Source organism: Theobroma umbraticum, unplaced genomic scaffold, assembly GCF_002168275.2.
Source record: "Theobroma umbraticum cultivar Fairchild unplaced genomic scaffold, ASM216827v3 scaffold_12.1, whole genome shotgun sequence".
In the NCBI taxonomy this organism is placed as follows: domain Eukaryota; kingdom Viridiplantae; phylum Streptophyta; class Magnoliopsida; order Malvales; family Malvaceae; genus Theobroma; species Theobroma umbraticum.
In genome coordinates, this window is record NW_018397269.1 from 1782450 (window position 1) to 1853167 (window position 70718).

The following is a 70718-nucleotide window of genomic DNA, read 5'->3' on the forward strand; positions in this document are numbered from 1 at the left end:
AAAATAAAACTTATCCCAAATTATCCTTAGAAGTATTGGCAAAAATTGAAGCAAGAAAACAATTTGAATTAAGTCTGAGGCATGGTATAGTGTCCTTAAGGATATTTTTAACCTTTTAACCTTTCGAAGCATGAAACTCGATACCAAAAGATTAAAGTGATTATTCCCAAAATTCAACAAACTCTTTTTGATTAGTTTGCATAAACTATCTTAAGGATAATTTTTAACCTTTTAATCTTTTAGAGTATGAAACTCGATGCAAAAGGATTAAAGTGTCTATATTTCAAGATTCAACAGATTCTTTTTGATTAGTTTGTGCCTTTTAACCTTTCGGAGTATTAAACTCGGTGCAAAAGGATGAAAGTGGTTATTCCTCAAGATTCAACAGAGTCTATCTAATTAGTTTACATAAACTATCTTAAGAATAATTTTTAACCTTTTAACCTTTCGAAGTATGAAACTTTGTGTAAAAGGATTAAAGTGGTTATCCCCTAAAATTCAACAGACTTTTTCTAATTAGTTTACACAAATTATAAAAAACTCTTTCTAATTAGTTTGCACAAAGGATTAAAGTAGTTATCTCTTAAGATTCAATAGAGGCTTTTTGATTAGTTTGTGCCTTTTAACCTTTCGAAATATGAAACTTGATGCAAAAGGATTAAAGTGGTTATCTCCAAGATTCAACAAACTTTTTTTGATTAATTTGTACAAACTATCTTAAGGATAATTTTTAACCTTTTGAAGTATGAGACTCGGTGCAAAAAAATTAAAACAGTTATCCTCCAAGATTCAACAAACTATTTCTAATTAGTTTACAAGACTCTTTTTGATTTTGAATCTTTGTGATTAGTTTGCAAAACTATAAAAGACTAGCAAGAGGATTAAAATGGTTATCCCTAAGATTCAACAAACTATTTTTGAGCAACAAAGAAAATTCACATTTTCTCAAGGCTTGGCTCAATTTCGTGTTTGCGCAAAATTACTTTCTTTTCTAACTTTCAACAAGCTCATAATAAATTTATTTATATAAAGCACTAATATGTTTTGTGTCCAAGTAATGTGGGATAGAAACCTTATGAGATATCACTATATAAGGCACTTAGAATGAGGCAGGAGTGGGTGCTTGTGTTAGGAAGTAGGTTTTTAGGTGGAGGTAGTAAAGGGAGAAGGATGCCTGATGAGGCTAATGCTTGCTAGTGACAAATATGATGGCATCAGGTTTTCAGCACTGGGTTCGTTACGGAGAGCAGCAAGAGAGACCTCATTGTTAGGTTAAAATCTCAAGTTTTTTTTATTATTATTATTTCAATGAGATTTCCGGTCATTTGATATTTGTAAGTTCAGAATTTTTGTTACTGAGCAAACTGTTGCTACTAGTGTAGAAAAGCAATATTTTAGGTAAATGCTGTCAATTGCTGCTTGAGCAGCTGGTTTATTTTGTAACTGAACTGGTTCCAGTTACCCCAAGGCTGGAAGTCCTATGCCACTAGAAGTCTTTTACTTTCAACGTTCAAGACTTGAGTTGGCATACTAGTTAGAGGGATGATAATAAAATTTACTAAAAAAATAAAAAGTCCGAAACACAGAACTACTCACATCAAGGCCACAATCTTACAGATGGAGCCAATCTGCTGTCATCTTTAGCTTCTGCCAATTAGTTTCTAATTAGTAATCTGATCAATTAAACTATCTTCAGCTTAGCCTGTCCGTTTGAAAAATATCTTTTGTCTCATATATATAAGCTTTAACTTAAATGATTAGCTAAAATCATATTCCACTCATTGGTTAAGAAGCTTCTTAATGTAATCTTTGAAACTTGGAAAACTTCCCTTCTTTTGTTTATATTTGTCGTGAGCATTGTTAAGACCTTAGCATCTACCATTGTTAATGCTTCAAAGACAAGAACCTCCAATTTTCCAAGATGGCTTATCTAAGCTCTTACCCTCAAATAATTAATATACCTTGTACTCATAGCAGTCGCCTGACGGTACCGGTATTAATTAATAATTCATGCATATGAATCAATATAATTTAGCTAATTAATTAATTAATGCTACTTAAATTAACCAAACTATTAATTCTTTGTTTAATCAGCCTCTTAACACATGTCTCCGGCTAACTTGTCTTCATCCATGTATGTTTGTAGCCGTCCAAGGGTTTTGCTATGTTCACAAACTTGACCAAATATGCGGAATTAAGCAAACCTAATTCTCTCGATTAAGAAATTAACAAAAATTATGCCATGATGACTAAGTCCTTCTTTGTCTAAACTCTAAACCAACTTGACTTTAATTATCTCAAGTTTCTAGGTCATCACGTTCTAGACCAAACTCCAGCTCGTGAACAAGCTACACTGCATTCAGTTTTGAATTTCAACACGGATTCTAAATTAATTCTAACTGGTCTTAGTGATTAGGTGAACCTGTTACGTATTTCTTGTACTCAATATTCTTTTTTTTTTTCATTAATTTAGCTTAGGAGATCAAATCCCACTTTACCTAAAAGTTAAGGTCAAGGGTGTTATAAAAAAAGTTGTGTAAAATGCATTATTGGTCCTTAACCTTTGAATAATCTTTTGTTTTGATCCATATATAACCTCAATTCTTTTATTTAAATCATTACAATTTGATTCTTCAATCGGACATAAATGGTTTGCTTAAAATGGATGAGGGCAATTAAGCATTTGACACCAGAGCATTTCTGTTATTTTTAACTAGGGTGATTTAAAGGAAATATATTATTCGAACAATTTGAAGAAACTTTAGATACAAATGGAACGATTGAAAAGTTAGAGATCAAAATGAAATTTTATTGAAATGCTAAGTACTTGTGGTGAATTTTTCTCTACTAAGTGAGAAAGTTAACCCTATAATTAGTTTGTCTACTATTAAGCAAAAGGTTGGTTTGAAGTCATGTATGTGGAAAGAAAAATGAACCGTCCAAAGTACATATGATTTCTATTAGTTTGAAGACTATGAGTCAACAAGTTGCACGATCCAAGGGAGCTATTGGTTAAACTAGAGAGTGAGATTTAAATTAATATATCTTAAATGACATGAAATGAAGTTAGGTTAGAACTTAATCACAATAAATGGGAGATATAAAAGGTACCTTGAATTCATCCATGGAAAGCACAAATCATACTTAAAGTCAATGTGATGTACATATGATAAACACCAAGAAAGAAACAAAAGACATGTCCAGAGTATAAATCTTATGTTTATGAACTTTCTATATTGAAGTAAAAAAAAAACTTCCCATCTTGAAGTGCAACTTGGTGTGGGCCATGTTTGGTGATTTAAACAATTCTAAATGTAAACATCTACTTCAATCAAATTATACAAGAAAAGCACGAAACCTGGATCTTAATTAACTAATTAATTAAAGAGTGCATATTAGGTGGGAGGCATTATTACAAGAAAAAGACTTTGTCAGGCAATAGCTGCTGATGAACTAACAATGTGGAAAAGAGACCATATAATTCTATGATTGCAAGAAAGAGCGGATGTGGGTTATTCCATTTATATAAGTTTCATCCATGCATACATGGCAAGATAACTCCATAAATAATATATATGTATTTATTTATGTATGTTTATATTGTATGTGTATATAATTTGGGATATTCCTTTTGTCCAAGTAAATCAAAGAACTGGTTTTGGCATGGGACCACATTAGCTTAGATGATGTGAAGAGTTTGAAGGTAGGGAGTAGGGACAAGGTTATAGAATTCTAGATGGACAATAAACTGTATATGCTTTTGCTGCTTAGACTCAATCCTGGTGTTTAAATAAATTATAAATTTTCTGAGAGAGAGAGGAAGAGCAAGTACCAAATTTCATGTAAGTAAAATGGATTAGGCATATCTAACTATAATTAGTTTAACTGATGAGCAAGTCCATACAATTTTGACATGTTTTAAGGTTTCAATTTTTTTATATATATTTTTGAAAAAGAGGAGAATTAGCACACAACTCTTTGAATATTATACGATATATGATCTTCGAGTGCAGTTTAAGGGTCATTTTGTTGCTATTTTTATTATTCATTAATTTGATAAAAAAGAAAAGAATAGAAAAATGATAAGAGTACTTGAAAGCAAAAAAAAAAAAAAATTCAAAAATTAAGAATTCAAAACCTGAGATAAGCAAATGAAAAGGTATATTATTCAATATACCTTTTACTATTGGTTGCTTTTAATAGAACCCAATTTGCTTTTACTATTTATCTTACAACACTAAACTTATGCGGAATGAAAATCACCTAAGTAACAAACACAATTACTTGGTTTGGTTGGGGATTTGGAGCACAATGATATAGCCTTTGCTTGGATGCACACAAAAGATTGAGAAAGATAAGCAAGGAGGGAAAAAATCCAAGTGTTTACTTAGTGGAAATGAAACAAATGGCCAAAGTGAAATCCAATATGAAGCATGTCAAAAGTGTGCATTCTCATGTCATTTCTTTTTTTTCTTTCTTTCTAATCTTTCTGTCTCCCTATTGATCAGAGAGTGAATCCTTGGGTAAGTTCAGGGAACCATTTGAAAAGAGCAAGAAACAACAAAGCCAAAAGAGTTGAAGAAATTTGTTCCAACAAAAACAAAAAAAGATAATGCAATAACTCATGATGTCATGATTAATTATAATGAAATTAGAAATATATGTAAGCTAGAGACAGGAACAGAAGATAGTATTTAAAAATATTTACTTTGTTCAACTCTCTTTACATCATTGGTTTTTCTTAAATTTTAGTTCCCAAAATCGACTTTGCTTTAATCATATCATCCTTATTAACTATTCTCCCTCATGGCCAAAATGAGCATTGCTTTTAGTCAAATATATATTTTCTTATATCCTCATTCCACAATCAAGGTGATAGATTGAAGAGTACTGTCACAAGGCATGCAGAGAAACAACTAAATTACATATTGCAAGTTAAAATTATTAAAGACACATCAGATTGATTATAAGCAGATCTTTTGATTTTCTTTGAGATATATATGCTCATTGTTGCATGTTGAGTAAGTTTATCATATCTCTCTCTCTCTCTCTCTCTCTCTCTCTCTCTCTCTCTCTCTCTCTCTCTCTCTCTCTCTCTCTCTCTCTCTCTCTCTCTCTCTCTCTCTCTATATATATATATATATATATATACACACACATATATATGTATATACACACACTTGACAATAAAAAATATACTTATGAGAAATGTCTTTTTGAATATTTATGCATAGAGTGAGTACATTATGACACATGGGATACATAAAAATTTGTTCTATAACTTAGGCTAAAATATTATAAAAACTCCTGTACATTTTTAAAATTTTCACTTAAATCCTTATCTTTTTTTATTGTACTGAATTAAATCTTTGAAATATAAGTTTATTTAATTAAATCATTATTTTAAATGAAAATTCCTAAAATCCATTATTATTATTATTATTTGTAATTGTTATATTTAAGAAATTAGTATCTGTTATCTTTACCCCATAAAAATCTACACGACCCATTTTGTGAAAAACAAGACTCTAAACGTAAGTTAGTGTTAGATGCCGCGTAAGTGCTAAATCAACATGAATATTTATATTTTGCCATGTGGACATCCATGTGGTAAAGATAAAGCCCACGCAAATAGTGACATGACAAAATTAACCGATTCTTTTAGTTGTTTTTATGTAAAATAAAAATTTAATTAAAATAAAAATAATATTTTAAAAGCTCAGTCAAGTATAGTAAAAGGATATAAATGTTTTTGAGAAATGTGGAAAAAAACAGTAAGATTAGAGTATTTTAACCTATATCTTAAAGAGAAGATTTTAAATTTGCTATTGGAAATCGGTGTGCTTGGTTAGTATTTAAAACATGATGGATGAATCCCATGGCACATATTAAAGCGAGGTGCATGAACCGAATCAGTTTCAGCTTCGAATTTCGGCAACTTGATCTACAAATCCAAGTTTGTATGTTGATGTCAATTATGGCTATGACTTTTGATCCATTTCTTAAAATGGAATGTCTATAATTTCTGTTGCAATCATGATACCGTGCAACATAAAGAAGGGGAAAGTAACAGTTTTTTCTTACACATGCCTGGGACAACTTTAATCAAAATGGGTTAAATATATATAAACATACATAATAAAATAATCTTGAAATATCCAATAATCCCACTATTAACACAAAAAGCTAACTTTCCATGCCAATTTCTTCAACAATTGGACATCTTTAATTAAATTTTGTATTAATTTTTAATATTTTCAAAATTATATCATTGTTATAAAATTTGTTTTATAAAAAAAAAGGTTAAATACATTAAAATTAAAGTATAGTTTGTAATATTCAAATTAAGTGAAAATATTTCATATTCAACTAGAAACAAATTTAGGAACAATTCCTTTATAACTATTTTTGTAATTAATTTTGCAGACCACTAGGAGACAAGGCTAAATAATTTATGGTGATGACTCAAAGTCATGGAAGTTAAGGTGAAGACTTTGGGGGTGAAAGAGAAAGAGACAGAGAGGCTTTACTTTAAACCCTCCCCCAATTTATGGTGGTTAGTAAGATTCGTAAAGATCTTCACTTAATAAATAAAGCTTAGATTTCAACGTCAATCACGCAAACATGTTCGAATTATAATATCAAACGCTGTGCGTCACGGTGGCCCCGCCGGCGCAACACTTGATTCATCAACCTAACTTAATTTCCTTAACATCTCTCTATCCTTAACCTATTACATTGTTAATTAAGTAATGGATATCTGATCCGGATTATAATGTTGGATTGAGAAATTAAACGTGCAGAACACAGTGTTTACACGTGCATCATGGAGCTTTGATGTGAGAGGTAATTAATTAATTTATAATCGTATCCAGCTTGAAACTAAAAACTCCCAACAGTTGGATACCAATAAAATATATGTAAAAATACAGGTTTAATTAATCAACAATAAGATTAGAGTCATGACAAAGGCTTTTTCAAGTATAAAATCCCCCAGGGGACTAATTTAGTTTTCTTGCTCTGGGCATTAATCTTGCTTTCCCCTTCTTGGGATTATTTTCACAAGTCGCAACCAACTCTCTCCTTTTTCTCGCCTGTCTTCTCTCCCTTTCAAGTAAATTACCCTTTATATAAGTTTAGCTCATGAAACCCCACCAGCTGATTATTGCTTTGCATCAGTACTTGGTTGAAACCTGACAGAGCTTCAAACTGCCTTAGAATTTCTTTATTACTGATCATTTTTTTTTCCCATGGCTGATAATGATGTTGATTGCCACGCAAAACCCTTGAAGCTCTTTGGCTTCAACATAGTGGAAAACACCGTCAATGATTCGATCAAATCTCCGACGGGATCACCGGAACTCGACGCCGATGCCCGTAAATACGAGTGTCAATATTGTTGCAGGGAATTTGCTAACTCTCAAGCCTTAGGGGGTCACCAAAATGCTCACAAGAAGGAAAGGCAGCTACTAAAACGTGCACAATTGCAGGCTAGTCGAAGTTTCTCATCTCAACACCTGCACAGCTCCATGATATCGGCTTTTGCACCTCCGCCACACCTCCTTGCCCAGGCCGTTGTTCCAGCATCTGCATCGCCGCAGTATCATTCTTCATTTTACATGTCACATGGAGGAGGAGGAGGAGCCCCGCAGCGGCCCGTTGCACATGTTGCATGGTGGCACGTACCTTGTGGGCCGGCTGCTGGGTTTGGACGGCGTGTATATACAGAAGAAGGAGAGCACCATGGCGGCGGCGATGTCCGGTGATGTCCGAGCTCATGCCGGAGTTTTACCGGCGGTGATGCGGTTCACCGGAGAAGATGGTGGGCCTAAGATTGATCAGGGATTAGGTTTGGATTTGCATCTGAGTCTTGGGCCGGCTGTGCCATGATTAAATATATATACAATACAAGGGGCTTGATCAAACTTCAAATTTATAAAATTGGAGTGCTTTGGACATGTAAAGTTTTTTGGTATTCTAATTTTTGATGATAATCATCTCTGTGAACTTTATTTCTTGAGTAACGCAATTATATATATATATATATATGGATTTTGCTCTATTTTAATTTTCAGCCTTGTTTCCCTTAGTTTAATCTATTATAGCGAGTATTAAGTATTTTGAAAAAAAAAAAATTGAGTTTAACTCTGCACACGGAAGTCAATATGACAACAACCGAAATAGCAACTCAGCTGAATAAGGGGATGTGCCCGTAAAATTGAGTTGAATTTATTCCATCTCTCTAGTACGGATGACCTTCCATATTTAGAGGGATTGTTCTTCTTTGATTGTTAGCCTGATGTATCATATACTGATGTTTTGTAATGAACTGTCTTTCCGGATTCATAGAATAATTTTGCAATCCCGGATGACAATTTACATGTTTAGTATGTTGGCACATTAATTGTTGGGGCATCATCACAATTGTTGGTTTTTCCAACTTCACCTATATTTTGGTAGCAAGGAACAAGGTTGCCGGTGGGATTAATACAATGAAGAATATTTTAATCTAATCATAATTATACCACCTCTTTTTTAACTTTGTAAGTAATTTTGGGATATGAGTTTTTGATTAACTTCCTAAGTTTCCTACCAAATACACCAATTTTTTATTACTTAGGCAATAATACCATATGGATCATGAGGGTTTAAGATTGTCTGTCCCCAAATAATTCTTGCCAATCTACTTCCAAAATATGTGTGAATGTAAGATTTGATCTTAGGTTTTTTATGCATTTCATAATAAATTAGTTTATTATTAATTTCTTCGACACACCATCATATATAATATATTTAGCTTTTTGGTTTTTGGTATATAAATATATATACTTATTGAGTACTAAGCTATAATAGGCAATGCTCTTTATTTTCTATTTCATAATGCAATTAGTCTATATACTTTGTTAAAGTGGTAGATTTAGTCCCTATATAATAACTTATAAAAATTAAATTATTATCCTTTTCAAAATTAACAATATCAATCTAAAAGGAAAGTTTAAACTACCCAAATACCAACTTGTTGATATGAAAAAAGATTTACATAAATTTTATGTTTAGGGCATGTTTGCGTAGTTTAGGCTTTCTTAATTTCCATTTGGTACTAATAAATTCCACATGGCAAACTCACATCAAATAATCCCTCCTCAACACTTATATAAAATTTATGTCAATACTTGATCACATTATGTCAATATTACTATTACATCATTTATGAAATGTCACATGATCATTACCTTGTCATCAAATTTAACATTGTATTAATAAGCAAATGCCACATAAATACAGCCAAACACTATATTAGCATAGATTATAAAAAATTGTTAATATCATTAACCATTGGATTGCCATTGTCATTTTTTAAAAGTATAAGGATTCAATTTTTACAAATTATTATACAAAGATTAAATTCATCACTTTGATAAAATATAAGAACTAATTACATAATTTAATCTATAAACTTAATTCACTATCTAATTTAAGATTCCAGTTGGAGCTCATAAATAAAAAACGGGAAGTTTATATAGCTATTACACAGATGCGAAGTTTTTTTTGATAAACGAAGTGGAGAAAAAAGTTATTATATTTTTTTTTGTATTTTCCCCAAAATTTAAGGAAAAAATGTTGAATTTAAAGGATCATTATGCACAAATTATTATACCTTTGGGTTTTCTATTTTTATATTTCATCACATCAACTTACGTCAGAAAAAAAATGTTTTTGTGTCATAATCAAATAAATATGAATATTATTAGAGTAATATTTTTTATTAAAATCTTAATATATTTTTACATTTATTGCATAGCAATTATGATATGGATACAGTAGTGTAAAATTTAATTCGCTTAATTACAATTGCATATTGTCCTACTATGTCACAAATTTCAGTTCTACTAAAACCTGAAATATTATTTTTTTCAAATAAGAATCAACTAACTTTTTTATAATTAAAAATTTTAATTATAAACATTGTACCTTATTCTATAAATATTGTACCAAATTTATGAATTTGGGCTAAGCCCAAATTATCTATAGGAGGCCCAGTTTGTTCATAATATTCATGTTTTTTATGTCAATCATCCGAACATGAAATATCTAACCACAGAAGGTAAAAGAAACGACCAAAGCCTCAAACTGAACTCAGCTCTTTCCTCTCCTTTTCTCTCTGTCAGCTTTTTATTATTATTATTATTATTGAATTGAAGTACCCAATAGACAAACAGGTCAGTTCCTTAACTTTATTCCATTCACTTCTAATTTCTATACATCAGTTTTCCTTAATTTATGTTTTTGCTCTTGTGTTTTTTTTTCTTCCATTTTGGAGATATTTTTTGAGGTATTTAAGTACCAACTAGAGAGCAGTGACTTTATCTTAGTTATTCAGCATTTAAGTTCTAAAGTTTTCTTCTTTGTTTTGGGTATTTCTTGTTTAGTTTGCTTAATTAACTGTATGTTCTATTCAGTAGTAGTAGTTGTTCTTTATCATTATCGGGTTCAAGCTTAATTTGGCTATTGAAAACAATGTAGAAATTTAAGTGCAATGAAACGAAGTAATGAATTGTCAATTTCCTTTTTGCTATTATAATTTACAAAAAACTAGAATTTATGATTGAGTTTTAAGATAAACGAAGAACAAGTAACAGAAGACCAAATATTTGTTTTTATTTCTTTATGAATAAATAGTTTGTACTATGCTCTTTTAGGTCAATGTTGCATGCAATCTCCGTCCCAAACACTTGCATTTTGTACCCAAGAAGCCGGTGTTTTGGTCAAAGGAACAGAGGCTCAACAAGGCTCTGTGTGCGTGCTTCGTTGCTGGATAATAATGATGGATTTAAAGTGGAGTATACACCTTGGTTGATTGTTGGACTGGGTAACCCTGGAAATAAGTACCATGGAACTCGGCACAATGTAATCAATTACAAATTATGAAGCAGGTAGCTTATATTTTCTTTTGGGTTATATGTTTTTTACTTTGTTAAATACATCAGGTTGGTTTTGAGATGATTGATCAAATTTCTCGAGTGGAGGGGATTGCATTGAATACCATACAGTCAAAAGCTCTAATTGGATTAGGTATATATATATTTTTAGCATTTATGTTGCTAAGGTCTTTTCTTTTCTTTGTGTTTTTTTTTTTGGTGCCTGGAATCAGTGCATTTTTGTCTTTCCAGATTCACAGTTATGATTGATGTTTTACTTAGATTCCTTGTGTGATCAGCACAGGTGCCATTGGGGAAGTACCAATTTTGTTGGCAAAGCCTCAGGCATACATGAATTTCAGTGGGGAGTCGGTTAGTCCTCATATCTTTTGCTTTCCCCTTTTATCATCTCAGTTCTATAAAGCAGGGTATAAGTTTTGCTTATGAAGTATCAAATCAGCTGTACTTATATGTCCTTTTGAAGAAGCTCCCCATAATTTTGGTTAGTAAAACAAAGACATCTGCACTTGTTTATAACGTGGCTGGAAACAGCTTGTAGTCATGCCTTTTTCTTGAATTGGCTGCACATTTTCCACCAGATAGCTTGAGGACAGTGATTCGTGGACAAGAAACCTTTTTGTAGATGCCTCATGAAATGGAACAGGGGTTATGAGTCTGAATAAAACTCGAACTCATTTTAATCTCATTATATAATTTAGGAGTTCAAAGACAAATTACTGTGTAGTGTCTTCAATGCCACTAATTTATTTCTAGCTAATGGCATATCAATGAATTGTGTATCTTGCAAGCTAAATTGGTTGTTTCATCAATGCCAGCAATGAAAATTGATATATCACCTCAATTCCTGGTACCAAAACAACTCCAGTAGTGCTAGTGAGATTCTATTCTGATCCCTGTTTTTCTCCTTAATTAAGGTTTGTTATGAATAAGGGGAGTGTTTGGAAAGAAAATTACAGAAATGGAAAGTTCTTCTTGAAATTTGGTAGAAATAGGCCTGCAATGTTGAATTTATATGGTATGGAGACGTATTACAGCAACTCTCACAGTTCATGTAACAGTTCTTTTTTTTCTATCTTATTTTACTAATTGCCGCCTGACCTTCAAGGCTACAAAATGAGGTGATACACTTGGAAAGTCTCTTTGGCAAGTGGTTGCATTCTCATGGATTAGCTGCAGCTAAAATGTGATTGGAACTTTACTGCTTAGAGTGAGTGTTTAAGTAGTTCATGACTGACATTTTGGACGAGCAAATTGTCACTTCAAAACTTACTCTAGACAGTCAACTTTTGGTCTATAATTTAAGTAGTTAAGCAACCTCCTGATCTTGAAAAGGCAAATGCATTAGCCTCATCTCTATTGGAAGCAGCAGAAAAGTGATTGGAAACTTGCAGCTCACAATGAGTGTATAAGGTCTAAGCTGTTCACTTTAACATGTGTCCTGAATTTCAAATCGTGCATGTTTGAATTAGGGATAAACAGGTGATCGATTCTGCTAGATGCTACTAGATAATTGTAGGCCTTGAGAATCATATTAAAATTAAGTTGTGCTGACTGTCAACCCATGTACCTACTCAAATTTGATTGATAGGTAAATTACCCTGTTTCATTTTGTATTTATTGTTTAGGACCTTCCACTTTGTACTTCTGGTTAATCCTGTATTCTGGACTTTTATATGCTGCCAGACTACACTGAAACACCTGAATTCATTTTTGTTAACTAATGTTTTACTTGAGGGGATTTTTTTAGCAGTGACAGAGGTTTTTATGTAATGGTTAATCCTGTCTTATGGACTCTACCTGCTAGGCAACCCTTCAACAGCCAAATTAATGTGGTTTATTGGAGGGGGATTTTTCAAGCAGTGGCACAGGTTTTATGTGGGTACAGGGTATATCATTTTTCAAGTTTTTATGTCTTTGTGATCAAACGTGTAGTGGCATCTAGGCAGCTAAATAAGCATATCACAATGCTGATTTAAGATGTGACGATTAATAAGGAATGTGTGTGCAAATGTATGGTGATGTGTCTTTCTCTCTCTCATATAAATATATAGCTTCTCCCGCATCCTTTTTCATTTTTTGGAGTGAGATTTTCATGATATATATAAGCCACCTAATTATTTCTATCTCTAACTTTTCCTTTCCTTTTACTATTGTTAAGGTTGGGCCTCTTGCAGCTTATTATCAAGTACCCTTGCGTCACATTTTATTGGTAGGCAGTCTTACATACCCATCAAGCGGAAGAAATTTAACATATATATTTTTATCACTATTATTACAAATATTCAGAACACTTTGACTTTGAGGTTTCCCATGTAGATATATGATGAGATGAGCTTGCCAAATGGTGTTCTCAGGCTTCAGCCGAAAGGAGGACATGGTCATCATAATGGGTATGTTCCATAGATATTACCAGTGACAGAATCTCTATAAGTCTCCCTTTGCACCAAGCTGGATATTTTAAGAAGCCTTTTTTTATTCAATAACTTCTCAAGCAGCATATAAGTTTATCTGTCTAACTCATGAACCTAACTGTGTTGTTTAAGAAACTTCTTTTTCATTCAAGAACTTCTGAAGTAGTATTTGGAGCTCATCTGTCTAATTCATGAACCTTTACCTTTCTGAAACCAAATAGCTATAAGATAAGATTACTTAGATAACGTTTATGAGAAAAATGCCTAGTGGATGAGATGTCTGTCCTGAGATTAATTTGCTGCTCAAGCAGTTGCATTTTTTGAGCTCAAGGCTCTTTCTCCTGATTTGTAAAACATTCCTGCGTGCTGTGTTATTTTTCCATCATATTCTAGTGTCTGTGTCTGTCTAATGGTGATAACGATAGACTACTAGCCTTTATGGTGATGAAAATAGAATACTGCTTCTCCTGTATAGCCTTTTTTCATTAAAAAAAAAAGGAATGTTGATCTTATGTCTTTTCTAGTGGGGAGACGAAGAGAGGAGAGAAGTGTAAAAGTATGTCAGAATCCACCTTTTTGGTCTCTTTCTTCCCCTCTCCCCTTTTGAAAGAAACTGTAGTTCAAGGGACGTGTAATATTCCAATTATTAGAGGCTTAGGATACCCTTAAATTTCTTTCAATAGTAGATAATGAGTTGCTATATTACTTTGTAGATGGCTTACTTTGTCCATAATATTTGCTCTGTAAGAATGTCGTATCCTGGGATGCCATGGCTTTTTTTGCATTTTAACCTTCAACCCAGTGAAAAACTAGCATGTAACTAGTTTGGGATCTTCAATATCCTTTTTGCTTCCATCAGATTGTTCTGCCATTTCCCATTGATTAAATATGGCATGAAAGCATGTTATTTAGTGACGAACAATGGCCTTACTAGCTTGGCCAGAAAAATATAGTAGTGATGGTCTAACAAGAGTCTAGACCTAAGCAGTACTAAATCAAGAAACCACATGTGAATACCAAGCACAGGTCCAAGACTTGGCGTAATTGGTTGTATTTTATCTGATCTAATAATCGTAACTTGGCTTCATGTATTTGATGCTTTCCGTGGTTTGAGTGAACTTGCAAATGCTTTTGATTCTGAAATTAGAACCAAATTTAAGATGAGGCTTACAGTCATATGCAGTTGATAGTTTGAGTCATTTTTGGTTTCTATTATGCCTCATTGCCTTCCATTCAGTCAGGAGTTTTAAGTCTGGTTAGTGTAGATATCATTTCATTCTAACTTGTATTCTTGGTAAACTAAGTAATTAAGGGCTTGGTTGCTTTGACATATCTCAGCTATGGCCAAAACATTTCTACCTTGATGTCATTCCAAATTTTCGTTGAGCTATTGTGATCTTATGGATTTGAGTAATATTAGTTTGTATTTACACCTTTATGCAAAGGACTCATGAATAAATCTCAAATTCTGTTTCTTAAAGTGCATCTTCACCTTTCTCCCCGCTTAAACAATGTAGATTCAAAAACATGAACTAGTGTTCTCTTGTTGCAGAGTGAAGAGTGTGATGGGCCATTTGGATGGTTGTCGTGAATTTCCTCGATTGTGCATAGGTGGGCTCTTGGAATACCATCACCTTTTTCTTAACAATGAAGTATTTGCATCATAAACAGAAGTTCCTTTTAGAGGTAGATTAGCTGCCTACACTAATTCACAGTTCCATATTTCTCATATAGTTATTTATGCTTCAGGCATTGGAAATCCACCTGGCAGTATGGACATGAAAGCTTATCTTCTGCAGAAGTTCAGTTCAGTGGAGCGAAATCAGGTATACTATTACTTTTTCCTTTGAAATTTTTTTGTATTGAAGAAAGGGAGAACCTAAGTTCACCACTTAAAACAGTTTTGCCAGGTTATGCCCAACCTAAGGAGCAGGGGTATACCATTACAAAATTCTCTCATTGTCAAATTCCCTGTATGCTTTCAGAAAGAAAACCACCCTATACACCCAGAGTGAAAACAGCCAACCCCACTAACATCTGGTTAGCCACTTGCACACAAAAGGAACCGTCATACAATGAACACAATGAAAAGATAAACACCTGACAGTAAAACAGTTCCCTGCATCAACAAAGACCACAATAATCAAGCAGAGGTATACTATTACTGATTCAACTATTCTTTAAGGTTTAGTTGCCTCTTGCCTATCTCTTGAATTACAGTAAGAAAAGTGATGTTGGGTTGCATCGGTGTTTTCCCTCAGCATGTATAATGAGTTATATGCTCAAACGGAAACTTAGCTCTTCATAATTATACTGGCTGTCCCTTCACAGTTCCTATTCAGAATTAATGCAATACATTTTCTATTAAGTATGTTATATCTGATTCAATTGAATTTTAAAAAATAAAATAAGTTAAACTTGGATGAGATGTGTTAGGCAGTTTAGTTGGCTGTTTTAATTTTTAAGTTTGTATCTCTCTCTCTCTCTGATAATGTGAACTGTTGTTCACCATTTTGACAGATTGATGCAGCATTGGAACAAGGAGTTGAGGCTGTGAGGACCCTAGTGCTCAATGGATTCAGCCACAAAATCACAAAATTTAATTTAGGACAGAAGTATAAGTATCACAAAGTTTGATCATACAGAAACAAGATTCAACTTGTTCGACTATATCAAAAGTTACGTGTGAGATGAAGTTTCCTTCGACTTTCCTCACACTAACAGCTGTATTGCTGCAGTAAGTGTAACCATTTAAATCGTACTAGTAGCATCCAGAAAGCCCCCATTTTCCCCTTTTTTGATAAATTTAAAAGGTGACAATGTGTTTGAAAGTTTTCTTGTAGTCTTCACGAAATGGTAAGGTGGTGGTATAGAGCTGAATGATTTTCAGAAATGGTCTATTATCATATCAGCTTCTGGAAGCCATTGCTTCCATTTCCTACACTTGCAACAGCATGGAGTTGATCATCCTGGTGGCAAAAAACAGAAAGATACAAAATCCAGTCCCCATACCTAAATTTGCTTTTTGTGGGTGGCTGTTACCCCAATATAAAAAGGTTAAAGATCATGTCTGAAATGCGGTGGTATTCTAACATCACCCTTTATTCAGGGGTTTGGTGAGGCATCTGAATACTAGTAGGAGACAGCTGATTGACAAGGCACTACCTTTCACCTGTAAGAGGAGGGGAAGAGCCTCATTTAATCACATTAAGTTTGCACCCCATTATTGAACCCCAAAATAAAGATAAAAATGGTAATTAATTATTGCTATCAAAGTTGAAAAATCTCCATTTTTCACTCGCATCTTTTGTTTAGCTTTAACCATAATTGAAATCATTCTCTACTTGCATGCTGGTCTAACTCTTTATTGTACCTAATTTTATCCAAACAAATATTTATTAATTGGAAAACCCATTTGTGGAGATTAAAAATTTTTTACGTTTTATATTATATAATTATTATTATTTTTCAATATTCGATATTATGAGAATAATAATGATAAAGGAAAAGGAAAATGAGGGGGAATTGGATGGATCAGGGTGGGAGGACACATGACTTGGATCCAAATGTAAAGCCTTGAGACTGCCGCTACGGTGAAAGAGGTTTTTGTTAAAATCAACAACAAAAAAGTCCTTTTCATAAACCCTAATTTTATTTTGCACTCTGCTTTAGCCCAAGCCGAGGAACCTTTCCCCATGTTCCCAAAGGGGAAAGCCCATCATAGAAATATGCCGATCAATGTGATTCTGTCTGATCAACGGCTGATAGGGTATCCAATGTGTTCCCCCAACCCCCTTTTTTTTATTTTCATTTTTTGTATTGGGACCCACTTCAAAATAAGAACGTTGGAACCAAAAAAAAAGGAATATTAAATAATAAATAAACAAAAACAAAGAAAGAAAAAAGTAAAAAGGGGAAGGACTAGTGTTTAGACTTTCCCTCTCTCCTCCTCTCTCTTTATTAGACCGTTGCAAACTCCAATTCCTTTTAATATCAAATCTACAAAGAAGGATCCCATTTTTTCTGATTCAACTCTCTCTTTCTCTGCAAAAACAGAACCAGAAAGTTGAGGAAACCTTCAAACTTTTATTAAAGAATGGCAGAGACAAGTGACTCTCTGCGGCAAATCCACCAGCCAAATCCTGCTTTGCAATCTCTTCTTCATTCCCTTGACCCTATTTCTCTCATTCTTTCTCAAAATTCAAGCCCCAGTAACCCAATTCCTTTGAGACTTACAACGGAGAGTTATATCATGGAAAGAGGCCCAAGATACAGAGCATATGCAGAGTTGAGAGAAACAAAGCTGAGGGTGAAGAGTGCAAAGCAACAAGAGAGTGAAGAAATTGAATTTAAACGAACCCCAACAAAGAAACAAGTGAAGTTTTGTCCAAGTTTGGGGAGTTCTAGGAAAGGGTCCTCCATCTTGGCTCAATCAGTGCCTGATTTTTCAGCAACTTTGAGGAAAGAGAACAGAAAGCCGGCTACCAGTGGGATCGAATTGACACCACCAACATCGAAGAATTGGTCGAAAGGAAATGGGGTTCCGTTATCGAATTCGCGGGGGAGTAAGTCTGCAAATGCAGGGGAGAAGAAAGGAGGGTTGATGATGGCTAGGAAGAGTTACGCTAGTGTTGAAGAATTGAAAGGGATTTCAATGGCTGCAGCGAATGCTATATGTGGTGAAAACAGGGGAGGGAAGAGTAGTGGCAGAGTTGTCGGTAACAACAAAACTGTTTTGGGGTATAGACAGTTTTGAGAAAAAGCTTTGAATTTCATTTCATTTTAGTTTTTCTTGAGTTTCTTGATTGGATTTGTCTTTTTACAAGGATTTGATTACCTGTTACCACGTCAGAGAGATTTGAGGCTATGAATTCTTTTCTTGCTAAGTTTGTTTTCTATTGTAAAGCATTGGATGAAATCATGTTTTTAACATATATGATTAGTAATATTAACTAGAGGATTCTATTGAAGACTTTTTGTCCATCTGCAATTTGAAATTGTGCTGTTCGTAATGGGGTTTGTTGATCTTTCTTTGACAAAAATGTGGAGTCTAACTTTAACTTGTTCAATAAATTTAAGATTGAATATAGACAGGGCCAAACATTCAATATGTACACAATTAATTTCCTTTAACTTTGCTGCTGAAGTCATTAGAAAGAAAAAGACCAAAATGAACAAGGAGAGGTTTTCTTTTCTTCTATTTTTTATTTATTTTTATTTATTTGAACCTGGAAGTAACTGAGCAAATAGTCACTAACATGAAAGGCAAAACAGTTGCAGAAGAAAATATCAAATGAAAGGATCTTTACCTTCCAACTTCAGTAGGCAAACATTAATCATCAGACCGTTTCAAGCTGTTCAGCTATTCAGAACAAGTTACATCAAAGAAAAAAGATTATACAATGCTCATCTACAAAATCAATTAGCTCCAGGCAGCAACCCCACCACCTCATCCATAACTCATTTGTTCAAATAATTACCATCTTGATTTGATCACAGAGAGAATTAAGTGGTTGCATGTCAACATGATTTACAACAGATACTCACTAATCACAGGGCCTACGTAATTCAAGGGGAAACCAGGTCTACCACAATTTCCAACACTAAGTTTTGAAGAATATCCCAGTCCATTTCAGCACCAGTTTCAAATGCCTCGATATCAAAATCTGTCCATTTACCCAGTGAATTACTCATCTCCCATTCTATTATTTCATCAGGAACCATCCCAGCCAACTTTGTCCACCTTCTAACTTCCCCATCAACATCTCGAATTAGCTTTCCTGAGTTCATGCAAAATGGCAGACTTCTCCATGCTCTGAATCCAGAGTTACAGTATCGACCATATTTGGAATCTAGGCACTCTATCGCACAGTCAAACAGAAATACTCTAAGCTGATTATTTTCTTTGGTCTGACTCTGATCAACACCAAGAAGAGAACTAAAATCTACCCACATGGCACCAGCAAGAGTTTCAACTTCATCATGTATATAGGGCCCCAAGAGAAAATCGTCTGTCCCATCTGAATCACGGGGAGTCACATTTCCAAACAACAGTTCTGCTTTCAAGATAGCCTCCTTTACATGGATAAGCTTGTCTCCAGATAATCCAAGACCGACATTACTGATGACACACAACATAGCAGAAATTCGGTTGACAAGATCAGTCACCATCTCATTACCATTCATCTCTTTGTCCAATGAAGTTGCAGAATCCAGAAGATCTGTATCAAGTTCTGTTGGTTGTGGCTCATCATATGAATAGTCCATGGAATCCAGATGCAACCTATGTCCTGGAACAAGAAGTATATATGCAAAATCTACAATGAATCATCCATTCTTCTTTGTGAGGAAGGAAAGGAGATTTGAAAAAGCAAAATAAATTGAGGTGGCGCAGAATATTACAAGCCGATCTAATCAGCGCTGTGTATGACCTCATCTACTTTGCACTTTCTACAACTACAATACCAAGAATTGAGTAGCACACACAGGAAAATTAAAGGGTATTGTTTGAGGCTTAGGATTTAAGTTCTTTACCTAAGCTCTCATCCAGGCTGCTGGAAACACAACTATCATTTGAAAATGAAGCTTCAAGAACAGAACCTGGGCTAAAATGATCACCATGACTCGCAAATCCAACCAAGGTTGCTTCACCCTTCGTTTCAGTCTAAGCAATAAAACGGTAAAAACTTATAAATGCCAGGAATAGCTGTTGTCTTAGGGACAAAACCTCAAGCATAGCACAAAAATTAAAAGGATTAATACGAGGCATACAGCCATATAGGCCAGATAGACATTGATAAACATACTAACAGCCAAAAGAATTGCATCCTACTTAATATTTGCCAAAGAAAAGCCAATCAAACTAAAATGAACAAAGTTGCAAAAAAAAGAATGTAAAAGCAACATAAAATATACAAAATGGCAATAAATCAGGGGCCATCACGTTTATGGGAACGATTTGTCTCCCCAGTAAAAGCAAACATAAAATATACACCGATAACTCTTTGACAGTTCCACCCTAGCCAACTAAGAACAACATCCACAAAGATAAAAAGAAGGGTTCAAGTTATGAACTTCAATGTAAAACAACTTATGCTAAGGTACACCAATTTTGTTTCTATTCAATTGGGTTGAATCTGGGGACCTATTTTGTGTTAAATTGCATATTTTATGAAATCCAATGAATCTTATACCTAATGGCAGTGTGAATTCTTCAATTCAATTAATTTAGTACTTCAGGAGCAATTAGGCAGTTTAATTATTCAATTGCAATAATGTGCAAAAGGTCCTTCAAACCTTCCAATGATCAGTACAAGACTAGACTTTCTTTTCCTTTTTTGCTCATTCCTTCAGGTGGGAGGGGGTGTTGAACCCTGAATCCTGATCCCACTCAGGGAATAAAAACTGCTGGGCCACACCCAGGTAATGGGTTGGTGAAAAGGCATTCTTATATCTTTCTACATGCATTTTATCCCTGATAAACAGTACTTCAAAATAACTGAGGTAGATGTCATTGTCAGAGAACTAAAAATGCAAGTTGGGACCGAGGACAACAACATCAAATTCAAAAAAGACCATATATAAGAGATTAAATATTTAATCAAGAACTGAAAAAACCAAAGGAAGAACGGAGATTTAAGTGCATCAGAATACAAATACCAACCTGGAGAGCCATATCTGAATTAAACAGGTAACCATTCTGAGAGATAAGCTGCTCTGAAGTTAAAGCAGAAATTAACTCCTGGAGAATCATGGCAGTTGATCTCTTTGGTAGAGTACAACCTGTTTTCAGTTCATCCTCCTCTTGAGAAGTCAATTCCTTCAATTTTTGTTCCAAAAGAACACTTAGAGCATCTCCTGTCAGTGGCATGTTCTTATGCAAAGAAGTTTCTCCACAATTGCCTTCCAATATTTCTTTTCGCTGGAGGGAAGTGCTTCCATAATGAATGTGATTTTGATCCTTTCTTTTGTCCTTCACTTCCATGGAAATGCCATGGTTTTGCTTTAGTGGGGAATTAAATGTGAAAGAAATAATATCAGTTTCATTTTTGCCACTGGCTCCATTACCAGTTTCCTGGCTTGTTGATCTGCTTTTAGCACAGGTCTGTTCCATGAAGCGAGCACCACGCACTATTTCTCTTCTAGTCCCTGGATTACATTTAGCATTTCCTTCTTTTCCAATTGCTGAATTGATGAAACCTGCACTTTCAGCTTGCCCATTAACACTAATTGTTCTCCTCTTTCTTCCTGGAGATCTTAACTGTGACAAGGAATCATCTCGATGGCTAGAAGATTTGCTCTCAATTTCAATCAGAGAACTATCCACTTTGGTTGGCACTCTAAGTCTAGTGCGACTACTAACACTTCTGTTCAGGGAAACAAAATCCTTGGCTGCACTAACAGCATTTGCAGCAGAAACAGCTCTCCTACTTTGAAGATTATTTAATTTAGGCCTTGCTGGGATTCTATCCCTGTCTAGAGATATATGATTTTGAGTTTGATTCCTCGGCTTGAAAGCAATAGGAGACTTTTCATTCCTTTGAGGTTTGCCGGGTTGGCTTGTCAAATGCCATTGAGCTTTAACTTCTTGAGATATAGGCTTCCTAGATGTATTGGAATCACAGCCGGACTGTACACTTTCCTCTTCTTGACCGGTAAAAGATAATGGTTGCTCATGGCATCTCTGGAAAATTACCTCTTTCCCTAGACTTACGGAGGACGGGGAAGGCCTTGGCCAATTCTTTTCTAATCCTTGAGAAGAAGAATCTACCAAATTTGGAGCAAAGTAAGGACAAACAAATGACTGCTCCTCCAACTTTGCTCTAGACTCCACTACATCAAGCAAATTGCCACAGTTTTTGCAAGATGTATGGCCCATCAAAGACTTAGCAGTGCCAACATTACAAGCAGATTGTTTCAACACATCTGGTGAGACAATCCCAATTCCCTCAGTTACAACCTCATTCTTAGCCGAATAATGCATAGAACTTGAATAAGCAAGAGCATATTTTGCTCTATTTGTAGCTTGCAACCCAGGTTCCAGAATTTTAGCAGCAGCATCAATCAACCTAGACGCCCTAGATGCATTCCTTGCAGAAGAAATCCTGGGACTCTTAACTGGAGAAACAAACTTTTGATGTTGATGCTTTTTGGATCGTGACAAAACACCCTTAATTTGCAATGCCTCGGCTCCAAACCTAGTAACAGCCCGTCTATCATAGGACTCTATCTTCTGAATCTTCGGAGGCCTTAGCTCAACTTTGGCGCTACCTTTCTCCAAAGCCAAATCCTCCCCATTAACCACACTGTGACTATTCACCATTTTCTCATCTCTAACATCAGAATTACTACCTGAAACCGGAGCTTTCCTATTAGACTTATCCCTATTCACAGCTGGCATGGATTCTAATCCCATTAGCCTAGCAACCAAACCCGGAGATCGCATCTCATGCTTTAGCTCCATTTCTCCATTACTATGCTTACCATTCTTCTTCACATTTGGAAAACCCCCACTGTTCTCATCAGCAATCTATCAATTTCACATAAACATGAAATTTGTTTTCTTATATAAGCAAAATAAGTAACTAATCCATTAAACTAAAACAAAAAAAATACAAAAAAAAGGAAAAGTAAAGATCCCAACACATACCAAATGAGGCTTGGATTTAGGCATTTTTTCATCTCCTCTAAATCTTTTTGAAGCTTTTGTACGAGCTGAGAAACAACACAGTTCAAAAAAATCAATCGTTTTTAGTCAAAAGGAAAACTTTGCATGTTAAAAAAAATAAATAAATTGAACAAAATAAAGTTACCAGGAGGAAGTAATTTTCTGGAGAAAAGTTTCTTCTTTGCAAATCTTCTGTTCCAATCAAAGAGTTGAAAGAAAATGCCGACACAGCCACCAGGCCTATGAGGCTTCTTCTCCGTTATAGCCAAAGTCGACGCCGCTTTACTGGTCTGTTCATTCATTTCTCTTACCACCGACACTTCACAGCAAAAACCCAGACAAAGAATTTTAAATAAATAAAAAAAATACTCAAGTTTAATCATTTTCGCAAACACTCAACAATCCAACACCCAAAGCACAAAAACAAGCCCATGAAGAACTAAAAAAAAAAAAGAAAGCTCTTTAGTCTGCTGGCAAAGAAAGGTCCGAAAACTATGAAAAGGGCAATGTAGCAAGAAAGGAGGACGAATCTAGAAGAGGAGAGGGCCTTGCAATAATGTGAAGGAGAGTAAGAAAGCGACGGAACAGAGCAGAGAAGTAAGGGTTTTAGTTTTTATTTACATGTCTTGACGCAAAGGCAAAATGATTCGTTTCAGAAAGAAGGAATGATGGGATACAAAAGAAGAACAAAAGCGAAAGGAAGGAAAGGGAAAGGGGAGAAGAGAAAGTAACTGTGAAAATACTGAGAATGTGAGGGAGAAATGAGATGCTTTTGTTTGAAAAGATCGAGGAAAGGAAAAGGCTTTTTGAAGAATTGGATGAAGTTGGCATTTGGCAGTGAAAAGGGAGAGCTTTGGAAGGGACTAATCTACGGCTGCTGCTGCTGCTGTTGCTGCTGTGAAGAGCAGCTTCACGCGCACTGAAGAAGCTTTTGTCTGTGGTCAAATGGTCTGTCAAATGAACAAAATTGTGAGATTTCTTCCGCTCTTGCAGCTAAGCTCAAGAATCCCAGAACATAATAATATAAATAAATAAATAATAAAAATTTTATAAGTAGTGGAATCAAATGCACACCACACCTTTACGTAACTGTGACACAAAAATTTCTTTGCGGTTTGAATTATACTACTTAGTATGTTGTTATTACAATGAATTATTATTAAATATCGCTTTATTTTTTTCAACCGCAATTAACAAATAAAAAAGTTAAACTTGAAGAGGAAAAATTAGGTTCTACCTAAAGAAGGAAAAAAACATAATTTGACTTCAATACACAATTGCTCTTCAATAATGGCCGCCTCTTTAGGCTCAGCCAAAAATAGTGGAGATTTCTAAGCAGAAAAAAAAAATTAGGTTTACGGAAAGCGAAGATGTTTGACTTGTACTCATAATTCCTCGTTCAATTGTGGCTATCTTTTTAGGTTTATCTATTAGTAGTAGAATGAACCACTAGGAGTCATTGCTCTTTGTTTTTTTTTTTTTAACTTCAAGTTATGTATAATATTGGTTTTATATATAGCCAAGCTCTAAAATATAATGGAAGATAATAAAATTATATTCTAAACTTAAATGATTGATATAATTAGTACGTATGATGAAGAGTGATCTACTGTAACATTACAAATAAATGAGAGACAACAACTTAATACAGATAAATTGGGTTTTAACACAAACATAGGTTGTTGCAATAGCCTGAAAGGAGCAAATAAAATTGTAACTCTTAACTCAGAAGAAAGTAGTGATTAAATCCAAGTTAACTCGGAGACAGCGACAACAACAGCACGATATTTGGCTTCAGTAGCCACGAGCGACAGCTTCTTCTCTATTGCACCATAACATAACTCCATTAGACTTAAAAAATAAATAAATAAATAAAAAGAAAATGGAAGTAGAGACAAGAGTGAAGACAGACATGGGGCTGGCTGTCTTGTGTCCTCGAGTCCACGTCTGTCTCCCCACCTTGAGCTGTCACTACGCGTAGCTCAGCTTTAGCTTTAGCTTCAGCTTCCAACACCCTTTTCAACTCTGCATAAACCCAACAAATAGAAAAAAAAAATTCACCAAATCTGTCATACCCTACTCTCAGGGGGACAGCAAGTTCAGATACTCGCTGTACGACGTAACCACGTGGACAAAATTAAGCTTTTTGAATTACCTGAATATCCTCAAAGCCAGAGTGGATTTCGTCGGAGCGGTGGGCTTATCGTGAAAACAAAGCAAAACAGTTCAACTTTGACTTAAGCTGTTGCGACAGTGATAATATTAAAATACGCACGTGAGTTTCCATGTTCCCGGCAATGGTCTTAAAAAAAACCGACGTCAAAGTTTCTGCTGAATTGCTCTGTGCATTTGAATATATGAATATGATAAAAAGGCTTCTGTTGGGTGACATCAAAATATTATTATTATTATTATTATATATATATATATGGAGGAAGCATTGATTTTATTGATTAATTCGTTTCACTACTTTTATGGCATGTCATTAATATTATTTATGATAAGACTTAAATAAAATATGAAAGCTGTTGATAATTTGATTGTGTAATTATTGTTATGTTATTTATGAGCATTTGAATCATTTAATTATTTAAATAAAATAAACAAAATATTTGAAAAATTTTTGAATTTTTTAAGAATGTTCACATAAACACTTATTAATTTATTATGTTTAATTAAGTTTTTGTACTTTTATTTTAAATAAGATAAATCTTTATAATTAGTAGTTGATTAATTTTTATTAATTAAAATATCATTTGTCATTTTATATCACATGATATATTGAAACAGTATGATAATATCATCATGTAATATTTTCAGTTTTCCTATAAATTAGTGTTATGTTAACGTTATTTGGGTATAAAATGATAAATAATTTTTTAATCAATCAATAATTATAAAAACTTATTTGATTAAAAATAAAAATATAAAGATTTGATTGAATGTAATAGGAAAATCAAAATTTATTTAAATGGTTTTGAATAATTCAAAATTTTTTAAAAGTATGATACCAATAAAATAATATTATCTACTCATTATATAATCATTTATAGAAAACCACTGAAAAAAAGCTACAAATTTGTATCTTAATTTGACTGTTTAAGTAGCTTACGTCTATCTTATTCTAAATTTTACCAACAAAAAAAGGTATTAATATTATTATAATTAATATATTAAATATTAAATACTCAACCTAAAATTAATTAAAAATAAATGAGGAATCCAACTTAACTATAAATCCATAATAAATTCAATTCTAACCAAAGTGAGATAGCAACGTTGAGGAAGCAACTGAAAGGAGTAAGGTGACATTTTTTTTAATTGAATGATTTTAGTATTTCGCAGGTCGTTTGGATGTCTACTAAGAGACAAAAAGTATTCTAACTTAGATCCTTAAGTATTGGGTGATTAAGTTGGTTTGACCATTGATTTGTCTTGGCCTTAGCATGGACTTGAAATCAGTTTGAAGTTTCAACTTTCGTAAATACCAAGGAACACATTCTTTATTTAATTTCAATAATCCATGTGCCATTTTTATGTGTGAATTTTGCTACTAACAATTTTATATTAGCCATGCTCAAAATGATTTGCATTTGATCATCACCCTCTACGTAATAAATAATAACAATAATTGTCCTCAACATAACTCTTGCTAAACATTAAATAACTTTTCATCCGTGAAATAGGGTTAAATTGATTTTGTATTTAATTACATTTATTACAATATCTTACCTAATTTTATTGTTTTTCTTTAGATGGGAAACCCACCCTTCAAAAATTTTGTCTCCAAGTTCTAAATTTATATAATGTAATGAACAAAAATGAAACCAATTTAGTCATATAACTAGCACTCGAACATTTTGTTTATTAATTGTTACATGCTTTTCTATTTAAAGAGTAAAGTTCGAATTTATTTTCTTCAAATCTCAAAAAAAAAAAATTTATCCTATAACCATAAATATTGTAATGAATTTAATCTGTGGTCACAACAACAATGAATTTGTATTCAGCTAGATGACAACTCTCTTTAATTTCGGTTTTGAGACATCAATTCTAGTGACAACTGGTTTAAAAATTCAGGTAAGTCTTTAATTTTTTTTTAATGAAAAATTAAAGGAAGTAGGAGGTAAAAGGGAAGAATGACGGTAGGACCGGTAGACTAACTAGTTACGAAGCCAGCTTGATCAATAAAAGGGAGTCTCCGTTGAACCAACATAGCAGCCTATGAAGTCATATCTCAGAAGAGAAAGTTCTGAAAACTTATATTTAACCAATGAATTTAACGTTTTTAAAGAAAATTTAAGTTTAAAATTTGAATCTTTGCTCTTCCTTACACCTTCTTTTCTGTAAAAATACATATACATATTAACATAATTATTGTAATTGTATAGATTATAAACTAACACTACAAAAAAATTAATTATTATCAACCAAATATTCTATCGATAAAGTTCTAAATTTCATCGGTATTGAGCTTTACCAATGGATTACTTTTGTCGTTAAAACGGTCAAGAAAGCGGTCGTCGGTATTGTCATTCAGTCGATATATTTCGTTAACAATATTAATACTTCATCAATAAAAACATTTGTTGGTAAAAGCTTATTTAATTTGAAATAAAAATATAAAAAATATAATCGAATGTAATAAAAATTGATAATTTTTTAATTTTTTTTAAATAATTTAAAGGTTTTTTTAGTATTATGTCAATGATTAGCTTATCAATTTTTGGAATAAGATAATCAATACCGAATAATAATCAAAGTTAAAATGTACATGAAGAAGTTTCAGGGAATCTTTTACGGTTACTACCATCCTCCTCATAAAGTCAGTAAGTTTCAATGAGTCTTACGTGCTTTTGAAACAAGCACCTAGAGCTTGGTTTGAAAGATATAATTCCCTTATTACTCAATTTGGTCTTAATTCTAACCTTCATGATTATGCATTATTTATTCACTATATTAATTATGGTATTGTTTTTCTTCTTCACTATATAGATGATATGATTATAACTTAGACTTGTATTGTAAAATTTACATCTACATATATTAAAAATTATCCCAACAGATAATTGAAGGTCTAATTGTTTGCCACATGACATGGCCAATTGAGTCTTTAGAGATGCTTGCACTTTTTGACAAAATCAAGGTTTGTTTTTTTTATTACTTTTTGTGCTTTTGAGCTCATGCCATTTCTGTCTTTTCTTAATACCATGGTTCCAAGATTTTCTTCTTTTCATTGGACTGTCTTCTTGCTTTCTTTCTTGGTTAGAGGAAAATTTTGAAGAAAGAATATGAGAATAGGAAGAGAAAAGAGGAGAGATCAAGCAAGAGAGAGTTAACGATACGAGCAAAAAGAAAAAAAAATACAAATTTATATTTGTGATTTTTTAATTGATTTAATATATTAGATAGAGAGAAACGTCTTCTCTCTTATTTTTCTCTTTTATTCTTCATCTTATTTAATTTATTTAATTTTAATTTACACTTTAATTCAATTTTATTTATTTAACTTTAATTTATGCTTTAATTCAATTTTATGAAATTAGTTTAAAAAATGATAAGAATAAAAGATAATTTTTTAACTGGGGAGTGAAGATTTGAACTTGCTTTCTAAACAAAAAGATATATGCCAACCAATGAGCAAAATGCTCAACTGCATAAAAAAAAATAATCAATTGAAAATTAATTCCATAATTTTCTATTTATCTAATTTTTATTATTTCTTATAATATTATTGCTTTCATATAGAAACCAGAAAGTTTGATGTAAGTTTCTAATTTTCTTTCTTTTTATCTCATTTGATTTGATTATTCAAGCTTTTATTATTTGGATTCTTTATTATTTGATATAAGTTTCTATTTTTTTTATCGTGTGGTTATACTTCTTTATTTTAAACAACAATTTACTTGAGCTTTTGTGAGATTTAGTTTAGTATTTTTTTTGTGGTTATTCTTTCACGGTTTTTATAAAAATTGGAATGCTTATTATTATTATTGAAAAATAAGTTTCACAGAGATCAAATGTTAACGTTGTTGAAATGTTAGTCATTTATCATGTATTTTATATGTTCTTAAATTGTATAGTGCAGTTTACATTTATAACTCTTAAAATAAATTATCGCCTGAACAGTTATGTAATTTTTGACCTCTTCTATATACATTTCAATTGATAAATAAGTTCATGATTACTTATATAAAGTGAACACCTTATGATTATTGAAATGTAAATATATTTAAACAAACATTATTTTACTTATATCAGTGAATCGCATGGATATAGTCTAGTTATAATAATATTTGACTTAACAATTTGAAATGAAAGATTTTGGCTCTCTTAATTTTGTTTCTTTTGGGACTTGAAGTTTTTTTAATTTAACTCTAATGGCTTCTACCACTCTTAAGCTAAGTATGCAAATGACTTTCATTCTCGAGTTGGTATTACCGACGACAAGATTGTCTTTCACTCCCTTGGAATTTAATGTTAAACTTATTCACATGGACAATACTCCTCTTCGTAATCTTAATTTATATTGCCAACTGTTTGAGAGTTCGCTTTATCTCATAGCGACTTCACCTGATACTGCTCATGGCCTTTATCTACTCAACCAATTTATGACTGCTCCTCGTTCATCTCATTTTCAGCTGCTATTCGTATTATTTGTTATATCAAAAGCACACTCTTTCATGGACTTCGTTTTCTATCCGATTATATTCTGATTTTGACTAGACAAGTGATCGTATAGATTGTCATTCAACCACTAGTTTCTGTTTCTTTTTGGACGATTCTCTCATTTCTTGATGAAACAAGAATCAAATTGTTGAAGGATATGGGTATCGTCCAATCTTTTGTCATTGTCTTTTACTATGATTATTGCAGTGCTATCACAATGCTGTGTTTCATAAAAGCATAAAATATTTTGAAATTGATTATTACTTTGTGTGTCATTATGCGACCAAATGAACTCTTTATTTGATTTTTATATTCTCTTTAAATCAAACCAAAAACTTATCTTTCTAGTTGATTTTAAAAATTAGTTTTACAAATTAAGATAACATCTACTTGACCCTCTTAAGTTTGAGGGGACTTTTACATAATCATCGTAATTATACAAAATTATGAACTAAATCAGTAAAATTACGATATTATTGGATTATGAAACAGTTACGATAATGTTACATGTACAAGCATATTAGTCTCTTTGTGAAATATACAATTTAAAATATAAAATTTCTCTTCTATTCATAAAAAGATTTTGAAAATTTCAAATTCAAATAGTATTCTTTTAAATGTAGATTTGATCTAACTTCACATTGATTTTTATTTATTTGTTTCTATTTAGTTTCGTCTACAAGATGACATAATTACGTCATATATACTTAGAATTATTCTTTTATTTTTCTGTTTGTACGTGTAATATTGTGAGAAAACAAAAATAGAAAGAGAATATAATAGTTTTAGCCATTATTCTCAATCGTTTCGAGAAATTCAGAAGAAATTGACAAGGCGGTAATATAGAGCTTGGTAATAATGGGACCAGTCAATGCAGCAGACCCAAGTTGCACCAAAAAAGAAGAACAATACATTAAAATCATAAATAAGGGAGGGGAAGGAGACAACTGAATCCTGTAATGTTCGGTCGTGATGCTCCTACTATCAATCTCATAATAATTAAGCATGCTATGGAAATATTCTATGCTTAGGTATATTTAATTAACTCCAAGAAAAAGATATTACAAACAAATTATATATCCAAATGAAGATGAAAATGAAAGAGAAGATGCATAAGGTATTGTAATAAATGTAGTTTGTCTTTATATTCATTTCCAAAAAATAATTGGCTTCTTTTGACTTTTTGAGCAGTACAAACTCTATTGCTTTCAATTGGGCCTGGTCTAGTGAATTTGTTTTTTAATGTATGTATTCTTTTGTTGATTCTCTACCTTTATATATAATTTTATTAGTTACATCTTCCATTTTTAATGGTGAATACTATAACCTTCACATAAGAAAATCTTCCTAACTTATACCCTGTAATGAGTACCCTTGATCAAAAAGGAGTTGGAGAATGAAGCAATAATCCATTAATCAACATTGGTTATCACTAAAAAATGATTGAATGTATGTATATGTTGACTCCAAAATGAGAAAAAAAAATCATTTAGTTTGTTTATGTATGAAGAGTTTTAATTTACTCCATACACTAATCACACAAGTAACTGTAGCATTGACTATTGTTCAATCATAGTTGGGTGGTTAGCAACATAATTAGTAGTATATATTAGCAAGAAAGGGCCACACTTAATCATAGATTATCTCATTACCACTTTTAACAATCTAATCATTTCTGATTCAAATGTGTAGTTGATTACAAACAAGACCAAAGCCATCCCATGTTTTTGACTAAAACCAAACCAAAACAATATTTTCTTTTCTCGTTACACCATGCGAACACACTAAAAAGCAGGTATGGGGTAACAGAGAAAAGGAGCCAGAAATTGTTAGTACGAAAATTATACCACATGCGTCAGCCTGTAGCAGGTCAAAAGCTGGAAAAACGCAGAACAGAATGGAGCAGCATTACGGCAAACAAGGTTAACATTTTGTGCTTGGAAGCCTTTGGCAATGTCAGCATCATTTCTTGATCCTACTTTAGCCCCACCTTTTCATCTCTGATTCTGTGCCACCCGTCTCCTAGGCTTTGATTCTATCTTTGAAAAAAATGACAAAACCCAAAGCTTTGCACTTAAGAGAAGAAATTCTATTTGCTTTTTCATGTCTCATATAACTGTGATTTTTTGCTTAGTTACTTCTTCTTATCTTTGCCAGATAAGAAGACTGAACTTAGACAAAAGATATCCACCAAGGGAACATTCAGAGCAGGATTGATTGTCACAGCATTGGCAGGGGATCTGTAAGTAAAACTCTTCTTCAAAGGAGACTTTTGGTTACTTGTTGAAGACTGCAGAGATGGCAAAGACTTCTCCTTATGATTGTTATGCCTGTGATTACCAATAACATGAGGTCCATGAGCATCTTTCAAAACTGGCCCTGGTTTCACCTTTGGAGCTGACCCTGTTGAACTACTTCTTGATAAAAGTTTTGATGGACATAGCCTCCGCTTATATCCGCTGACAAAATTCAAACTACTGCTCCTTTTGAACAGCCAAAATGACTTGGAACTTTGATTCCGATCATTTGGTTCTTTACTTGCAACCTCGATATCCTTTGAGCTAGCATTTCTAGCTTGAGGTTGGGGTTTGTGGGATGTTGGCTGTTGCTGATCTTGTTTAGATGGGGAAATGTTTTTCTTGATTCGAATTGGAAGGATTTTACCATTGGAGAAGAGCTCATCTGCTGATGAATAACATTCTTGATCAATACTATTGATCCGAACATCGAACTCGAAATCAATGCTCGAATTCAAGGGAAAGGAAGTTGATCGGAGAGGGCAGCACTGTTGCAATGGAGAAATTGTCGATGAACCGAAATCAAGAGAAAACGAGGTTCTTGGAATGGCTTCCGCAGGACATAAATCGATAGCCATTGCCTATTCTACAAGAGAAAATATGAAACGTCCTTGAATGGAAATAATGGTTTTATAGTGGAAAGTGCAACAGCAAAATCCAATCAAAAGCAGAAAGGAAGACCCAGAGTCAAAAGAAAGTTGCATGGAAGATTAAATTGTAGGAAAATTGTAAGTTGGAAAAGTTTTTACTTCTGGAAGGTTTGAAACCCTTAAAGTGGCAAGTCCTGGAGAAAATTAAAATAAAGGAAGCGTCAAATGACTCTGCAACCAAGGCTGCAACGTGACAACAGCAAAGCAAAACGTATCCTTATTTGGAAGGTTGAAATTGTAGATCCCCACAATTAGCTTCAACAAATATATAAGATTCGTTAACTTTTAGGAGCTTATTCATGGAGAGATGTGAATAGACTCGGTCTCAGGTTGACTAAAGGTATCCAATTCCTCATTTCAAAAACCAGGTTCCAATCCTTTGTTGGTTTGGACTTTTGATTAGGTCTTTGCTTGGGAATTTCATGTGTAATTTTTTAAATGCCACCTTAAAACTTATAATATTTAATTTTTATCACATGATTAGTTTAGTTGGCAAAGAACAGAGTCTCCACTCCAAATGCATCTTTATATATATGAATACTTCCTTGTAGGTTGAGCCAAGATTAGGGGCCAGTATCTCTCCATCTCACTGATCAATGTCTCCATCTCACGTAGATTCTATAGTAAAATTTTACAATATTAAAAGCATTTCAAAGTACTTGAAACATTTACCCTTTATTACCAATTGTGTTCTTTTCAAAATATATTAAAATGTTATTTTTTCCAATTCAAATATATTTTAATAGGTTTTGTCCACGACAGACTTTTTTGGTAATGATTTAGTACACAAACGTTATTATTAAAACATATTTGATAGAAAAAAAATTAGATCATAGCATTAATGTAAAAGTAATTTTTGTTGTTTTTAACATTGAAATAGGGTTTATAGGCAGACAGAAGTAAGTTGTTCAAAAAAGGCTTTGGGCCTGGCTACAACAGATTCAAACTGAGCCCGTTTACAAGTCTACTCTTATCTGGGCTTTCACTCCAATAATTTCAGCTTCAAACGCAAAATTTCAAAACAGTAAAGGCATACATATATGACTGTTTTTTAATAGAAAGTCAACATTTTATATTTAAATATTATTTTTCAATACTTTCAATACAGTTAAAATTAACCGATTATAATTTTAATCCACTTTTCATTGTCCTAGGCAGCACATTGAAGTAGTTAACATTAATATTTGCTCACCTCATAACAACATCAAATGTCGTATTGGGCATAATAAAGGTTATAGGTTATTTAAATTGGTCAATTTTGGCTGTTTAATTAAACACCAATGTTTCTATTATAACAATTTAGCTACTCCCAAACGTCACATTAATTGCTCTACTAAAAATTATAAACAACTTCTGTGTCTATGTTTAAGATAATAATATGGTGATAATATGTCGAATCAAATGTTACATTAATGTCTCCCAAGTCATTTCCTCTCTTTTGATTTCTAGAGCTCTCTTTCGTGGCACAGACAAGAGCTTGTAGTGATGAATAAAACATCGACAAGAAGTCGAGAAAACACCTCCATGTAATCGTTTAATTAGCAACAAAGTCCTTGTCTGATTGAATTGAGTTCCATTAATCAGCAATCTCATTGGTAGAAATAAAAACTTTTTGGAGGTGTCATTATCATATGTGGGAAAGTGTTATGCTATAATTTGAAAATCCTGTTCAAACATAATTATACTTTCATGTGAGTTCCAATTGCTAATGTCGATTTCCGATACTGTGCATGATTGCATTGCAAGGTTAATTAGGCATGTTAATCTAGCTTCAGTGATGCTTTCTATGACAACTACATGGCAAATCAAAGATTTTTGTCGGCTAAGGATGTTTATGTTAGATTTTGTTTATGTGGGAGGAATGTATTTAATCTACGGTATGGGGGGAAAATTTAAGAATGATACTGAATTTTGTTAGTATACTGACCACAAAAATTTGAATGGCATGATATATAAGCATCTTCTACTATTCTCTTATCTGTTTTCATCTGTTAATTTGGGGCAAAATTTTTATTCAATGACTAATTATCAAACTAAAAATTTTGTTTTACTGTTCCGAAATCAATGCCTTTTGTTGTGTCAATCAGCTGATGATCAATGGAACAAGCTTACTCAACTCTTGCTATTGATGTTTGTGTTGCAGAAACTAATGGATGCTTACAACAAGAAGAGGCAGATGCCTACAGCTAGAGCTGGTAGATGACTTAACTTGAGACTATGCATGTTGGCGATCCCCAGAAGGTTAAAATACTCAAAAGCCTTGATCATACATGTTCCATTCTATCAACTAATGGGGTTTTGGCATGCTAGTCAAGGTTAATCTGTGTAACACCTTGGTTCCTTCCATCAGGCAGTTATGTTTCAATGCCTAGACAGCATATGATACAAGTTTCTCCTTCAAGTTCAATGTCATCGGCATAGTACTGACCAAGCGAAGAGGTTCTCAGTTTAGTGCTAATTAGTAACACTGGTGTTTGAGGTTCAGGTATATATTGAACAATGTTGGATACAGGTCAATTCACCAGACAGGTTTTGCCACTAATTAACTTTAAAGCAGAGTTGTTTATAAAATAAATGCTTGATTCGAAGACCAATTGATGTTCATTGTCTCCTTCAGAAAATTGCATCACGAATAAGCTGAAAAAGAGCAGTATAATAATCATGTTCTAATTATTTTCCTGCTACCTGGAACATGTTTCATTACTAGGGAGTTTCTGATTTTCCCCCAACACTATTGATACATAGTTGAGTTCATGTAAGGCTAATTGTATATTGTAAGTGAATGGTTGCAGTGGGGCTTAGCATGATAAAGCCGGCTACAATGGAAGACACATATTGTCGATTAGTTCTGTTTCCTTTATCTTTCTTATCAAGAAATTATGTTGAGTGCAGTTAAGCTGGCAAAGTTTTATTTTCTCACCAACCAAACAAGGGAGCCGTCAATTTAGTCAGTTTTAGGGCTCCATCAAGCTTCAAAATTTGCAGACCACTCAACATACAAGTTAGAAATACCTAAATACCTCTCATGGTGTCCTATGAAACTGATAAGCTTATCAATTATTATATCATAAGGTGACAAAGGCCAATCAAAAGTAATGCCACCTAACCAAAGGCAAGCTTAGGTGTACCTATCAATATGTCTTTTGGTTTCTTAGAACTAGAAAGCTGAAACAAAAATTTACCGAACACCAGATTGGGACAAAAGTTCCCAGAGAACCATGCATTGATCAATGATTTGATTTGCCAAGACCAATGCCTAATATTGCTGTATTATGATTTTCATGACTGGATAGATGAACTGATAGAAAAGAGCTATTCATGACTGAAAAAGCTACATAACACTATAATTTTCAAAGGAATCCAGATTATAAACATCATCCATTTGACAATTACAACCAAAAGCAGAATTATTCCTCTAGCAAAATGAAGCACCCTTTTTATATTATGCTCAAAATTTGCTGGATAAACAGCCATTTTAAAGCCCTTAAACACTAAGGAAATCAATAGTGCATGAATCATGTGTGAACTAGAATCTAGAAGAATAAGAAATATACAACTAATAAAGTACAAAGCATGGCATCTTTTTTGCTTCACAGTATCTCTGGCAATCTCCCTGTTAACTCTCTATTAGCTTGATCAAGTATTCAAATCTGCATATTACGAGAACTATGGTAAAAGAGCAGATCCATCTTATTTGCAAGTAAGCATAAAAATCCCATTATTCCAGTTATCTTTCTTTGATCATAGCAACCGTATAATGACTTTGAAGAGGTGGAAAATATTGAGACGAACTCAAGTCCAGTTCTATTAAGCTTTGATGCTAAAAACATCTTTTACAATTATATTGAACCTTGTAGTACTTCTTTTTGGAATTGTAGTTGGATAACTAGCTCAAGCCATAACAGGATTCAAGCTCCACTTCTTTTACAGGGTGAAACATGACTTGTGTGCGCCAATGGAAAGTAAGCAGTAAATGAGAGTATATAACTGTTGTTCTTTGATTCATCTTGATGAATTAACTAATTACAGCAACTAGTTTTCTCACAATCTGTCAATCCAAACAAGAACAATCAGAAACCAACCGATTTATATTTTCTCCGAAGACCAAAAATCAAGTAAGATTCCAAGATACCATCGCCAGCAAACTTAAAACGTACTATATACAGAAAGAAAATGAGGTTTGCAGAGCAAATACCAGTGCGAAGAGAAGAGAAAAAAACAGAAAACAGCATGTGACAACCGTGGAAGCAGTGGTTACCTGTCATTTTTGTTTTTCCAAAGCATGTGCCATTGAATTATATCTTTCCCCCTGGCCCTCCATCCATTGACATTTCTATCTTCTTTTGTCTTCTTAAGAGAAATGTCTTTGCTTCTTTGTTGTTTCTTTTTTGGCCTATCCATACTACATTCAGTTCTCCTACTCACATGGCAATCAACAAACAGAAATGGAAATAGGAAAAAGATAAAAAAAAAAAAAAGAAAACACCAATCCAACAAATCTTCAAGGTGGAAAAACGTAATCATGATTAGAGTGAATTATCAATTATTTCTTCCTGTGGTTCTTATCTTTGCCAGTGAAGAAGATTGAACCTAAACCAAACATATTGCCAGAAGGAACATTCAGGACAGGGTTAACTTGAACAACATTACCATAAGGCTTATAACCCTTCCTCAATGGAGGCTTCTGATAACTTGTTGAAGACTTATAGGAGGAATTAGTAGCATGTTTCTGTGCATTCTGCTTATGGTGATGGGAATCTTTCGAAATTGAAGCTTGTTTAACATTTGGTGTAGAGCCTGTTGAATTGCTTCTTGACAAAAGTGGCAAGGGACACAAGCTTCTCCCATATCCACTCCCACAATTCAAGCTGCTACTCCTCTTGAAACGCCAAAACGACTTGGAACTTTGCTTCTCATCTACGTCATCCCCTGTTTCGTCCCGCGTAATCTTGTTCTCTTTGGAGCTTTCTTTCTTCGAAGTCTCGTTAATGTTAGCATCGTCATGAACAGAATTTGATCGTGGCAATGGCAGTGGGGATGTAGATTGATCAGTTTGTTTCGATGGGACGTTCGTTTTCTTGATCTCAGTGGGAAGGATTTTTCCATCAGAGAAAAGCTCATCAGCTGATGATGATTGTTGCTCCAAGCTTTCACGGACGCAGAAGTCGAAATCAATGCTTGAATTTAAGCCTGAAGATTTTGACCTAAGAGGGCGTTGCTCAACGGGCACAACATCAAAATGACAAAGATCATGAGAAAACGAAATCCTTGGACTCATACCAGAATTTTCTGAGCAAAGTTCTACAGCCATTTTCTTGGAAACTTTTGCAATTAAGCAAACAAGAAAATCATGCAAACCCACAAAAATCTTGGTAAGCTATGACAGAAGAAATCAGAAAAGAAAAATTGCATTAAAACATTGTAATTAAGGGGTCAAAGAGAACGACTAAATGGGCAGAAAATAAGCACCCCAGAATGCAAAAATGAAGCACGTCTGCAAAGATGTAGAATATAAGGAAATGACAAAATGAACAAGGGAGAACTGAAGGAGTCAGCGAGTGGCGAAGATAAAGACCATAACAAGAGACGTGAAGAGCGTTTTAAGCAGCGAAAGCAGGCCTTCAGCCTTCTCCCTCAGTGGCGTTAGTTAAAAAGGAAGAATAATCTGCTGCTACCGTGAGACGGGTAGACACGTTTTTTTTTTCTAGGTGACGTGGAACGGTGGGAGGCGTTTACCAACAAATCATGTTCTACATTTTCTTTTTCTTTTTCTTTTTCATAGATAAATAAGTAACCTCAGAAATTGTGACTGCCTGTGTTGTAAAAAATAAATGATAAAAATGTTTTTAAAAAATATTTTATCTTAATTATGGCTTGGATTATATCTTTGTCCAACCCATAAGAGTCAAATATTATGATATACTATATGCTTTGGGCCAAGAATATCTAGAGTGTTAGATAAAAATTTTTGGTTTAGGTTTGGCCAGAGGTTGTTTAAAGGCATGATGTTAATAAAAAATAAATAAATAAATTATTTAAAAAATTTTAAATAAAATTTTATTTTTTATTACATTTAATCAATTTCTTATATTTCTATTTTTATCAAATAAACTTTTATTATTAATAATTAATTAATTATTATTAATTAAAATATTATTTATCATTTTATATCATAAAGTGTTAACATGATATTCACATAAAGAGTAAAAATGTCATATTTCTATATTATTATATCACGTCATTATACATTATAACATGTCAATATATCACCTCAACATCATATAACATAGAATAAAAAATACAATTTTAACTAATAATAGTTAGACAACTCTTAATTAGTTTGTTCGACTCAAAATAAAAGTATAAGTATTTGATTGAACATAATAAAAAAAATAAAAATTTATTTAAAATTTTTTAAATAATTTAAAATTTTTTTAAAATATTATACTAAAGCTTTGTGATTGATTCTTGAAAATATTTAGTGAATAGGGAAGGTGGTGAAAGTAAATTAATCATATTTTGTAAAGTATATATACTACTATAAATTCTTGTGGTTTCTATGGTATTCTTTCCCTCTTTCATTTATTGTTATTCAACTTACTTCTACTAATTTTAGGCTTAATTTTCCAATTTTTATTGTAAAAATCATGTCCACCTTTCCCCTTGGATTGCACTCTCTCTTTTGGTAATAAATAGTAAAAAAAGTACTTGTATGTAGTACAAGTTTAATATCAATAAATACATAAAATAACACTGTATACGTACCAGTTTCAAATTTGTCATTGATCCTTAACTCCATAAAATTTCTAAGACAAGTATAAATTGTTGATTGTCTTTTCTTTTATTGTAATTATTTAAATGATGTGGGAATGTTTTAACATTTTCCTTCAAATTAAATGCACAAATCAAAACATAGATTGTTCAAAATTGTTCCTAGCTATTTCCATTGAGATTAGTACTATAGTGGATCCAAATCTATAGTTTGAACAAAATTTGGTGCAATAAAGTCATGCAAGTGGTGGATGGATGGCACCCACCTCCTTTTCACATCCATGGATCTCCCTATGTAAGTTACACCGTCTAATCAATCTAACAGGAAAAAAAAAAAGAAAACCCAACTAATTTATTTATTGATAAATCAACCGAAATATTGCAAATAAGCAAACAATTAATTTTATAAGTTATAATATAATTGGACTACTACTTTAAGCTGTGATCGACCTATTAATGATGGGTGGGTGTACTAATTTATCAATATAATGTCAGAATTGCAAAATCTAATCGGTGATGAGTAAATAAAATTGGTGAGTGTACTATTAACGACTACAAAATGGGGGAAAAAGGGGTGATTTCACCTACTTGCAAATAATTACTAGTTGATATAAAAGGGCATATTATAGGGAAAGATGAGAAGAAGAGAAGGAGAACAATTTATGATGCAAAAGGTGTTTGATGCATAAAAAGGTGACTTCCTACACATATATCTTGAAGAAGTATGCTTGTATAGTTGTATGGAAGAAAAGCTGTAAACTTATGTTTGGGGGTTGGAAGTGATAATCAAATTAATCAGACCTAGAACTTTGGAAATAGGTTGGGACCAAGCTAGTTTGTAAGCTCATATAGAAGTGCTTCAAGCTTTGGAAGTGGCCCATGCACTGGTCCTGATCATCAAGTTGTCACATTGAAATTAAAACTTTACTTATTAATGGGAACAACAGAAGTTTGAACTTTGGACTGCTAGTCCACTACTCATCAAACTCTTATACCACTACTGATCTGCTGGCTCTACAATCATTGGCCCTTAACTTGTACTGAAGAATGATTCTTGTGTTGTGAAAATGTCTTGAATTTATTTAATTATTTTCAAGCCTAAGGGCCCTTTCTATGAAGCCAAGTAGGCGAGTGAAAGTGAAAAGGTACAACCCCACTAATTCAAATATTATAAGTTCGATAAATAATACTAATTATTCTTTGTCCTACACCAATCTAGTATGCAAAATCTTTGACTCCATTGATCGATCTCTCCTAAAGATTATTAATTCTTGGTCTATAAGTTAGTTTTTCAAACTAGGTAGGTCAATATGTATATATATATAGAGTAGGTAGGTTATTTTTTTAATAAAAAAATTACTTTTTGTAAGATGGATTACATGATTAATTTGAGCATAAACATACATGCAAAACTATATTAATCAATTTACCTTTTTCTTTTCAATAATAGGCTATTGCATGTGGATAATCTTAGATTGCCTTTTAGCCTAACTATTAGTTTCCTTTTAAGTCAACCAAGCATCCATGGGACACACACCTTTTCTTTATTTCTTGAAAACATTTGATTGATAGCCCCAACTACATGTGATATGAGAAATTGGGAGCGCTAGGTGATCATCCGACTGAAGTAGCCAAGCGGTCCGACCTGCGTTGTCCTAAAATTTTCTTTTACTTTATCATTCACTACGTACATCTCTTTTCTGTCTTTGGCCACTTCCCATGTGAGAAAACACCAAAAGAAGGAACTATAAGAATCTGAAACTTTATCCCTCGTGGAAAATTTTGGTACTCAAAAGATAACCCACCTTGTGTTTTTGTCCTTGTGATTTGGACTGACATGATGAGAAATGAGATGGGGGGCCAAATTTACGTAAAAAATAAAGCTGCAACAAATGGAGGGTAAGATAAATCTTGCAACCTCAGATTCCCCGTCTGAACTAATTCTGAACACCTCTGATTGTCTCTCCATTTAGAGTTTCTAAAGCTTCAACAAAGGGAAAGGGAATCTTGAAGGTTTTTCTGTTTTCTTCCTACCCTTTTTCCCTTTGCGAGGAGCTAGGGTGGGGGAAGTTAGGTGATCAAAAACCACAAGGCCTTTAGTCTCAACAATCTTCTTTGGACCTGATTATGGTTTCCGAATATTTTCCTTTACCACGAATCAAATACAAAATTCACTGAGATTTTAATGAAAAAATACATTTATTTTCATTAATTCGATTCATTCAAAAGACGTTAATGATTCATTTGATATAATATGTTTCTTTTAAAGTATATCAAGTTAACTTTTTTAATAATTATTTTAAGTTGTTACTTTTTAAAAAGAGGTAAAAAATATTTTATAAACCACTAGAAATAAGTATAATTTTTACTAAATCAAGTCGATATTTATAATTAATTTTCTCTATGAACAATCCATAAACGAGGAACTGATGACCCTTTAAACTTGAAACAGAGTTGCATCATATCAACTAGTTCTTCCATTAGGTTTATAAGAGACAATGGAGTTAAAAATGATATTGATATTTAATAAACAGGGAATTGATCGAATACTTATTAACTCAAATTAAAGTAATTCAATATGTAAAGTCTTTAAAATAGAATGCCAGTACCGTTACAAATAGGTGATAAAGTAGCAATGGATTTAATTATTTCCTTAGGGAAAAAGTTTTCAAAATGTTTTGAAAAACGATGGTTTGATCAATAATAGTTTGCCAAATTATGAAGCAATAATGGGTATATATATATATATATATATATATATATATATTATATCATTCCATATCTTCAATAATTTAACAAATGAAAAGTAATCAGAATAAAGTGATAATTTGTTTTCCAGTTGTTTTAGTTTAATTATTTTGGGACACAATATTTAATTTATACTTGGTGATAAATTAAACGAGAGGAATCATTCTACCCCATATTTGGCCGAGCCAAAAAGGGACAACGGGTTTCTGCAAGATCAGACCGAAAGGTGAAGAAATGGGGACGACATTGACCAGAGACCAATTGTGGCTTACAAAGTAAGCAAAGCTACTGACCAAAGGGTAATCCATTCCAAACTGATTAGACAATATATATATATATATATATATATATATATATATATATATATATATATCCGGTAAGAGATCAAGGTAAGCAAACTGAACAGTCTGAATGTGAAACATTAATTGATTTTGTCTTTAAATTTTGCATTATTTAACACACAATATCATTGCTTACTTTATGTCTCTCACTTTCAAACTCCAACCATTGCCTAATGCCTTGAGATCTATCTACAAAGTTCATTGGATTTGGATGAGGAATGTCGACCTACTACATATATATATATATATATATATATCAGAAAATTTGAAGGTCTCGAAAACCTTTATCTGGTTGAAAGCTTTTATCATGGAAACGACCTTGTTATGATAACGAATGGAGTAAAGGGAGTGAGATATATATGAATGTGGGATTAACAATGATCATGTGCTTTAGCAACTGATGTCAAACCTGGGTTGTCCAAAAGAAGAAAAAGATAATGTCTGACAAATATTGAATCATAATGTTTTTGTTTTCCTCCTTTTTCTGTGCCCTCATATATGGTCCCTCCATGCACAATAATGCAGCTTCAGTGCCTCTCTCTAGTGGTTTACAGTCATTGAAAACAACACTGCACTGCAGTTGTTTCCCTCCCCCTTTTTCTTTTTCAACTATTATTCAATTTCACGAAGGGGTAAGACTATGAGTCGTGACTTTCTTTTAAAAGAGTAACAATTGCTCAACTTAATCATTTGCTCAATCAAATTGTTCCATAATCTATCAACTTTTGAGTACTCTTTCGATGATTGAACCCATGGTTTTTTTTTTTAAAAAAAATGAACCGATGGTTTTTCTTGATGATAGAAGTTTGAAACTGCTTTGAATATGATTGAACAAATTAATGGAGAAAGCAACAAAGTTCTCCACATATTATTCAATAACTAATTTTTTATCTAAATCTTAATTGATATTTATATTATTAGAAGTGTTCATGAATCGAGTTATTTATTAAATACGTAAATTTGACCCTACTCAAATTAACTTTAGATATATAATTTTTTAGATAAAGACCTAACTGAGACCAGCACTAGAATATAATTCATTAATGAGTAATATATTTTAATTTAAAAATATTGATATGATTTTGTTAATAATTTAAATGGAACCGGCCTTAACCCGAACCTGCCATGTCTCTACTCATCGAAGGAAATATGAATCTTTTGTAGACTATTGAATATTAAACGGTTAGTTTTTGGGCCCAAAGCCATACTTCCCTTTATTTTTGGGCCTCAAGAGTCAACACGCCGGCCCCTTCCCCCAAGGCGAAGAAGTGATCATTTCCCTTGTGTTTCAAAATGATATTTTCCACAAGGGTAGAGCTTATTAGAATGGAACAACTCTAAACTCTTCTATGAATTTAATACACCACACAGCAAACTTCATTTTTCTAGCAGCAATCTCTCTTTCTCAAAGGGGAACTAGTACAAATCTTTGTATGTATATATATAAACACTTTCTTACCAGATTCAGGAGCTCCTGCTCATGATTTCCAATAACAACACCCCAAAGCTAAATACACCATTCTTGCCTGACAAGAACCCTCTGAATGCATGCTCAGGAGCTATAAAGCCACTTAAAACTACTTGTGAAAACAAGATCCAGCATGGTTAGTTTGTTAATACACTTTCTTTCAGCAGGATATATATAGCAAAGATCTTTATCACTAAGTCATGCAACTACGCTTTGTTTTCAAAATGAAGGTTTCGATTTGGAATATCTCATTCCCCAATTATCTATTTATATTATAGAACACAATCGAACAGATCGAGCCTAACAAAACCCTTTTTGTTGAACAACATTGATGCTTACAAATTAACATTGCAGACTCTTTTCCATGGATGTACTGCTTTAAAGCTACAAACAATACAAGTCAGGTTACTTTGGCGGCATTGCCAACCCTTTTTCCTTTTTTCCTTTTCAGTGAGTGACTGTCATTATAACTAGCCAAAAAACCGTCATTAGTTAGCTAGGCATTTCCTTTTCTTTTCATATGGAGTATAGTTTATAGCATCCTTAGGCATTGTTCATACTCAGATAATTTTAACAATATGATGAATCCTCCAATAACTTTTTTGTCATTTACCAGCTTTGCGAAACCAAAGTCCCAGATTTTTGGATTGATCTGATTATCGGGTACGATGTTGCTTGCTATGATATCTCTGTGTATGATTCTAAGCACAGAATCTTGGTGAAGATAAATTAGACCACTTGCAACACCTTTGACAATGTGGTGAAGTTGTCCCCATTCAAGTAAGGTGCTCTTGTTTTTATCTATGAAAAATTGGGAATTGAGAATACAAAATCAACATCTAAACAGTAATAGATCAATTTAAGAGTTATATTTTGGTGATTCAGTGATAAAAAATTCACCAAGTGCAGATCCTTTTTATAACATTGACCGAAAAGGACTCTGTCAAGACTCTTGTTGGGTAGTAATTCATAAACCAGTATCCTTTCTTCTCCATGAACACGGAATCGTAGCAACTGGACAAGATTTCTGTTTTGCATTCTTAACAGTAGCCTGACTTTCATTCAAAAACTCTTTTCTCCCTTGTCTTGAATTAGCTGCAAGTTTTTTACTGCAATTCCTTCTCCATGAGGCAGTATTCCCTGAAACTTTTGCTTCCACATGTTATGACATAGTCTGTAAAGTTGGTTTGAATCAAGAATATTCTAGACTCAAAATTGCGTGGTTGAACTGCAATTGCAACTAGCATGTCAAAATAGAGTCCCTAGTTTGATAGCAATAAATTAATGCGAGAAACATCACTACAGCGGTTTCAGTAAAGGAGAGCAAATATCTAGAAATTTGAGAAAATCTTTTGATGATCACTTTGCTAGCTAATAATGAAGGGTATGCTCATGCCAATTCTATTTACATCCAAGCTAAAAGAATCGTAGATTTGGCTTTCCTAACTCAAGCTATTGTTTTCTCTTTTTACATTGATTGATTCTTGCATGGCCGTTCCCATGATTTTACTTGGAGAAAAACTCTGGCAGACAATAAAATATATATTTATATGGCAAGAGAATGCAGATACAAATTATGGGGTATTTAGTTTAATTTTTTAAATTTGTTTCAAGAAAATGACAATTGAAAAGAAAAAGTGAGAAAAAAACTTGCATAGCTAGGAAGAAGTTGGAAACTACCTTATGCACGGTGCCAAATCCACTCCTTCCAAAGGGGTTTGTCTCAGAGAAGTTATCAGTTGCAGCCACCAAAACATCCATGTCAAACAGAATCGTTTCATCGCAATATATATCCTCTTCTTTAAGACTCACCTCAGCTGCTTCTATTACACTACTGCAGTTTCCTTGCTTAGCTACTATATGCTTCCTTCTCTTTACAACAGACACAGACACACCAATTGCCAATGCCAGGAGCAGCACCACACCAACAATTGACATTCCAATTACAATCTGTGGCAACTGATCAGAACCTGAACCACCCTCAGGTTTTATTTCCGGAGGTGCAGCTGCTGTAGACGTTGGTGGTGGGAGTGTTATAGGTGCAGGTGTTCTTACAAATGGAGCAGTTTTGCTGTCTCTGTGCCTTGGTTCAATGTGAAACTGGATATTAGTTGGAGTGGCTACCCAACCAAATGCCCTTCAGACACTGCGTGCAACTCTCTCCGTTAACATGTCTAGTGCAATCTACTCCAACTCCATCATCTACATAACCATACAGTGGATGATCATCTGGTAATCTTGTTTGAGCTACTGCATAACTCTTATCCGATGCACCTGCAGCAAATGATAGATTTTGCATGAACATACTAATTTTTGGATAATAATAAATATATGCCACAGCTCTCGTATCATATATCATGAAGGAGATTGAGTGGCCAGTCTGGCTTATGAAGTTAATGGAGGAGTATCTTATCATACAGTAAGTAAACCAAACCTAAGCTGCTGTTTGATTAGGACATGCACGACGAATGCTTAGTAAAGCAGCATCTACACAGGTTTGGCAATCAGTGAAGCTATGGTAGCACGACAAAGGTAAAGGGCTGTGACAAGGTTAGCTGAATCGTTATATTAGTGGTGGTACCGAAACCAGTGGCAACAGTTATATTTTGAAGTAGGGCTAGTGCTTGGCCAAGATTGATAAAGAAAATCGAATTAGATGGTAGTTGTGAGTATCACACATGTGTAATAACGAAGATCATTCACCTCATCGGAAAATGCTAACTTCAGTGCAAGGAGGAAACAACAGAGGAGAAGATATAGCATTTCTTTCTGCTGCACCGGTGAAGTTTAGCTCCAGAATATTAGTAACAAAAACTGTAGCAACTGAGATAGAATCCTTCAAGGCTTAAACTCTAATTGTAAAGAAACTGTTACCTTTGATGTATTAATATACTTGAATTGAAAGTTCATTTAAATCATCACAGGCTGGTACGAATTGATTAGAAGGGGCTGCTTGATGAACCTTCAGCAGCATAAATGATTATAAAATTCAATGAATCGAGCTATTGTAACTATCCAACTGATGAATAAAGAATCAGTGGAGGTTGATGTAGTATAATTTCGCAATAATTAACCAAAATCAACTTGGAACTCGAGACTACAAACAAAAGCACAGGCTGGTTAATTTCAGTTCAGAAAATACACTTAAAACCCATTATTTCTTTCCCTTTCTAGAATTCAATGGTATTAAATTGACTTAATCGACAAGGTTGAGACCATGAAATATTGACAAAGTATAACAAATCGTAGTTTTTGTACAATTATAACTATGTTACTCGGACCTAGGATGAGTGTATGTCGGATATTAGTATGTGGCATGAGCACATTCAATTTTTTTTAAGTTCTGTCAGATGATGTCCGGATCTTTGTTTTGTAGATGTGTCGGACATGAATATATAATTGCTGATTGCCTGTAATGACAGTCTAGAAGAGAATACAGAGATGAAATTTATGGTTTTCTTACATGTAAGAATATTTCATAATTGATAATTTTATAAGTAGCTAAGTCACCATAAACCTTCATGTTTTACATTTTCAAATTTAGGCAAACTGCTTCCAACATGTTTACTTTGTCAAATTTGTCCAGAGTAGTTGCAAGATTTTTGGTTGAATTCTTTCTAGAACCTTCACAGCCTTCAATGTCCTTCTTCAATTAATCAATATTCTGTGATTTATTATGATTTTAATCTTTGATTTAATTCATTTATCGATGGATCAAATCTTAATTTAATAATAATAAAAAAAATTGTAAAATCTTTAAATCATAAATTTAAATATCATCACGTAAGTTTTCATTTAATTTTATGATTGTTTCATTGATTTTTTTTATGAATTTTTTTTTGCAGTAAAGGACTTAAAATTAGGATATCCTTGTTTATAATTATGAAAGATCAATATCCTTCTTCATAAATATTTCTCTCCATGGAACAAACTCTCATTTTTTTTTTTATTTCCATTATCCTTTGTCTAATTCTTCCTCATAAACAAAACTAGAAATATAATTGACAGACATTTGCCCAATCATGACTTAGTCCTCTCCTACGACAACCAAGTCAATAGAAGCACAAAACAGAGACAAAAATTACACGCAATTGGTCCTCTGACATTTCAATCAACAATATAAAAACAGAAAAGACTAAACCCAGTTCTCTTCTTCCTTTTTTCTTTACCTCTGCGAACTTTCTTTCGTTTTCTTTCCATCTTTTCTCTCTCACTTTCGCAAACCCCAAACAAACACCCCTAAGTTTTTTAAAGTGAAGAGAGAAAATGGCGAATTGGGAGTTGAAAAGTTGCTGCAACCATGACCAAGTCACCTTTATGGTGACGATTGGTGTCTTCACTGTTGTCATTCTTGCTGTAAGTTTCTTTCTTGATTTTTCTCTTGATATAAACATCATTGTTTACTCTGCTCTGTTTTTGGTTGTTGAAAAAAGCTTAAAGAAAAAAAAGAAAGTAAATTTTGTAAGAGTCCCTTAGTTATGTTTATTTGATGGTTGAGAGAGTGAGTCAAAAACAGCATTTGTGGTTTAGTTGACTAAACCATAATTGTTAGTTTTAGTTAAAATTGTTTCTTGTTATTGAGAAATGATTGATGCTGATTTCAATTGGGTTAATAGTTAATGAATGTTGCCATTTTTCGCGATCTGCAAATTGGAGGAATTCTGGGGCTCATTTATTCGTGATAAATTTTGTAACAATAATTGGGAAAATGTTCATAAGAGTAAGATAGATGTGATCTAAATGAATCCAACATTTAGAAATTAAAAGAAAAAACAACAAAATATGCCATAGGAGCTTAAGGAAAGAAAGAAAAGAAGAAAAAGGAGTTGCTGAGATGAGATTGTTGTGGTTGTGGTTATGGGTTTTGGAGAAGGATATAATGAAGAAAGAAGGTGATGTGATGAATACTTTGTGCTTAATCTTGGTTACATGAACTGATATGGTCTATGATCGAACTTGGGTAAATCTTTTAGATTTAAGGAACTCTCTAGGAGGATTCATTTTAGCTGACTTAAGTTAAAAGATAAGGTTTTTTCACTTAAAATGAAGTTCTTTCGACTTCTTTTTTTCTGAAAAGCATGAATTTCTTTCAACGGTATGGTACTGTTGTATAGATAATTGGGCAAATTTGATAGAATTGACTTGCATAATAAATTTCTTTCCTTTTTTTTTTCTTCCTGAATTATGAACTGTTTGCCTTTGTTTGCTCAACTTTATGATTTGACCTAATTTCCCCCTGGTTGTTGTAGCTATGGAGGACAGTAGTATTGATGCCTTTTAAGCTCATTACAGTATTCTTGCATGAAGCAAGTCATGCAATCGCTTGCAAACTTACCTGTGGTCACGTAAGAAGCTCTTACCTTTATCACACATCATGTAATGGCTGAAACATGGTTTCAATGTTTGACTCCAACTATTTGTTCTTCTTTTCATTTATATTTTTTGTGAGATGGTCAGATGAAGATAAGGATAGCTTTTTCCTGGTTTGATTGATTATGAACTCAGTTTTATGGGATATAATATAACTGGCTCTTCTGATCATATATGACCCTCTGCTCTACTTTCATACTGAAAGCAACCTCCCCAAATAAAAAGACAAAGAAGAATATCTTAGATAACTAAGCTTGATTTTGTTATTAATTTGCAAAAATAACTTAGTCTTTGGATCGATCAAAGATTCTAGTATTCTTGGGCCTTTTTGGCTAATTGAATAGGTATTTAAAAGGAATCTATCCTTGTTTGATTTCTATATTTTCATAATGCAAGCATTATATATATGGTGAAATTCATTAAGTTGTTCTCTATCTTAAGCTGCATTAAGGATTTGTTAGACTTTTACTCCTTTATTATGGCATCAAGCACATCGAAAATATGATCCTGTGCCAGTTGTTTGTGAATCAATAATTACATTGCATATATTCTCTGTTCATCATTTTAAATACCCTTTTCAATCTATGGGACCAATGCACATTTATATAATATTGTTACACATATTTTATGGTATTTCACAGTCTTGTCTATAGCCTGTGATCACAGTGTTAGAGGTCAGTTTGTTATGCCACTTAACCATTTTTTATTGTTAAAATTTTTAACGTCTTCATAAATGAAGTAAATAGTGCAGTATTTTACCAAAAAATGACAAAGTGCTTATATAAGCATAAAAAATTTATTATAATTGGTGCCCTTCTAATTGCTATGAATAGAATTGCAAATTGTTTTCTTTGTTTTGGTTGGCCTAATTTAATGACAACTCATCTTGCTAAATTTTGGTTTTTCGTTATTGTGTGCTCTATGATCAATATTCCCTTTTACTGAACATGCAGGTAGAAGGGATCCAGGTTCATGCAAATGAAGGTGGGGTGACACAGACACGTGGTGGTGTATATTGGTTGATCTTGCCGGCTGGATGTAAGTATTTTCTTATCAGAAGACACCCTTGTTTTTCATGATATGTTTGATGAAGTCAATGGAAGAAAGTATATGGCAAACACATGTTTATTAGGCAGTTTATTTAAAGACCCATTAGCTTGATTCGCATAAGAAACTGCTCTCCTCCAGTTCTGCTTTCTCCCTTCCCTTTTAATGAAAATATAATTATTATTGTGTGTAATCAGTATATAATGTGTCAAGACATGTCTACTTGAGTGCAAGTTTTTGGTGGCTGACTGCCTGTATTCTGCCATGTTCTTGATCTTGCACTGCAAGGGCAACTCATCCTTTCTTGAGTTATGGGCTCACATATTTTCTTGCTTTACAGCTTTTATGTAGGAACATTGAAGATTCAGACTTCATTTTCCTTTACTTTTCCGTTCCCCTTTTTCTGTAAATTAATTTACCATTCTTTTCAAAGTTTTTATTGAATCCTTTTCCTACCATGTGATCTTTATCCAATGCAAGCTGGTTTAGTGGCATTAATGGTTTTATAATTGCTTTGCATCCAGATCTTGGCTCATCATTTTGGGGAATGGCTTTGATTCTTGCATCCACAAATCTCCTCACTGCAAGAATAGCTGCTGGTTGTTTTCTTCTTGCTCTGGTTGTTGTGCTCTTTTATGCTAAAAATGTAAGATGTCAAGGAGATGATATTTCCTAATCAAAATTGGTATTCATACGTAGATGCTGCTTTCTTTCTTTCCATTTTTAATTTATATTCTTTAGAAGAGAGCTCTCAAGCTTTTAAATTATTTTTTGTGTATGATTGTTCATACAGTGGACACTTCGAGGACTTTGCATTGGTGAGTGCCGTCATAACCTGGTGATGACTTGTATTCTTTTATTCATGAGTTTAACTGCTTATAATTTTTTTATTTATAAATTGGATTCCTCAGGATTTATTGTTTTCCTTGCTATAATTTGGCTTTTGCAAGAAAAGACAAAAGTTCGAATTCTCCGCTACGTCATTCTATTCATCGGTAGAGGCTTCTCTTATCATATTTTTCCTTCTCTTTTTCCATAGAATAATTTCATTTTCTCATCTCATCTATGAAAATGAAGTGTGGCTTATGTCTAACTTGGAAATTGTAGGTGTCATGAACAGTTTGTTTTCAGTTTATGGTATGTATTTACTGATTCTTCTTCCTCTTCTTTTCACTTCATATTTATGCTTCCTTCTATTTAGATCTGTCAATTGATTGTTGTCAGAGTTAAGAACTAAGTATAATATGACTTGAATATAATTTTCACAGATATCTATGATGATCTAATATCTCGAAGAGTTCACTCCAGTGATGCTGAGAAGTTTGCAGAAATTTGTCCTTGCCCTTGCAATGGAGTTGGATGGGGATTTATATGGTGAGACTTTAAGCTTTGCAAGACCATGAATAGTGATATATGAGCATACTGCATATGATGTGCAAGAGTATAAATATTCATAATTACTTCTGTTTTGCTGCTTACATATTATTTTGAACACTGCTTGCAGGGGAATGATATCGTTTTTATTTCTTGCTGGAGCCATGTATCTTGGACTTGTCATCTTATCTTGAGGTACAACCTGCTTTTGAAGGGAATTAATTTATTTTTGTAGAACTATTAATAAAATTGATTTTCAATTGTGTCCATTTGCTAAATTCTTTTTTATTTCTCATGGATATATGTAATTGAATTTCTTTCCTTTTGTCATTTAGAATGTAGTTCCTGATAATGAGGTGAAGCCTTTACAAAGGTTGAAATCTGTTTGACAACCAAAATTTGACTTTTAGATAAAGTAGGTAATTGGAGTGATGAAATGCTTTAAGAAACATAGTCGAATAAATTTGAACATGTTGTAGAAACTAAAATTTTCAACAAGTATCCCGTGTAAATTCTGAAATTCAGTTTCTTTTCCTTTTTGGACTACATAATTTAGTATTGAGTTCATTTACTTAATGAAATTGGCTCATGGTTGGGTGTTGACTATCACAAATAGGACATCTTACATCTTATAGAAGCCTATTTGCAGGGTATACTGGTTGTTACTCATTAGATCCAGTGACAAAGTGTTTAAAATTTAAAGCAATAACACAATAATGAGCTTCTTGAAACATTGCAGTAGTTGAGTGAAGTCTTCAAGCGAATGTCTTGTAACTGAAACATAGACATATAACATTCAGCTGCTTTGACATTGAACTAATCTTGCTTTACTCTATAATTCAACCATTGGGCCTCTCAGCTAATTTATGGTTAGAGAAAGGCTAGCTGAAAATGCATATTGAAGGAAACTCAATAATAGTTACTTTCAGTGTTAGTAATAAGATTGTTGTTAGGTGGAAATGCATGCTTTATTCAGCATTGCTATTTGCTAGGATGTATTGCATATTAATCAGTGTCAGTGCATTTATACGCCATTTGAAGATTCAAGTGGCTAATTATACCATGCAGGGTTCTTTTAGGACATAATCTGTGATAATGTTTGAGCTTCCCAGTGTCACTTTTTAAGTTAATTTGTGGGAAGCCCTGCATTTTTGTTTTTCCTCTTATTAACTTAATTTGTGGGAAGCCCTGCATTTTTGTTTTTCCTCTTATTAACTTCATTAATTAGTCTTTGTTTAAAGTTATCCTAAATGTTCACTATGGAGTTAAACCATGGCCTGGTTTCTATTTATACATATTGAATGGTCTTTAAGCATCTAAACTGAGAAGCAAAAACAACTGCATTTTCTCAGTTAGGAAACAACAATACTGCACAGCTGCTCTGACTCTGAACAGTATAGTAATGGTTTTGTGTGTTAGTATTATCTATCTGATTTTTATTACATTTCAGAAAAAGCGTAACTCATGTTTTTCAAATCGCAAACTATGTCTTTTGCTTTTGCTTTCATCTCAGGTTCGGAGATTTGGTATAAATCCTTCTTCGTATAGCAAAATAGTGGATTGTTCACCCGTTGTCTGGTGTATATGTTGAATGATGTAGGGCATTCTTCTGCAGAACATTGTAATTTTGATTCACCTGGCACTGATAGTGTGCAGGCCTCATTCTTTCAAACCCTTTTCATTTGGGGTCAAAATTCATTTATGACTAGATTGTAAAGCTATACGGGTTTAATCTGCTCTTGATTGTGATTGTAAAGTAACATTTAGTTTTGTTGTGGTTCAATTTTTATTATTCAGAGTGATGTCAAGTACGGTGCATGCAGATACCTCTCTTCTCTCTGAACGTGGGATGCTTAGATCCTTTTCAGGTTACATTCCAATTATGAGAATTTTCACTAGTTTATAAAATCATCCAAGCTCTGAGGAAGTCAATTTGTGACACTGTTGTACCCTCTGAACAACAAACTATCTTCAGAAGAACAGCACATAGAAACCCATTTTTCTTTTTTTTTTGGTTTCTTCATTATCTAATCTCTATTTCTCAGTAACAATATCATTAATGGTTGTACACAAAAGTCTCAACGGTGGCATATCAACAGGTAAAACTTGAGATGTCATGTAAATATGGAAGTTTTGGTTTTGAATTTTGGGATGGTTGGGTGGGACTCAAGATAGGAGAGGATTGCTATCCATTGCATCACTCAATACCCAATGGATTTCTCTATCATGTACCGATGAATAACGTTTCCAACATGCCTGCAAACTAGGAAAGGTACAGATTTATGCAAAACCAAATTCAAATTATATTTTATCAGAATTGATTTATGTTCCATAAATATCATTGTTGGTCTGGACTTAGGCTTCAAGTGTAAGCCTGCAAAGGCTAATGCAGCAGCAGGGAAGTTATTTGTACAACAATATATTTGATTCCTTGGATCTAATACATTTCCTAACATTATATCGTGGGAACAAGATGATGATAGCAGCTCCTCCCCTGGATGCTTTCCCATTAGTGTAGCTGTGCCTCTAAATCAGAATTCAACATAATATTGTTGCTCCAAATGTATCCATGAACAAAGGTGGAGGATTGCAATCATGATGCAAGTAAGACAAATGTTTATCCTTTAGACCCAAATCAACTCCACTGCTTCAATCTCATTTACAAAACAAGCTTCCCCTATCTCTGTCGACCAACAATAATAGTTCGGGACACAATCTTAAATTAAAAACAATGAAAGGAAGAAAGTCTTGCACATTTATATTGTTCAAAAAAATTGCTAAATATATTCAAGAAATTATCTTTGTTCAAAAAGTAGTGTTTCTATAAATAGACATATTTTTATCTATATATAGAACTCTTTTGATTTTCAGACATATCTTTGTTTATAAATAAGATTTTTATTATTTCTTTAAAAAATACAAAATCTTATTTGCGACCAATCTCTCCTCTTCCTACAAGTAATTTGCAAATTTCTTTCATAACATTTTGCTTCAGAAAAACTTTGTAGGAGCACGATCATCTTGTCTTACATTGACAAATGCTCAGTTGATAGATTTTTTCAATGCAACATGTAGTTAATCACCGAGTTCTATTATATCTTTAAGATTTATGTTTAATAACCATTTTGTACACATAAATAAATAATCAGTGAGAGCAAATAATTTTTTTTTGGTAAAAAAAAGTGACAATGATAGACTTCTTGAAGTATTTTTTTAATAATTTTGATTTTTCAGTCCTATGTTTTAAAGGGAGACTTGTTATTCTTTAATGGCTAAATAACCAAAACGAAAAATACTTATAAATATTGGTGATCAAACCATTATTTTTCAAAATAAAGTGCTCAAAAAAAATTAATCTTGAAAAGTTAAGTGATCAAAAAGATGATTTATTCATTAAGATTAAATTAATACTCATTAGTTACCCATATATATATCCAAGAAGATGAGTCCAAATAACAAATATTGTCTCCATGGCCAAACCTTTGAGGATTACACGTTGAGTTGATCAAATGGTACATGGGCATGCGTTTTTCAGGTTTGTCAATGAAACTTAGAAAGTAGAAACACGTACCTCATCCTCATGCATGATGGATTAGGGTTTATTGTCAGCGAATGGAAGAGATGGAATTGACTGCATGCATCTCATACTTTAACAAGTAACCCGAATTGTAGGAGCTCGACCTATACTCCATTCGTAACAGTGCAAAAGCTTATAAATAATCTCCTCATTTGGGACACAGAAGCATCACCTAGCCAGCTCCAAGAGTAAGCCTTTAATATAGCCTCAAAGACTTCCAATGTTCCCCATCGACATCCCCAAGTTGATGCTAACTAGGACTATCGGAAGCCTTTGAGGGTTGTTAAAAGCTTATCTATTCAATCTAGCTAAGCAAGATTTAACCATTCTACATATCCTACACCAAAAGTAAGAGGTTGCATAGGGTTTATATAAGGATAGATAGTCACCCTTTATTTGTCTAAAGAAATCAATCAGATTCGCAGTTTATTAGCATTTGTTCCTTTGTGTAATTACTTTTGTTTTTCAGGTTTGATTTGCATCTTTTAATACTATTATATATACATACATACAAATATATATATATATGTTGTTGATCTCAACTCTCAAGTGATCAAATTTTCCAGCCATGCATAATAATTATTCTATACTTTGATATAATTTGATATCCACTTAATGTAATTGTATAGTTTGCCAAGATTATTAGGCGCCATGGAAAACCACATGTGCTTGGAATCTGATAATTAACCGTAGGATAAAGTTTGGGGAATAAAGAAAAGGGTTTTGTACATATTGACCAATGCTATACTTGAAGGGTCAAGAGAATGTGCAATATTTTTTTCTTTTTCCGAAGGGAATTTCAACCTTTGATGGGTACTAAATGCATTGTTAATTTGGCAAATCTATTAGCAAGGACAGGAAACCACTATACCTATTCATTTACAGTGGCCTTGGAATCCATTGACTACAAGATGTTTTTGTAAGGGATTTGAAGCAGTGAAGAATAATGGCCAACAACCCCGGGTTGCTATTTTTTACCATATTGAACAAGTTGAGCAAAGGCTAAAACAAGCATATTCCTTGCGCACAGATATTATCTGGCCTTGTTATAGATGACAGATATGTATATATACAGCTTGCAGCCCTCAGAATCCCTTGAAATCATGGTATTGATCTAAGCTGAAACCCTAAAACTGTATTCTTATTTGTTTGTAACTCAATCAAGAGAAAAGTTTTCTTCATATTATTGCTAGCAAAATTGGTCCATCTGACCATCTCATTTCCAACCTTCCATCACTAGGTTTCTCTTAAAATGTTTTTAACTTTTTTGACCCTGCAAAATTTATCCACCTAGCTGAGGTACCATAGCAGACTGTGGAGCAGATTGCACCATTACTCCCAAACTATCACTTTGCCATATTTTCATCTTTGACATTAAAATTTAACTTTTTTTAACCATGACCTGTTAAATTTATTTAAATTTAATTGTTTTCATTTATTAACATACCATTAAGAATATTGACGGAATTTACCACATGTATGTCCATCTAAACATGCACCACTTAACAAATTTTTACTAATATTCCATTCACTTTTCAATGGTGTGCCGACGAATATGAATAGATTTAAAATAACTTAAAAATGTGATAAATAAAATATTATGAAAAAGTCACAGATTATTTACACAATTCTGCTTCAGAACGGATGCTATTGAAATTACAGAAACCAACCGAAAGTTCCAGTTAAATGACTTAAACCTACCGATAACACAGTTTTTGGCAATACTTTCACCTGAACTTCTCCCCCTGCAAGTTATGCAAAGGTGTGCTTCTTTTCCTTCATTTGAAAACAAAACTGGGATTCAAGGAAATGAGGGGTTACGTTCTACTGTGTATCCATGTCGTTAGATCTATCCAATGCCTAGCATGAATTTTATTAGATATTTTCCCCTTGTTTTCTTTTTCTTTTGCTGGTTTGTTAACCACATCCATGAGCTCAAATCGACTATGATGGCAGCTTCTTGTTTGTAGGTTATGAGAGTAACTACAGCTCTTCACCATCCAACATCTTGCCTTCCTTACATTCCGATCTTTGTTACTCGAATTTGGAAGTGAGTGTCAGATATAAGTACGTATATGTTCAACATAAATGCATTCAAAATCCTTTAAAAAGTTTTTTTTCATATATTTGAATCGTCTAAACTCCAAATACATTTTCATCGGATATGTATCTGACATGAATATTTTCAAAAAAAAAAAAATCAAGAGTCAGAGTGACATAGATTCCAATTACTCCATGCTAAAGAAAGATCTAACCAGATTATACTTGAAACTGATCACCAGAAACCTGTTTTTACATGCCAAAGAAAAGCATAATCTTTTGAGTTAAATTAATTGAACGAAGAAATGAGGCATTTTTATCTGTATAACGTTATGAGTTTAGCTCTTGAATCATAGGTATATATGTACAGAAACTGAATGAGAATACTCACAAGTGATTACTGGATACCTTTAACTTCGTACTGTATCTCCACTTTTCAGACCACAACAGCAACGAAGCCAAACTTTCAGTATATTGCTTTAGTATTAGCGATAAAATACTGGCAAGCTCTTGCAACTAAAAGCAGTTCGACGTATACTCACTCGAACTTCACTAAATTATGCAACATTATTTCCCATTTCCCAAGGCTTTAAACTGTCATATACTCCATCATTTCCACTTTCCAGGAGGTTTTGACAGTTCTCAGCCCTGAGATTTTGGCTATACTCCAATTTTCCTCATTTCCAACTTCTCTCAGTTAAGCTTGAGTGAACACATTCAGCACCTAAAATTTGCCTTGTTTGAGATACGTATGGACATGGAAAAGCATTTCCAAATTGGAAATTTTACACTTTTAGATTTCTTTTCTTACTTCAAAACAATTCATACATCACAAAATCAGAACGAGTACCTTAGATTGACAGGCATAACTTTTACAGCAAAAACTTGCCCTGAGAGGAAAAGGAAAAGATGAAGGAAGAATACATTTCATCACCGCCAGCAGTGTAGCATGGTCACTGAAACCAATCAATGGATGTGATTATCTTATCACCTGCATGCTACTATTACTAGAGACACAGAGAGAGAAGCCATTAGTACATGTGCAAACTATACACGACATGCTATTTAAAGCACCCAGAAACCCTCTGCAGACAGCAGCAACAGTTTGTTAGTTACTGGCAGTAATCAACTTGCAATAATCATCCCAAGGTTGCTGCAAACTACAATCATCTCATGTTTAGCAACTGTACATTGAGAATAAAAATCTCATTGTAAAACAAATCTACAAGGTAGAAGCAACAATGGTCTCTTGGAACCAATTGCCAGTGACAAGACATTTCTGCATGAATAGATGATACACAGACAGTGACAATGAAGAGAAATCCTTTGATAAATGCATTATTATTGAGGATTGATTATCAGTTGATTCAAACTAGTTTAGGGTGGCATTTTGGAGATAAGCTCAATCCCTTTCTTATGCACAGTTTCACTTTCAAGATCTTCAACCAAACAATGATACAGAGTTAAAATATTGAGAGGATTTACCGCACATTAAATCTACAAAGTGAAGGGAAACAATTCTAATGTCAGACATTACAATTTACAAGCTTTCTTACAGAAAAAATACTTGGTAGATATAATTTTCAAGTCGAAAATTGTTTGTGATTGCAATTAAAAATTGACTACATGTATTTTTTGTTGTAAAAGTATAAAAAGGAGAAATAATTCTTGAAAAGCATACCTAATTGGCAGATGAGAACATGAGTTTACAACTGCAAATAACCAAACAAGTTGATCAGAGAGCGCCAGATTTTAGCATCAGTTTGCAACTTGCACTGCTACTTGACTTACAAGCAATGAAAATGTCTCCTATTATAACCAGTCAATCACATAATTTTGCAGACGAATAGGATAAAATCTTTAAACATTGATATTAATATCAATAAAACGGGCTTCTGTGGCTAATGCATTAAGTAAATTAATTTGTTTCTTGAGAACACTTTTATAGGTTTGAAATTTTCTAACATGTAAAGTTTTTAAGGATTTTCATGGCCTGTTCATGAGCCAAACTGAAGATAAAGAGTGCAATTCAACCTTGTTCATAGAACCTGGTGATTAATATTCCCACCATCCATCTCATGTTATTGAGTCTAGCAAGACACTGAACAATATAAATAATTTGTCTTCCAGATGATAATGTCATAGCTCTACAATAATGCTGTAGACAGATCATAAACTAAAAAGATTGTCTCTTTCTCTTTTCCAGGCCATCAAAGATATAGCTTGGGCCAAATGCTCTCTGCCTTGGTGCGAGCCATTGCTATCTCAAAAGATTTGTTCTGATAAACATACTGGACTTGTCACATTCTCTGAAAACATAATTTTTACCCTTCAGTGGGAAGATGAAATAACTGTAGCATTCATGGCTTAACAAACGTATATAAAAAAGGCACCAAGATCATACAAGTTTACTCATAGAAAATGCACATCCAAGTCTAAAATATGTTATTAACCATATAAAAAAAATACAACAAATAGCAAGCATACCTCATCCAGTAGCTCCAATCCTGAACTAAAAAATTTTGGACCTTAGTTCATACATGCTATGCATATATTTGCATATATCAGAAACAAGAGTTCAACAAAATTAGCGGAGACTGGAGAGGCAAGCACATGTTAAGAGCATGCTTGTTCTTCCAAGTCCATCAAGAAAGACGCAAAAGCATTTTTTTAATAATCACTCATCAGAACAGAAGCATCACCGAGCTCAAAGAGTCAGTCTTCAATTTCCCTCGAAGACTCCCAACATTCCTGCATCTGATGTTAACAATGGCTTAGAATATTGGAAGCCTCTGAGGGAAGTTAAAAACTTCTCCATTCTTAACAGAAATTACTTCACCAGTTCTATATTACTGACCCATTCCGAAATAGGAGGCTGCATCAAGTTTTTATAAGGACAACCACCCTCTACTTGCTTCAAGAAGTAGATCAAATCCAAAATTCCATCTTTTTCTTTTATTTCTTTTTGTCTTGCAGGTTTGATCTGCAATCTTTTAAATTATTATACAGTCTTAATCACAACTAATCAAAAATTCATCCAAGTAAAAGGCACTACTCTTTGGCCTATTCTAAATGCCAACTTAATGTAATTTGTCAATTAACCAAAATTATGATGCAGGATATCAGCATATATTTGGCATCTGGTAACTTTAGCCTTAACTTTTTGGGGAATAAAGAAAGTTAGTAGGATGGACTAATTCTCTACTTCAAAGGTCAAGGGAATGAACCATATCTTTTCTTTCCATGGGGAATTTCAACCTTTGATGGCTTAAAAAACATTTTTAATTTCACAAGTCTAGCAGCAAGGCAGAAAACCACCATACCTATTTTTCTATATGGGGCCTTGGAATCCATAGCCTCCCAAAAGTTCTTATAGGGTTTTCAATGCTGAGAATAATGAGCAGGGACCTGGGTTGAATTTTTTGCCTTATTGAGCAAGTTATACAAAGGCAAAAACAATCATATTCTTTACAGAGATATTATAGGATCCACTATTTTTTTGGTACAGTTATGTGATCCACTAAAATGTTTCTGTAGGCTGAAGATATATGACATGCTGTCATGAAATCAAATTTGTTCTAGAGTTCTAGATGAAACTATATCATTATGTTGATCTCCACCAGGGGAGGCATTTTGTTTTAGTCTTGTTTAAAGTTGGCCAAAGAAGAATCTGAATGCAAATTTCTATCTGTAAGGTAGGTGAAAATAATTAATTAGCCTCGGCTAATTGACTTTATCACTGTTTATACATAACAATGACATATACTCCTTTGCTAACAATGTAAAGTTATTAGTGTTAGTGCTCTTAAATTCAGAGGTACTTTTCATCTGATTCAACATGAATTTCAAACGTTTTCAGCACTATTAATGATAAATGTCATTTTCCTATCACAAAAGACTATAGACACTAGTTAAATCAAACAAACCTACTCACGATTCAGGTTAAAAGTACTAATTTACAGTTTTTATATTATCACTTGCCTGCTGGCTGCAACATGCAAAGGCATCCTTCCTTCCTTTCATTGGAAAATGAAATCTGGCATATGATGCGGTAGGAAGTGAACTGACCACTCAAATCTTGTTAGGAATATTTGTGCATCCTGATCTCCTCGAAGATGCTCATAAGAAATTCAAGGAAGAGGAGGATTGCCTTCGTTTTGTACCACAGTCATCAGACCAAAAAGAATTTGTGCAAGTAACCTGATTTCTCGATTTCATATCAGATACAAAGCTAAATTTCATAAAACGATTATAAACTGCCTTCATATAGATGAGCTGAACACCAGAATGCTCATGCTAAATGTAAACAGCTTGTGCCTCTTACCAATAATCTCCACAAGAACAAACTCCATCTTTAAAATGATGAAAACGGTTTGCATCCCTAACAACTATCTCCCGGTTAACAAGCTTCGAGATAAGCTTGGTGGCTGAATGACAATTAATACATGCCCGGAGATTCTTCGTTATCCTAAGTGTAGTTCCTGGTGCAGTACTTATTAGCCCAAAGGCAATTGCTAATCTTTCACTATGATTACAAAGGGTTTCCTCCATCTCTTCATAATTCAAATCATGCAAGGAAGAATCTGTATGTGGAATAAATCCAGCTTGCTTTAACCTTCTCTCTAATGACTCAAGTTCTTCATAAATCTCCTTAGATTGTGGATGTGACTTGTCACCTACACGAAATGCTTGAAGTTTCCCATTGATCTCAATCAAACTATATCCCAGGTCCTTGCTTAGTCCCTTCTCCTTCATCATAACTCGTACCTTTGCTACACGATCCCACATTCTGGCAGAAGCATAGAGATTGGAGAGCTGCACATAATGCCCTGTATTATAAGATTCTAGTGAGAAAAGCTGTTCTGCAGCATACTCTCCAAGTGTCACATGGCGATAAATCTTGCAAGCACTTAAAAGTGCTCCCCACACAGATACACCTGGTTCTATTGGCATGTTCATAATGAAATCATAAGCTTGATCTAGATAGCCACCACGTCCAAGAAGATCAACCACACAAGCATAATGCTGGTGGCGGGGCTCAATGCCATAGTCTTTCATACTGTGGAAAAGTCGCCATCCATCCCCTACAAAACCTGAATGGTTGCAAGCTGTGAGAAGTCCAAGAAAAGTGACATCATTAGGGCAGACACCAGCTTGCTTCATTAATTGGTAAAGGTCCAAGGCTTCTCGCCCCCTACCATGCAATCCATAGCCCACAATCATAGCACTCCACACGACAACATCTTTCTCAAGTGTTCTATCAAAGACCATACGGGCCATATCAACACTTCCACATTTTGCAAACATATCAATAAGAGCTGAGTAGACAAAAATATCGTCTCGATGCTCACTTTTACTGATATAATTGTCCATCCATCCAGCCAACCCAAGAGAACCAACTTGTGAACAAGCTACAACAGCACACCTAGCAGTTATTGAATCTGTTCTGATATTGTTGGAAATCATCTTGCGGAAAAGCTCTACAGCTTCCTCAGCATAGCCATTCTTTGCATAACCAGAGATCATGGCATTCCACAAAATCAAATTAGGAACCTTCATTTGATCAAAAAAGGACCTGGCAACCATTACTTGCCCACATTTTGCATACATTGCAGTCAACGCAATGAGCAAGTCAGGCTCCAATTCAAGCCCCATCTTAATCACACAACCATGAATAGATTTCCCATGTTCCAAATCCTCTACATCTGTATGCGCCCTAATAACACTCACAAGAGCAACCCAATCTGGCATTACACCCATTTTCCTCATTTCATCAAAAACCCTTAAAGCCTCCATAGGCTGTCCATTCTGAGCATACCCCGAAATCATTGAAGTCCAAGAAACAACATTCCTAAGCTCTAACCCATCAAAAACAACCTTAGCACTCTCAATTTTCCCACATTTCGCATAAAATGCAACAATCCCATTTTGCACAAATACATCTTTTTCAAACCCAAGCCTGAATATCTGCCCATGAACACGCCGCCCCATATCAAAACCTGGTAACCCACCACAAGCTTTAAGAACATGAGGGAGAGTATAACCATCAGGACTAACCCATAAAACTTGCATTCTTGAATACATTTCAATAGCATTGGCAAACATGTTATACTTAGAATATCCTCTAATGATTGCATTCCATAAAAAGACATCTGGGTCAGGAAATTCGTCGAACACTTTACGTGCATAGCTGATTTCTCCGAGGTTCACAGCCGAGTTTATGAGTTTTGTGATTAAAAAACCGTTATGATGGATACCAAGAAGGAGTAACTTAGCATGGATTTGGGTTAAGTGGGCATTTCGGGTCGAACTGTCGAGTAAATTAGCGTAAAAGGAATTGAAATTGGATGTGTGAAAGATGGTTGCATTATCATATGAGGAGAAGGGCTTGGGAAAATTGAATGGGGTGGCGGGAAACTCAAATGCTTTAACCGTTGCAAAATCTAGGTGTGTGATCTTTGGGGGATAGAGGGAAGAAACAAAGTAAAAGGGGCGTGAGATTTTTCTAATGAGAGGACTTGGAGCCATAGATAGTGATTAATGGCATCATTGCATTTCCCAATTAAAACTTGATCACTCATTTTTTTGAACTCCATGAGGGCGTTACTCCCCTTTCTTCAAGAGAAAATGTATAAAAAATAATTATAATAAAAACAAACATTTGGCAATGGTTAGTCTGTGTAATTGTTAAGCAACTGCCATACTACCGTGCTGTTCTGGTTGGTTCAAATTGGCTTTCCATACATCTGGAGGGATATCTCCTCTGTTGAAAATAAAATTTTTCCTTATATTGTCTGACTTGATGCTGATTTTTGTAAAATCGTCGGAGTTGCCAGGTTACACAACAATCTATCTGGCTGTCCTTAACATGGCCATTGGGATGGATTTTATGTTATGGTATTCGATAGTGGTGTTAGCTGCAATCTTGTTAGGGCTGTTGCTGATCAGCCTGTTTTTGCCATTCCAACCCATCCAAAAGAAAGAGATACAATATTGCTGTTTTTCCCAAAAACAGAAGGTTAATCTTGTTAATCTCATTTAGTCATTCGTCTTGTATCCCTCCTCGGGGTTTCTGGGCTTTGAGGCGGGATCATCAAGTCTTTGATGTCATTAACCAGGTGAAATACCAGATGAAGTGAATTACAAAGGGTTGTGGTTGAGGACAATGCTAATCATATGCACCCTGCATCCTCACCAGCCGGCATCCTGGGTCACTTTCACTGTCCGTTTTGGCTGCAAATACTGGCTTTTGGACTCTCCAGTTCCACTCTCTACTAGTGACACTGACAGGGTTCCCTAGCCTCTTCTTGTGGTTAGAGAGTGACCACATTGACAACAAAATTCTGAGCCTTTCCATACTTGTAAAGAACATTTACCTGCATTGACAGAGTTCAGAACAAGTTGTTAATATATTGTCTATCCATTAAAGAAAATACAACTAAGAGATTTACACATTTTGAAAGGAAAATACAACTTCATTTAGATGGTAATACCTAAGAGATTTAACTCATTCACAGTTAAAGAAAGAGAAAGGAAAACATACCAATTTGCAATGCCAGGCATGAATTCAAAATTGCAGATTGGGCAAGCACAATCAGATATCCAAGTCATCATCTGGGTCTTCATCAGAATCTGGCATCTCATCATCTGAATCACGGAAATATATAATCTCACCCCCGCCAGAGTCCTCATTTGTCTGCATTTTCTCCGTTGCAGAAACTTGTCTCTCATGTTTGCTATCCGCCAGAGATCTTCGGCCATCATAAATTTGTATGGATTTACCATTACCTAAAGCAAATAAAAGAGAATACAGAGAGAGAGAGAGAAAGAGAGATTCCAATACCATAAAAGTCACCAACAGATTAAAGGAGGTCCTAATAGAAAGCAAGCAAAGCTAAAGTTCAAGCACATAATCATAACCTATCCATATTTCTACCTTGGTGCTCAAAAGGAAGAACAACATTAGCCCTATCAATTCGCTCTTTCTCTGACAACTCTAGACTGAACTGCACCTGTAAAAGAAACATGAATTCAGCGCAAAATGACACCTGCAGACTAATCTGGACCTATAACAACTGGAACTGGATAAATTGTGCTCTGAACTCATGCATATAGTAGTTTGTCAGCACATGCAATTGTCGTTTGGTCATTATTTTTCTTTTGCTTGAGGAGAACACAAATTCATTGATCACAGGAAAGCATTCATGCAGATTTTAGTGTACCCTCGCAGTTAAAAAAGGAAGAAGGAAGGGCAGGAGGAGGGGAAGAGAGAGAGATTTAATATATTACCTTTGGCACAAGACCTTGATTAATTGCTCCTTCAGATGACAAAGATGCAAAGCTGATGCCTGACTGCTCAATGTGAACTTCTTCTGACTACATATAGGTTTAAAAACTATTAAGTCAGTCTGCTGCTAACTTGATCAGTACAAAAAGGTTCCACAGAGAGAGAGGAGGGAATTTACCATCACGCGGACACGTCCATTTCTCCGCTTAATTCTAACATGAAACTTTCCTTTCTTAAAGTTATGCTCAATCAAAGAAAAATTTTCCAAATCACCTCTCTGTCCATTTGCTGGTTGATGCAATGGTTCTAAACTGGTCACCATAGATGACAAATATTCAAGAACAGCTGCAACCCTGGCCTCATGAAGGTCTGAATGTACTAACCAAAAGATACTGGAAACCTGATCTGCAACCGTAAATATCACTGAGCAAAAAGCATCCAAAAGGACATGCTGCAGGTATCAATATCACTAATACCATCCATTAATTTCAAAAGTTTCCACTAAAAATAAGGAAGCTATCCTTTTAAATCAACAAAAGGGCATGGTATGAAGTGTTATAGGATTTTGCAACCATGAAATAGCACAACTGAAAACTTTAAAAGGTAAGTCATAAAACACCACCAACCACTATTCCAAGAGAACCAAAGTCACAGAACATTGCTATGCAAATATGAGAAATTTCTTAAAAACCAAACAATGTCAGGGATGCACCCAAGCATTTGGCTCATTGGTTGGTGCATTATCCCCTGCCTAAAGAGCAGAGTTCGAATCCCCCCTTCCCCAATTATATATATATATATATATTACATATATATATAAAAAAAAAAAACAATGTCAGGGATATGGAATAAGGAAGAAAGGTTACATATCTACCATGGCTACGAAAATTGCTTAACAGGCCTGCAACTGATGACGTAGAGGCATGTCTCAACATTTCATCTACCTGGTAGAAATAGAAGATTCCAATATAATCAGAGAATAAGAATACAATAAAAGGGAGAAAATTGGAGTTGAAAATTCTAATAGCAGGATAAATAAGCAAACACAACTCAACTAAGTGCTAATTCCAAAGTAGTCAGTTACTTGAGCCCAAATTTCATTCAGTGATTAAACATTTTGTACATAATACAAAAAAAAATCTACTTAATAAAATAAATACAGAAGTAGATGATCATAGACTGGTCATAGACTTGCTATGTTTCCTACTTATGTCATTGTATTTTCATAGAGTTCTATGCAGTAAATGAAACAGAATATTATCTCTTTATCTCATTCTAGTCCAACACCAAAACTTGTCAGTCCATCCCAAGCATTTTTTCCCTTTTTTAGCTTTGGGCTATTCTATCTGCATGAGCTGTAACTCAAAACCAATGCACTGTAGAACAGAGTCAATGAGCATCAACCAAGAGATTGCAAAGCTTCAACAAACCATGCCTGGCATGCCATGCTTATGCAAAATGAGACAAAGTACTCTTTCCCCCTCTGGTGAGGTACGTCAAAAAAGCATTGTCTGGCAAAATTACAACTAAGTGTTCTACCAAACAACCAAAAAAAACAAAAACATTTATATCAAATCATTTCAATGCATTGTTTACGTAAAGAAAAAGCTCCTCATTATAAACGAGGACAATGGACATTCTATTCTGTACAGTGCCTTTCTCCTCTCTGATTGTACTTATCCCTCATAATATTTGCTGGTACTTTGTAGTTATTAGGGAGGAAACTACCTTGCAACTTCTTAGCAAGATATAGTACTCCTCACATAAAAAATTAAAAATGAAAATTTCTTGTTCTTGGCACATATTTGTACTCAATGGAAGTTTCCATGCATTAAACCAGAATAGAATATCTGACAAAATTCACACTAGGCTCCAAATTTCTTGATTGTACATCTTTGCAAGTTAGACAAAATTACCCAGATAGATATCCAACAAAAAATTTTGAAAGAAATACAAATCATATCATGCCAGTATGCTCATTTCATATTTTCACTCTTCCCTACATTGCATGTTTTACTCGATAAAAAAGTTTAAATTTCACTCAATCAACCATTAACAAGCACAATAGAGAGGATTACCGAGTCTATGGCAACAGAAAACTGGTTTTTCCCACCTCCTACCAGTCCTTCAAAAAAAAACATAAACAACAATCCATAATACCCATCAAAAACCATAATTATCTTTCACTATCAACTATCAGATAAAATAACTGCTGATCTTTCACACTTGAAAAAAAGTAATAAAACAATTTACCTCTGCCAAGTTCAATAATTGAATTGTACAACTTATCCATATGTTTCACATCCTTAAAAACATTAGCAGTACTTGAATTTGAAGCTTCACGCGAAAGAGCTGTAAAGTTTCCAGCCTCGATTAACCGGTCCTTCCAACCAAGAGGATCACTATAACAATCCAAAATTTGAATCCTGCAATGTCACCACACAAATCAATTTTGAAAACCAAAAAAAAAAATTATTTCAAATTTATGGCTTCAAAGGGAATTTTTCAGGAAATTAATTAAATTTCATCTCTTCATTTAGAAACCAAAAAAAGAAAAGGGAAAAAATTATTCACCGTTTATCCGAGGAAACGACGTCGATTCCTTTGTTTTTCAACATCTCCAAATAAAACGAGGGACTCCGGGAAAACGAAACAACGACAAGCCCTCTGCCAACAAATAAAAAATAAAAAGAGTAATTACTCAAAATTCAAGTTAATAGGATTAATTAAACGATTTCGCTTGGTAATTGAGAAAACAAAAAAAAAGGAAAACGAACCCTGACTGTGATTTTCCAGCTAAAATGAAAGAGGAGAGCTGGGAGAGCACGTGAGAAAACACGTGGAAGCCGAAGGGAGAAGCCATGGAGTCCTTGATTGTGAGAGCAGGCGCGTGTTCTCCTTCTAGGGCTCCGTCCCGTAATGCTCTGCAAATTGATTCCGCCATTGTTGTTGCTGAGACTATGATCTCTCGAGTACGTCAAAAACCCTAGAGGATAAAAACTTTGGGAGGTTTTACGAGGGAATTTTTTTTTTAATAGGTCACGATTTTTCAAATTTTAAGTTCTCATGAATTTGTATTAATTTTCAAAATAAATATTTTATTTTAAAAAAAACATATTTTATTATACATATAAGTTCAATAATTAATATTAATACTTTTATTAATTTAATAATATCATAATATTAAAAAATAATTCTATTTTTTATTAATTTTAAAAATATTATTATATAATTTTCTTATTTTTAATTATATTTTTATTAATTTAAAAAAAAACTCCCAATCGAGAGCACTTGGGGAGCCCGAGGGAGCACCACATCCCTAAGGGAGCACCGGTGCTCCCCTATTTAGGCTCGCAAGAAAGCACTGGTGTTCCCCTAAGGAGCTCGATCAAGGCGGCCCTTGGGGAGGGAGCACTAGTGCTCTCAAGGACCACCGATCTGGTATTTTTAGGGGAGTGTTGGTGATCATCGATGTAAGAAATGCCCGTCAACCGACTTGAGAAAAAAATAATAACAAAATATTTTAAATATTTTATATTTTATATTAATATTATTTAGATTTTTAAAATAGAGTGTTTATTTTAAAAATTAATAAATTTTTATATAATTTTAATAAAAAATTAAAATATTTTACTTTATATTTTTAAATATAAAACAAATAAAATTGTACAACTTGTCTAAAATTAGCATCTCTTTGTTGTGATGTAAAATATTTTTCAAAAAATATTTTTAGAACTTATATTTATTTGAAAGACCAAAAATTTATTACAAATATAAAATATTTTAGGAGTCAACAGAAAAAATACTCTTTGACCACATAAATTGTCTTGTGTCCTTAAGAGACATAAGACATTTTCTAAAAAACAGAAAAATGATCTTATAAAAAATATTAAAATATTTTGCTAAATATATAGTATTTAATTTAAAATATAAAAAAAATCATATTTAACTAATACTATTAAAAAGTTAAAAATATTAGTATTTAACTTTAAAATATTTTTAACTTAAAATATTAATATTTAATTATTCAATACTACTAAAATTTTTAAAAAAATTATTTAATCAAATCATTCTAAGCAATTAATATTTTTATTTGTAAATTAAATATTCTTACTAATAATTATAAAAAAAATATTTTAATATTTGTTATTCGATGAATACACATTTATAAATATAAGTTTTGGATGTTTTACACCATTGATTAATATTAATATTCTTATACTATTATGATAATGATTTGATAGAATTTTTTTAAAAAAAAAATTAAAGCTTACTTGCATTACAATATGTGGCTAAATGCTTTTAAAAATATTATTATTGATTTTTTTTATTTTTTTATTTTTAATGTAAAAATCAAATGATGTTATTGTTTTGTAATCAACTACTATTTATTATTTTATCATCCAAATAATTTTATTATAGAAAATATTTTTCACAAGATAATCCAAATAATAGAAAATGTATTCAACAATTTATCTAAACAACAAAAACATTAAAAAACAACAAAAATAAATAAATTTTTCTGTAAAATATTTTACATGGAAAATTTTTTTTCTAACAAGTTATTTTCTTATTGGTTTAAAAATAAATAAATCACATTCCAGATTCAAATTGGTTGAATGGGTAAGATGATTAGTCTCGATAATAACTAATAAATGATTTTAAATTTAATTCTTATTGATCGTCTATTTTGATGTTATCCGATGATGGAGATAAGTCTCAACATCTACACACATTGAAGCAACCTATTTGTTTCGGATTTCTTCTTTTTTTTTAAATTAAAAATTATCCTGATGCAATCCTGTTAGGGAGATAATTCCCAATATTTACAATCTAATTAGATTTTAGTTAAAACAATGGTTTTGAGTGTTATCCAGTAAAAGAAGTATTTTTTTTTATTTTTAAAAATTGACTGTGTAATTTTGTAAAATTTATATACATACATAAAAAAGATTCAGGTTGAAATAACCAAGTAAGATTTGATTAAGGAGAGCAGAGAATAATTGGTGGTTACCAATTTCTTTCATTTAATTCAATTACGATTGACATGTGAAAGTCATG

General features: G+C 33.4%; 9 protein-coding genes across 13 annotated transcripts; 4 read left to right on the forward strand and 5 right to left on the reverse strand.

Moving 5' to 3' along the window:
- Positions 1-7038: 7038 nt before the first annotated feature.
- ZFP6 (zinc finger protein 6) lies at positions 7039-8020 on the forward strand. Its single transcript, XM_021441019.1, is given in 2 exon segments — positions 7039-7735; positions 7737-8020. Coding segments are annotated over 2 exon segments (639 nt in total). The 5' UTR covers positions 7039-7250; the 3' UTR covers positions 7891-8020.
- A 2070-nt stretch (positions 8021-10090) lies between these two features.
- LOC110426041 (chloroplastic group IIB intron splicing facilitator CRS2-B, chloroplastic-like) lies at positions 10091-16244 on the forward strand. Of its 2 annotated transcripts, none has more exons than XM_021441120.2 (9): positions 10091-10220; positions 10701-10908; positions 10989-11073; positions 11224-11291; positions 13099-13149; positions 13257-13330; positions 14904-14962; positions 15101-15177; positions 15872-16244. In XM_021441120.2, the coding sequence occupies exons 2-9, from the start codon at positions 10705-10707 to the stop codon at positions 15986-15988; spliced, it is 735 nt and encodes a 244-aa protein (XP_021296795.1). In that variant the 5' UTR covers positions 10091-10220; positions 10701-10704; the 3' UTR covers positions 15989-16244. The 2 variants fall into 2 exon arrangements, with proteins under 2 accessions (XP_021296795.1, XP_021296796.1); XM_021441121.2 differs by lacking the exon at positions 15872-16244 and adding an exon at positions 15253-15801.
- Positions 16245-17303: 1059 nt separating this feature from the next.
- LOC110425892 (homeobox Hox-B3-like protein) lies at positions 17304-18321 on the forward strand. The gene has a single exon (XM_021440967.2). It carries the CDS (start codon positions 17448-17450, stop codon positions 18105-18107), a length of 660 nt encoding a protein of 219 aa, XP_021296642.1. The 5' UTR covers positions 17304-17447; the 3' UTR covers positions 18108-18321.
- Positions 18322-18638: 317 nt separating this feature from the next.
- Positions 18639-23424, reverse strand: TRM22 (DnaA initiator-associating protein). The gene is made up of 5 exons (XM_021440936.2): positions 23164-23424; positions 23001-23065; positions 21015-22880; positions 19886-20015; positions 18639-19641 (listed from the first exon to the last, which is right to left on the reverse strand). The coding sequence occupies exons 1-5, from the start codon at positions 23399-23401 to the stop codon at positions 18920-18922; spliced, it is 3021 nt and encodes a 1006-aa protein (XP_021296611.1). The 5' UTR covers positions 23402-23424; the 3' UTR covers positions 18639-18919.
- Positions 23425-31462: 8038 nt separating this feature from the next.
- Positions 31463-32562, reverse strand: LOC110426029 (uncharacterized). The gene has a single exon (XM_021441110.1). The coding sequence runs from the start codon at positions 32560-32562 to the stop codon at positions 31822-31824; it is 741 nt and encodes a 246-aa protein (XP_021296785.1). The 3' UTR covers positions 31463-31821.
- Positions 32563-35953: 3391 nt separating this feature from the next.
- Positions 35954-38269, reverse strand: LOC110425785 (membrane-associated kinase regulator). Of its 3 annotated transcripts, none has more exons than XM_021440788.2 (2): positions 36893-38269; positions 35954-36284 (listed from the first exon to the last, which is right to left on the reverse strand). In XM_021440788.2, exon 1 carries the CDS (start codon positions 37943-37945, stop codon positions 37178-37180), a length of 768 nt encoding a protein of 255 aa, XP_021296463.1. In that variant the 5' UTR covers positions 37946-38269; the 3' UTR covers positions 35954-36284; positions 36893-37177. The 3 variants fall into 3 exon arrangements, with proteins under 3 accessions (XP_021296463.1, XP_089641307.1, XP_021296462.1); XM_089785181.1 differs by having other exon boundaries at positions 36485-38269; XM_021440787.2 differs by lacking the exon at positions 35954-36284 and adding an exon at positions 36609-36682.
- A 9634-nt stretch (positions 38270-47903) lies between these two features.
- Positions 47904-53549, forward strand: LOC110426084 (peptidase M50B-like protein). The gene is made up of 10 exons (XM_021441175.2): positions 47904-48318; positions 49212-49307; positions 50286-50370; positions 50904-51025; positions 51173-51197; positions 51291-51374; positions 51487-51516; positions 51648-51753; positions 51884-51948; positions 53267-53549. The coding sequence occupies exons 1-9, from the start codon at positions 48229-48231 to the stop codon at positions 51945-51947; spliced, it is 702 nt and encodes a 233-aa protein (XP_021296850.1). The 5' UTR covers positions 47904-48228; the 3' UTR covers position 51948; positions 53267-53549.
- Positions 53550-57784: 4235 nt separating this feature from the next.
- Positions 57785-64149, reverse strand: MEF22 (mitochondrial editing factor 22). 2 transcript variants are annotated; one of them, XM_089785171.1, is made up of 3 exons: positions 61352-64149; positions 59405-59679; positions 57785-59082 (listed from the first exon to the last, which is right to left on the reverse strand). In XM_089785171.1, exon 1 carries the CDS (start codon positions 63896-63898, stop codon positions 61691-61693), a length of 2208 nt encoding a protein of 735 aa, XP_089641297.1. In that variant the 5' UTR covers positions 63899-64149; the 3' UTR covers positions 57785-59082; positions 59405-59679; positions 61352-61690. The 2 variants fall into 2 exon arrangements, with proteins under 2 accessions (XP_089641297.1, XP_089641296.1); XM_089785170.1 differs by having other exon boundaries at positions 57785-59679.
- A 134-nt stretch (positions 64150-64283) lies between these two features.
- On the reverse strand, positions 64284-68902 carry LOC110425732 (elongator complex protein). Its single transcript, XM_021440722.2, has 10 exons — positions 68435-68902; positions 68232-68324; positions 67911-68083; positions 67736-67782; positions 66532-66601; positions 65836-66062; positions 65660-65746; positions 65307-65382; positions 64914-65158; positions 64284-64746 (listed from the first exon to the last, which is right to left on the reverse strand). The coding sequence occupies exons 1-9, from the start codon at positions 68599-68601 to the stop codon at positions 64965-64967; spliced, it is 1134 nt and encodes a 377-aa protein (XP_021296397.1). The 5' UTR covers positions 68602-68902; the 3' UTR covers positions 64284-64746; positions 64914-64964.
- Between the last annotated feature and the right edge of the window lie 1816 nt (positions 68903-70718).

Excerpts from the sequence above, each read along its gene's own strand:
- LOC110425892 (XM_021440967.2), top strand. The coding sequence starts at position 17,448 with ATGGCAGAGACAAGTGACTCTCTGCGGCAAATCCACCAGCCAAATCCT.
- LOC110425785 (XM_021440788.2), bottom strand. The coding sequence starts at position 37,945 with ATGGCTGTAGAACTTTGCTCAGAAAATTCTGGTATGAGTCCAAGGATT.
- MEF22 (XM_089785171.1), bottom strand. The coding sequence starts at position 63,898 with ATGGCTCCAAGTCCTCTCATTAGAAAAATCTCACGCCCCTTTTACTTT.
- TRM22 (XM_021440936.2), bottom strand. The coding sequence starts at position 23,401 with ATGATTAAACTTGAGTATTTTTTTTATTTATTTAAAATTCTTTGTCTG. Across the intron at positions 23,066-23,163 it reads CAGAAAATTACTTCCTCCTG|CTCGTACAAAAGCTTCAAAA; the intron begins GTAACTTTATTT and ends GTTGTTTCTCAG. Across the intron at positions 19,642-19,885 it reads CAGCCTGGATGAGAGCTTAG|GACATAGGTTGCATCTGGAT; the intron begins GTAAAGAACTTA and ends TTCTTGTTCCAG.
- LOC110426029 (XM_021441110.1), bottom strand. The coding sequence starts at position 32,562 with ATGGCTATCGATTTATGTCCTGCGGAAGCCATTCCAAGAACCTCGTTT.
- LOC110426084 (XM_021441175.2), top strand. The coding sequence starts at position 48,229 with ATGGCGAATTGGGAGTTGAAAAGTTGCTGCAACCATGACCAAGTCACC. Across the intron at positions 48,319-49,211 it reads TCACTGTTGTCATTCTTGCT|CTATGGAGGACAGTAGTATT; the intron begins GTAAGTTTCTTT and ends TGGTTGTTGTAG. Across the intron at positions 51,198-51,290 it reads ACTTCGAGGACTTTGCATTG|GATTTATTGTTTTCCTTGCT; the intron begins GTGAGTGCCGTC and ends TGGATTCCTCAG.
- LOC110425732 (XM_021440722.2), bottom strand. The coding sequence starts at position 68,601 with ATGGCGGAATCAATTTGCAGAGCATTACGGGACGGAGCCCTAGAAGGA. Across the intron at positions 67,783-67,910 it reads AATTATTGAACTTGGCAGAG|GACTGGTAGGAGGTGGGAAA; the intron begins GTAAATTGTTTT and ends TTTTTTTTGAAG. Across the intron at positions 65,159-65,306 it reads TCTTCCTTTTGAGCACCAAG|GTAATGGTAAATCCATACAA; the intron begins GTAGAAATATGG and ends TATTTGCTTTAG.
- LOC110426041 (XM_021441120.2), top strand. The coding sequence starts at position 10,705 with ATGTTGCATGCAATCTCCGTCCCAAACACTTGCATTTTGTACCCAAGA. Across the intron at positions 10,909-10,988 it reads ACCATGGAACTCGGCACAAT|GTTGGTTTTGAGATGATTGA; the intron begins GTAATCAATTAC and ends TAAATACATCAG. Across the intron at positions 13,331-14,903 it reads GGACATGGTCATCATAATGG|AGTGAAGAGTGTGATGGGCC; the intron begins GTATGTTCCATA and ends CTCTTGTTGCAG.